The following is a 72089-nucleotide window of genomic DNA, read 5'->3' as shown; positions in this document are numbered from 1 at the left end:
ACAGTGGCCCATGCATAATCTTCCTTTAAAAAATGCAAATAAATTACATATTCTACTCATAAGAAGTAAGTGTACAATCAGTGGTCCTATAAGTGTCACAGCAACATTATACTTGTATATGTAAAATGCATGATCAAGTCAACAAGTTGTCTGTTATCATTGCTGTGTAGTGTTTGTGTATTGAGAGAGAAATATATAAATGCCTAAGGAATTAACAATCAAATAAAAACAAGCAAAAAATCAGTTTCTATCCTTTTTTATTGAATGCACATGATATGATCCAACAACATTATGTTTCTATTATATATAGAAAACTGAAGTTAAATTCAATTCAGAGTTAACATATCACAAGATAAACATACTTATATTGTTGTGACAAATACACATGTACTTGTTACACTATTACTAATGTTCTTGCACACATGTGCTTCCTGTTTCACACAGATACTAATTTTCTTAAGATTTCTCTCTCTCTCTCTCTCTCACACATACACACACACATGAACTTGGCCCAATATTTCCTAACAATTATATTCCACAAGTGCTTTCTCTAAAACATTAATTCCAACCCCAACTCCTCAGCTATGTACAGCAGTATACTAAAGCTCGATATTAAGAACACTGACACACACCAAAAGTTCGTATTCAGAATGATTTGAACATGGCATAATTTTGGACACAATGTTTCAATGTCTACATGTCAATGGACCTTGTAAATAGTCATAGTTCATTTGACAGATACAGCTGAGTGATGCACATATATACGGGTAAAAAAAGAATTATACAGTCTTTGATAATGTCATTTGATGTAAAAGCGGACTAATAATGCACATTATACATACTGATTAGATAATGACAAGCCACACTTGATACGTTCAGAGAAGAGCTCTATAATTGCCTTTAAATAAATTGAATTCAGTTTTTCAAGCATCAGGATCCAAAATCTTTCATTAAAGAAAATTCTTTCCGCATGATATCCCCTAAGGGTCCATATCACAAACTCACACCATTTTCTTTCACAAACTCCCATCTGACCCTGAACTTGATAATAATAATTATGACCTTGTTTAAGCTTAAGTTCAGCACCAATCACCTCACAACAAAAAGATGGGTCTTTGGCTGCTTCCAATGGTGTCATGTCTCTAAATTTAAATGGACATTTCACTTCTATTAGCGCTAATGGTTCCTCAAAGTGTTTGCAGGTCACCAAACCATCGGGACTGCTACCTAGATGGGGAAATTCCTCATTCACCCATAATCCCCTCTCTGTTACAATAATGTCAGTGTGGATTACCTTTGATTTAATCTGGTATAGGCGTTTTGCTGCTAGCTCATGTGTCCTACCCCATCTTACACTATCACTGTCAAACTGAATATATCCATGACTTCCCTTACAGTACAATTAAGTGAAGTACTCTTTTTAAATTTACAAACACGTCCGAATTTTGAGCTTGTTATTCTGCCAATACGTGCTGACAACCAGTATTTGTTGTTTGCCTGTCCTTTAGCAATGTCTTGAATTCTTTCATATTCTTCCTTTTCACAACGAAGCGATGCAAAGTAGTCCTTAAAACATTTCATGCATTCATCACTCTGCAAGTTGGCCTTGTCATAATACATAAGATCAATGTTGTGTAATTTGGGCATTTCGTGTTTTGGGTAGGGTGCTTTAACATAGTCACCTGTACTTTGTAAAAAGGCTTAATAAGGCTTAACCAATTTGACCTTGTTACTAAATTCCATCACATCCACTGGCTCAATAGGCGTGTCAGCACTGATATTAATGCTGGGCTTTGCCTTTAACTTTCTTTCTAATGTGCATTCTATTGAAAACTTTAATTTCTTAAACGTAAGGTCCTGGGATTTCTTTGGGCTCAGTTTCTTTGCTCTTGGCTTGTTCCACTTGCAAGCATCAGTAGTTGGTGAATTGAAGCCATCTTTCTTTTTGGAAGATATGTCAGCCAAGGCATACAATATTGCTCATACATGATTGCACGACTCTCCTTCCTTTAAATTTGTTTTTAAAATTACTATTTTTAAATGCTGATGTTAGATGATTCAGTATTATTTAGGCAAATAATGGTGAATCAATCTGTCATTGTTACACACAAAGTATGCACTGAAATTATACAAAATTCACTTAGAAAATTATGAAACAGGTGATTCTAACCGATGAAATCTAAATGGATGTAGGTCACATAAAAGATATTTATTATAAAATATGTCACCTGAATATGAACTTGTTTCGACATTTCAGTTGTGTAATGCCTGATACTTGAAAATAGACTCAAAGCCCAAATATATGCGTGAAATATATACAAACTGCAACAGTACGGGCACATTAGACTTAAAATCCGATGGTTTAAATTGAGGTCAATATAAAAGCAGCTTTAATTTTAATTGATGTTGCAGAGAGTGTGCACAATAAAGAACGTTTTTTTCTTCTTTTTATTAACTTTTATTATTTTTGTTTCAAAAAAGTAAATGCACTTACCCAGCACTGCATGTACAACCAGCAGAATGAACGTTCCCGGTTTCTTTGGATAAATAAATCCAAACATCACAGTCCAGTTTCTTGTTTTCCGTCAGAGTCGGGAGGGAAGAAATAACTCTGCACCTAACAAATCCATGGGTGCAGTCTTCTAACACGGGATGGAATTTAACACTATGTACATGGCGGTCTTCATAAAAGACAAGAGCCTTCAGCTGTCTTTTGGCCTTCATACTTTCGGAGACAAATGTACGCCTTTTGTTAAGCACCAGATAATTGTGTAAGTCATTTTCACTAACATGTGGTATGTCCTCAACATTACACGTCCAATTATCACGAAGCTGGTTCGGATCAGGTAATATCTCCCCAAACGGTGTCTTGAATTCTTCAATGGTTCGAAACGTCTCATTTATTCGGTCTTGTACATTTATTTCTCTCAACGTCTTAATATCTAAATCTGCCACTCCTTTCGCCCTTTTCAGTAGCTCGGCTTTATTTCCTGAAAGGTGGGCACCTATATCCCGTAAATATGTCTTTAGGCACTTTACACTAAGGTTTTCCAGGTCACCGGTTTTGTTGATATCTTTGTTGGCTTCCATAGTAGCATATAGATTTGCTCGCCGGAAGAGCGTTGCATCATGGGTAATTTAAGGAACTCAATAAGTCAAGGGACGTAACAACCCTTATCGAACTGATCAATATAAGCATGTGCATCACGCTGAAAGGTATCACTTCAGAGGTTAAACCTAAAAGTGGGGAAAATATCTAGCTAATATATCAGGGTGTACACCTTGCATTGTATTATTGGGATTAAGTGTTTTAAAAAAATTCCCATTACATAAAATTAAAATTGTACTGCCATTTGTCTGACATGTGAAAAACCTTATCGTTTCTGGCACCATAGACACATATTTGTTGCTTATGATATACCGACAAATTATATTTAAGAACCCATGTTATTGAGTGTAAAATCCACACAAAGAAATGAAGGATAGGACATAATCCCCTCTACCAGAACAAGTTTTAACTTTTTAAACCGTCAGAAACACTAGCCTATTTTAAAATTGGATGGGGGAAAAAGGAAATCAGAAATATTAATATTTAATTTAATTGAGGAATTTCATGATAATACAATAATATTATGGCTCAGATTTTATGTAATTCATAAAAAAAATAGTCAAATACTGTACACTCAATTCTTAGTCTATCTCTATGCTAGGACTGCTCTATTTCCAATGGATATGGTATACTTTAAAAATGCACGTGTTAAAGAACAGCTAAATGATTTAATGCAATGGATTAAAGGTGTGTGTAATGATGCTTATAAAAGTGAGGTGAAAAACAAAAGTGTGTGCAATAAGTCCTTGTATCATTAGACATCTTAATCTCCTTATCTATTACAGTTATTATCTAACATCTAATGGGCACAAAAAATTTAATTTATCTACTCAAAGGAGGCCCACACTAAGCTTGAGAATCAAATGGTCCATGGGTACACAAAAAGATGTATACCGCCATACCGGCCTATTCTGCACGTCGGGTAATTCTGCGCAACGATACGTCATTTCAGTAAACATTTGATCATGTGCTATTTTGGGTCAAAAATCCATTCTGTATTCAGAAAGATGAATTGTACATTAATTAAGAAAAGTAATATTCATAAAGTGTACAAAATATCCCACATTTTGACTCGAAATGCACATAAAAATATGATGTCTAATGGCAATGTGAAGACCCACTTCATGACCTTCGTGAACCTGTAATCCCAAAAAATTGATTTGCTGTAAATCTTTTAGAATCATATAAAAAATACATTATATAAAAGATGGAAATTTGTACCTTAAAACAAAACTGTATTTTTATCCAAGTTTCCAATTTTGCAAGAAGTTGTCCCAAATGTACAACATCATCTGCTACCCAACGTGTCTACTTGCCATTAAAACATAAATTCTCAACAAATTCCCCGGCGTATAGTTTGTTTCTAAATTATGTATTATTTTCCCCATCAATAAGACATAAACACATTACATCCTATTTATTGTTGTTTCTCTTACACTTAATAGCTAATTTTTCATAAAATGTTGGGGGCCTCGAGTGGCCGAGTGGTCTAAGGCGCTCTTTGTTTTGGATCACTGCCATCTCACCTCTGTCTGCGTGTGTTTGAGTCTCGGATTCGGATAATGTGGATATGTGAGAAAGCTTGCCAGTAGCTTCCAGTGGGTCGGTGGTTTTTTCCAGGGTTTTTAAGGGTTCTTCCTCCACCATTAGTACTGGCCGCCATGTATAGCCTATCGTGTGCTGAAAAATGGCGTTAAATCCTACAATAACAACAACATAAAATGTTGAACTTTACTAACTTTTTTACAAGATCGGTTTAGTTTGCTTAATATCTCTTGTTATTTATTGGCATGTTTACGTTGAATTTTGTAAAACACACTATAAACCTGACCTAATTACTCGACTGAATTTGCTGACAGAAACAATCCAAAGTAATACATTTCATTTCTGTAGCAATATGGATAAACATTACATCTTTTCAAAGCTATGCGCAGAATAGGCCAACATATCACGAATCAGGAAAACAGTGGGGTAGTATTCCCCTGCCTCCAAAATGAATATTATTTTGAACAGAATATTCTGGTGACAACTGCATCTTTTCAAATGGTATGCATTGCTGTATCCGTTGTTTTCACGTGACGTAACAAAACTTGTGTACGTCCATGTCCGCCATTTTGAGTTCCTAGCCCTGCAAACCATCACCTAATAGCATTGTTTTTCCTGCATAAATGTGAAGACACGTTTCATTTTGTGCGTAAGATTATAACAATACATCACATTCTGTTGTGCATGTCAACCACGAGACTGAATGCGTGACTTTTCTACTTGTTTTCTTCAAGTAAAACATTTAAATTTCAACCATCCTTGTTATTCTTTCATAAACAAAATAGATCGATCAATAAACCAACGCATAAACAAATGGAGACACAAACAAGTAGAAACATGTAATGATTGTTAGTTGTCAATGGCTGAAATCAATCATTTGGTTATCGTTCAAGTTAAAAGGCTAATTGTTAATATATAATTTCATATTTCTACAAGCATTTCAGGAATACTTCTTTTTGACATTCGACACAAAGTCATGTTCCGTTTGGCACGTTTTTCGTTTGAATACACTGAAGATCAAACTTCTTTGAACGGTTATTGCTTTCCTTCAATATCATCCTACGTCCAACATCTCCATCACAAATACAATATTTGACTATACTAATTAAATTGATTTGTCAAATGTCTTTGGCACAAACACTGTTGTCGCGAAAGGTATTTGTGCAAAAAAGTTCTGACGTAAAACATGTTACGAAATGTTAATTCGTAGCTGATATTGTTTCCCGAAAATCACTGTCCGCAACCATTATTTTAAGATGACAAGCCAGGGATATGATGCGAAACACTTTTTAAAAATGTCAATATTGTCTGTTTCTAAAAAAAAATAAAAAGATAACTGCATTTCTATTTGGTAGCAATATCCACAATTACGGTTCAACTTCACTATTCTGTCTTTCGATGTAAGCAAGGGAACTTCCAGCTATATTATTTTCGTGCTATAGAGCACCTAATTTCAAGCATAACCTTTGTATCGTTTCGATGAAGTAAATGTCCTTATCGACAGTTAAATCAGAGTATTATCTTGAATATTCATGATGACTTATGTTGACAAAGGTTTGTTAGGGACTCAAAATGGTTGCGCAAGGTGCACGCACGTTGCATTGTGGGTTTGTGTGTACTCAATCGCGACGTCTGTGAAAACAACCCATTTTATTTTTGACAATCGTTCGATTTCGGTATGCGTTTTGCTTCAGTATTGTAAACAAAAACCTTAGGTGCGCAGAAATGCCCGACAGCAGTGTATATATACTGTGTTGGTTTAAAAAAGTTTAAAAGAGGATAACTTGTACTGGGGGAGGGAATTATGTCTTGTCTCTTATTTTTAAGAGGTGGGAGGTGGGTGTTCTGGGGTTATTTTATCTGTACCCAATATTCTTTATAGGTAATCGTCGTGCATGTCCTGACGGGCGAAAACGACGTTACTCCAAATAGTCAGTCATTTATAGGTAAGCTATCCAAAGCAACAATACGAGACACACACCCCACCCCTATAATGGTGTGGCATTATGTAGCATCTCCAGCACCTAAATTGCATGTAGATTAAATCAAAAGCAAATCTTTAACCTACAGTATGCACTATATCTAAGAATGATGCAAGTCACTGCGAGGTATTTTGGCCCAGTTTGCAACTGGAGTTATTGACGGAATAAACAAGCAACAGTCACATTCAGTCAAATTGCATGATCAACCAACCTCTTCTATACTTTGGAATATTCTTCCTACTTGCTACGCTGCTAGATCCCTGTTACATCTACAAATCCCTGCATTACATTTGCAGTAATTACAATGCGCTTTGTGTAAGGCAACTGCAAACCCGTGATTATTTTTGAAAATTTAGAGACAGCTTTTCCGGAAGCTGAGACCGCTCCGGTGGCCTAGTGGTTAGAGCGTCCGCCTCGGATGCGTGAGGTCGTGGGTTAGATCCCGGGCCGAGTCATACCAAAGACTTACAAAAACGGTACTAACAGCTGCCTCGCTTGGAGCTCAGCATTAAGAGGTTAGTGTTAGGACTGGTCGGCCCGGTGTCAGGACAATGTGACTGGGTGGGACATCATGCTACATGTCTGCGGCATGATGCCCCACTGCTAGACATCACTATAAAATGCCACATTGCAGACATCGTAGCGATATGACTGAAAAATTGTTAAAGCTACGTTAAAAATCCAAATCACATCACACATCACATCCGGAAGCTGACAAGGCCAATATATAAGCATGCACATTACGCTCGAAGGTATCACTTCGAAATTAAACCTAGAAGTGGGCAAAATATTTAGATAATATGCGGGGCTATCGTATTTCATTATATATCCTAACGGTGCGATATGTAAAACGATGATGATCAAAAATAAACTTAAAATCTATCTTAGTGATATAAACGTACACGCTATCAACAAAGATATACGTAATATACTTGATGTCGCCGAAAGGTTGCACCACGAATATATATACAAAATTTAAAATTGAAATATCTAAGCATCCTTTTAAATAAAGTTGACTTAAAAATAAGTTTTAACCTTATTGCTATCTTATTTATATATATCAAGTGACCAATACCGTTTTATTTTAACAGAAACAGTAGAAAATACTGTTTGACTTTTGGGCGACACTAGATATATCCTTTAGGCGACCGCGGTCGCGTAAAAGTTGCGCCTATGTCGATCAATGGTCGCATTTTGGCTAATATATATATATATATATATATATATATATATATATATATATATATATATATATATATATATATATATATGATGTAATGTGTTTACAACGCCTTTTGTGTGGGGACGAATTACTAAAGAATCAGAAACATACTATATGCTGGGGAATTTCTTGCGAGTTCCGTTCTAACGGCAAGTTGACATGTTGGGAAGCAAACGATATTGTACGTGTGCGACAACTTCTTGCAAAATTGGAAACTTCCATTAAGATGCAACAACTTTTAAGGCATACATTTCCATCTTTCACATTATATATTGATTTGTAAGATTCTAAAAGATACATAGGAAATAGAATTTTCTGGGTTAAATGTTTAAGAAGGTCATGGAGTGGGTCTTCATGTTGACATTTAGAAATCATATTTTCATATGCCTTTCGAGTCGAAATGTGGGATATTTTTGTACAAGTTATCAATAACACTTTCCTTAATTAAAGTACCATCGTTATTTCTTGATAAAAATGCATTTTTGACCCAAAATAGCACGTAAACAACTGTTTACAGATATGACGTATTGTTGCGCATAATTACCCGACGTGCCGAATTGGCCAACATGTTGGTATTACTCAAAGGGGCTCGTTACAAAGAAAATTTGGAGTATCCGTCCTTGAATCAAGGGATGGGGGTTCTAACCTGTAACAATATATTAGTTAGTGTGATATCGCTTCAACCTATGGGTTGTATTTTACAGTGATGGTAGAGATAGATAATGCACAAGTCATTGAGACATCACATCAATATACTGGTTGTATCATACAGTGATTTGGTACAGACGTATGATGCACAAGTCATTGTGACATCACATCATCATATTGCTGGTTGTATCTTACATTGTTATGGTAGAGATGTGTCATACACAAGTCACTGTGACATCACATCAACCTGAATTGTATCTTAATTTGAGTTACATAATAGCTAATGCTTTGCTGATGAAATCTGTTGATATGATGACAGAAAGGAGGTTAATTGGAATTATATGGATTAAATGATCATGGTTGTGCATTTATCCATGTATACATTTTGCCTAATCACTCACACAACTGTGTAAGTTTGAAGGGCTTTAAGTAAACTTTTTGAGTGATTAGGTAACAATTTACCTACACAGCGAGAAATACTCAACCGTGAAATCCTTGCATGAATACCAGATGTGATAGGTCAAGTCTTAAAATGAATATCACAGGTGATAGCTCATATCTTGTCATTAATACAAGGTGTGACATTAATACCTTACATTTACACAAAATATATCAATGCACCATCGTGTCAGGCTGAAACCAGTCAAAGTAAAAATACAGTGGTTATCTATAGCTGCTGAATTAAATTAATTCTGCAAAATGTATTTATTATCAAATCACACAATTAATGTATGTTGAATGTACTTATTATCAAATCACACAATTAATGTATGTTGAATGTACATATTATCAAATCACACAATTAATGTATGTTGAATGCAATTATTATCAAATCACACAATTAATGTATTTGGAATGTACTTAATATCAAATCACACAATTAATGTATGTTGAATGTACTTATTATCAAATCACACAATTAATGTATGTTGAATGTACTTATTATCAAATCACACAATTAATGTATTTTGAATTTGAATATTGATGGAAGGCGAAAAGAATTCATTAACTTCTTAGACATCTAACAAATTATCAAGTTCAGAATAATAAACTTAGAGCTAAATGAAACTAACAATTCAGTATATGTATATAGCTGTATGATAATTTTGCTGATGTTTGGAGTTAGGTCTAGGACTAGATGATTATTTTGCTGATGTTTGGAATTAGGTCAAGGACTATATGATTACTTTGCTGGTGTTATGAATTAGGCACATGACTATTACAATTATGTTGCTGATGTCAGGAATTAGTTAGGCCTAGGATTGTATCATTATTTTGCAGATGTTAGGAAATAGTTTGACCTATGACTGTATGATTATTTTGCTGATTTTAGGATTTAGTTAGGCCTTATTCTGCATGATTATTTTTCTGTTAGGAATTAGTTAGACCTAAGATTTTATGATTATTTTGCTGATGTTAGGAATTAGTTTTGCATTGCACAGACGTTAGGAATTAGGTATAAGGCTGTATGAGTATTATGTTGGTGTCAGGAATTAGACATCGAGCTTCAAAATTATTTTCACAATTTCTAAGAGCTTTTATAGCATCACACTGCAATTCAATAATATGAATATGCAGTCAGTTTCTATGTTTAAGATGCGTGTCGTGCAGTACTATGGGAACAAAATGCTGAGGTGAAAACAAGTCAATATTTTACTGTTTTGTTTATTTGAGATGTTCAAATTCCAAATAATGACTTGATGAAAGGTATTAATGTCAAACACACACACGCACTGACACACACACACACACACAGATATATATATATATATATATAAATCTTTGTTTCTTAAAGAGACTGTTATTATTGTCATAACGTAGGTGGGCAGCATTAGCAATTGACCTTGAAATAGTGCATGACATCTTGAGCAATCATTCAGATTTGACGAGTCAGCGGAGGTCTTCTCTCATTATGTTATGGTCTGTACAAATAGTTGTATGTTTTCCAATGTGTTATGCCATGTGTTATCTTTTGCCTATCTTATAGCATCCTGAAGAATTGGCAACTTTATGTCAGGGTTATATGTCTAGAATTACAAGTAGATTTTGTCTATCTTCTATCATCCTGAAAGACTGGCAACTTTATGTCAGGGTTATATGACTTTTATTATTATTACATTTTGTCTATCCTCTATCATCCTGAAAGAATGGCAACTGTATGTCAGGGTTATATGTCTTGTACAAGGAGTAGATTTTGTCCATGCTAAAGTATCCTGAAGGACTGGCAACTGTATGTCAGGGTTATATATCTTGTATTGCTAGTATATTTTGTCCATGCTAATGTATCCTGAACGCCAGGAAAGCTTATGACATAGTTCCATATTAGTCATGTCTTATAGTTGGTCTATTAATTATCTTAATAGAAAGTCAATACAAAATAATTAAATGTATATTCTAAGATGAATGTGTTTTGTCTTTTCTTGGCTGGATGCAACATCTTACACACAATTCATATTGAGCATTGCAGTGCACAAAAACTATGTCTTGGCCGTACATTATATCCTACAATGAAATTAACAGTTATTATATCTTGGCACTAAATTTAATAACATATGCGGTGCATGTAAACACTTGAACTATTTACTTTTTTAAGTGAGCTTGAAACAAGGTTGTGGGGTCCTTGCCTGTACTAGGTACTTATAGCAACACAACTGTTGAGGAAGCACAGGTTACAAATATATCTATTTTGGTCCATTCTGGGGGAGAAATGACGAAACTATTAAGAAGGTCATCATGGAACCAAACTTAATGTATGACTGGCACCATTTTCATTTAGGATCAGCTGGTACCAGCTTACTGGTAAAAACTCCATGTTCATATAATCATCAATTAGAGGAGGAGTAGAGATAGCATGATACAAGTTTCCATTCAGGAGAGTACCAATAATAAGATTTACAAGACAGCTTTTTGAGGCTGCAATATTGAGCATCAGATTGACACCATTTTAACTTAAGAACGACGTGACATTCTAGAAGTTTTATGGTGTAAACATGTTTGACAACATTAGAAGTTTTATGGTGTAAGCATGTTTGACATCATTAGAAGTTGTGTGGTGTAAACATGTTTAACATCATTAGAGGTTCTGTGGTGTTAGCATGTTTGACATCATTAGAAGTTTTCTGGTGTTAACATGTTTGACATTATTAGAAGTTTTGTTGTGTTAACATGTTTGACATTATTAGAAGTGTTATGGTGTTAACATGTTTGACATCATTAGAAATTTAGTGGTGTAAACATGTTAGACATCATTAGAAGTTTTGTGGTGTAAACATGTTTAACATCGTTAGAAGTTTTGTGGTGTAAACATGTTAGACATCATTAGAAGTTTTGTGGTGTAAACATGTTTAACATCGTTAGAAGTTTTGTGGTGTAAACATGTTTGACATCATTAGAAGTGTTATGGTGTTAACATAGTTGACATAATTAGAAGTTGCATGGTGTAAAAATGTTTGACATTAGTAGATCGGCATCATTTCGATGTAAGATAAATCAGACATAATAAAAAGTGAATAGTGAAAACCCCAATTTGACAAGACCATCCATTCAGTAAGTTTATCAATAACACAACTTTTATAATGAAGACTCAAGCATCATGATCTTGGTATTGTTATTCCAGATGAATGGGGACTCTAGCATCATGATCTTTATATTGTTATTCAAGGTAAATGGAGGCTCAAGCATCATGATCTTGGTATTGTTATTCCAGATGAATGGAGACTCTAGCATCATGATCTTTATATTGTTATTCCAGATGAATGGAGACCCTTACATCATGATCATTGTATTGTTATGTCAGATGAATGGGGACTCGAGCATCATTAACTTTGTATTATTTTTCCAGATGAATGGCGACTCTTGCATCGTGATCTTTATATTTTTATTCCAGATGAATGGCGACTCTAGCATCGTGATCTTCATATTGTTATTCCAGATGAATGGAGACCCTTCCATGATGATCATTGTATTGTTATTTCAGATAATTGGGGGCTCTAGCATTGTGATCATTGAATTGTCATTCATGATAAATGGAGATTCTAGCATCATTATCTTTGCATTCTTATTCAAAACGAATACAGGCACCAGGATCAAGATCTTTATATTGTTATTCCAGATGAATGGAGACTCTATCATCATGAGCTTTGTATTGTTATTCCAAATGAATGCAGACTCTAGCATCATGATCGTTGTATTGGTATTCCAAAGCACTGGAGGCTGTAGCATCGTGATCTTCATAATGTTATTCCAAATGAATGCAGATTGTAGCATCATGATCTTTATAATGTTATTCTAAATGAATGGAGACAGTAGCATTACGACCTCTATATTGTTATTCCAGATGAATGGAGGCTCTAGCATCATGATATTGTTATGGTTATTCCAAATGAATGGAGACTCTAGCACCATGATCGTTGTATTAGTATTCAATAGGAGTGAAGGCTCTAGCATCGTGGTCTTTATATTGTTATTTGTGATGAATGGATACTCTAGCATCATGCTATTTTTATTGGCATTCCAGTCGATTGAGACTCTAGCATCATGATGTTTGTATTGTTATTCCAAACCAATGGAGGCACTAGTATCAATACCTTTATATTTTTATTCCAAATGAATGCAGACGCTAGCATCATGATAGTTGTATTGGTATTCCAGAGGAGTGGAGGTTGTAGCAACGTGATCTTTATATTATTATTTTAGACGAATGAAGACTCTAGCAACACGATCTTGATATTGTTATTCCAGATGAATGGAGGCTTTATCATCATGATATTTGTATTATTATTCCAAATGAATGGACACTCTAGCATCATGTTCTTTATAATGTTATTCATGATGAATGGAGAATCTAGCATCATGATCTTTATATTTTTTCCAGATGAATGAAGACTATAACGTCATGATCATCATATTGTTATTCATGATGAATGAAGACTCTAGCATCATGATCATTGTATTGTTATTCACGATGAATGAAGACTCTACCATCATGATCACTGTATTGTTATTTCAGATGATTGGGGGCTCTAGCACCATGATCTTTGAATTGTCATTCATGATAAATGGAGACTCTAGCATCATTATCTTTGTGCTGTTATTCAAAACGAATGAAGGAACTAGCATCAATGTCTTTTTATTCTTATTCCAGACGAATGGAAGCTCTATTATCATGATAATTTTATTGTCATTCCAAATGAATGGAGACTCTACCATCATGATTGTGGTATTCGTGATCTTGATGTCGTTCTTCCAGATGAATGGAGACTCTAGCATCAGAATCTTGATATTGTTATTCAAAATGAATAGTGACTCTAGCATCATGATCTTTATATTGGTATTCATGATGAAGAGAGAATCTAACATCATGGTCTTTATTTTGTTATTCCAGATGAATGGAGACTCGATGCATCATGATCTTTATAATATTATTCTTGATGAATGGAGGCTCTAGCATCACAATTTTTATATTGTTATTTCAGATGAATGGAGGCTCTATCGTGATGATATTTGTATTGTTATTCCAAATGAATGGAGGCTCTAACATCATGATTGTTGTATTATTAATCCAGTGGAGTGGAGGTTCTATTAGTAGCGTTATCTTTATATTATTATTTCAGATGAATGGAGACTCTAGCATTATGATCATGATAGTGTTCCTCCAGATGAATGGAAACTCTAGCATCACGTTCTTTATTTTGTTATTCCAGATGAATGGAGGGTCTATCATCATGATTTTTTTTATTGTTATTCCAAATGAATGGAGACTCCAGCGTCATAATTGTTGTAATAGCCTTCCGGAGGAGTGGAGACTCAAGCATCGTGATCTTTATATTGTTATTCCAGATGAATGGAGACTCTAGAATCAAGATCTTGATATTGTTATTGCAAATTAATGGAGACTATATAATCATGATCTTTATATTTTTTATCATGTTGAATGGTGACTCTAGCATCATGATCTTTATATTGTTATTCATGTTGAATGGAGACTCTAGCATCAAGATCTTTATTTTGTTATTCCAGATAAATGGAGGCTCTAGCATCATGATCTTGGCAATTTTATTCATGATAAATTGACACCCTAGCATCATGGTCTTTCTATTGTTATTCAAAACAAATGGATGCACTAGCATCAAGATGTTCATATTGTTATTCCAGATGAATGGAAACCCAAGCATCATGAGCTTTGTATTGTTATTCCAGATGAATGCAGACTCTAGCATCGTGATCGTTGTATTGGTGTTCCAGATGCATGGGGACTCTACCATCATGACCTTTATATTGTTATTCATGATGAATGGAGACTGTGCATCATGATCTTTATATTGTTATTCATGATGAATGGAGACTCTAGCATCATGATCTTTGTATCGTTATTCAAGATGATTGGAGATCATGATCGTTGAATTGTTATTCCAAACCAATGGAGGCACCATTATCAACATCTTTGTATTGTTATTCCAGATGAATGAAGACTAGCATCATCAGCTTTGTATCGTTATTCCAAATGAATGCAGACTCTAGCATCAATATCGTTGTATTGGTATTGCAGATGAGTGGAGGCTCTAGCATTGAGATCTTTATATTGTTATTCCAGATGAATGGAGATTCTAGCATCATAATCTTTGTATTGTTATTCATGATGAATGGGGACTCTATCATCATGATATTTGTCTCGATTTTCCAAATGAATGGAGACTCTAGCGTCATGATTTTTGTATTAGCATTCCAGATGAGTGGACGCTCAAGCATCGTGATCTTTATATTGCTATTCCAGATGAATGGAGAATCTATCATCATGATCTTGATATTGTTATTCCAAATGAATGGAGACTCTAACATCGTGATGTTTACTTTGTTTTTCCAGATGAATGGAGACTCCAGCATCATGATTTTTATATTGTTGTTCAGGATGAATAGAGACTCTACCATCATGGGCTTTATATTGTTATTCCAGATGACTGGAGACTATAGCATCATGATCTTTGTATTGTTATTCCAAGCGAATGGAGAATGCAGCCTCATGATAGTTGTGATGGTATTCCAGAGGAGTGGAGTCTCTAGCATCGTGACTTTTGTATTATTATTCCAGATGAATGGAGACCCTAGCTACACGTTCTTTATTTTGTTATTCCAGATAAAAGGATGCTCTATCATTCTCATATTTGTATTGTTATTCCAAATTAATGGAGACTCTATTGACATCATTTTTGTACTAGCCTTCCATAGCTGTCGAGGCTCAATCATCATGATAGTTATAATGTTATTCCAGATGAATGGAAACTTTAGCATCATTATCTTGATATTTTTATTCCAAATGAATAGAGACTAGAATCATGATCTTTATATTGTTATTCATGTTAAATGGAGACTATAGCTTCACGATCTTTATTTTGTTAGTCATGATGAATGGTGACTCTAGGATCATGATCTTTATATTGTTATTCATGATGAATGGAGACTCTAGCATCATGATCTTTATTTTGCTATTCATGATGAATGGTGACTCTAGCATCATGATCTTTATCTTGCTATTCATGATGAATGGGGACTCTATCACCATAATCTTGATATTGTTTTCCATGATGAATGGGGATTTTAGCATCATAATAACGTTTTGTTATTCCAGATGAATGGAGACACTAGCATAATGCTCTTTATATTGTTATTCCAAACGAATACAGACTCTAGCATCTTGATCGTTGTAGTGGTATTCCAGATGAATAGAGACTCTAGCATCATGTTCTTTATATTGTTAGTCAAGATGATTGGAGACTCTAGCATCATTATCTTTATATTGTTATTCATGATGAATGGAGACTCTAGCATCATGATCTTTGTATCGTTATTCAAGATGATTGGAGACTGCATCATGATCTTTGAATTGTTATTGAAAACGAATAGAGGCACCATTATCAACATCATTGTGTTGTTCTTCCAGATGAATGAAGACTAGCATCATCAGCTTTGTATTGTTATTCCAAATGAATGCAGACTCTAGCATCATGATCGTTGTATTGGTAATCCAGATGAGTGGAGGCTCTAGCATCGAGATCTTTATGTTGTTATTCCAGATGAATGGATATTCTAGCATCACGATCGTTATATTGTTATTCATGATGAATGGGGACTCTGTCATCATGCTATTTGTCTCGATTTTCCAAATGAATGGAGACTCTAGCATCATGATTGTTGTATTGGTAATCCAGATGAGTGGAGGCTCTAGCATCATGATCGTTCTATTGGTAATCCAGATGAGTGGAGGCTCTAGCATCGTGATCTTTATAGTGTTATTCCAGATGAATGGAGAATCTAGCATCATGAACTTGATATTGTTATTCCAAATGAATGGAGACTCTAACATCGTGATCTTTACTTTGTTATTCCAAATGAATGGAGACTCCAGCATCAAGATTTTCATATTGTTATCAAGGATGAATAGAGTCTCTATCATCTTGATCTTTATATTGTCATTCCAGATGACTGTAGACTCTAGCATCATGATCTTTGCATTGTTATTCCAAGCGAATGGAGAATGTAGCCTCATGATGGTTGTGATGGTATGCCAGAGGAGTGGAGTCTCTAGAATCGTGATCTTTGTATTATTATTCCAGATGAATGGAGACCCTAGCAACACGTTCTTTATGTTGTTATGCCAGATGAAAGGAGGCTCTATCATTATCATGTTTGCATTATTATTCCAAATTAATGGAGACTCAAGCGACATAATTGTTGTACTAGCATTCCATAGGAGTTGAGGCTCAAGCATCGTGATCTTTATATTGTTATTCCAGATGAATGGAGACTATAGCATCGTTATCTTGATATTGTTATTCCAAATGAAAGGAGACTCTAGCAGCATGATCTTTATATTGTTATTTATGATGAATGGAGACTCTAGCATTATGATCGTTTTATTGTTTTTCATGATTAATGGAGACTCTAGCATCATGAGCTTTATATTGTTTTAAATGATGAATGGAGACTCTAACATCATGATCTTTGTATTGTTATTCTTTATGAATGGAGACTCCAGCATCATAATAATTGTATTGTTTTTTCCAGATCAATGGAGGATCTAGAATCACGTTCTTTATATTGTCATACAAGATGAATGGAGACTCTAGCATCATGATCTTTACATTGTTATTCATGATGAATGGAAACTCTAGCGTCATGATCTTTGTATTGTTATTCCAAACTAACTGAGGCACTACGATCGAGATCTTTATATTGTTATTCTAGATGAATGGAAATTCTAGCATCATGAGCTTTGTATTGTTATTCCAAACTAATACGGACTCTAGCATCATGATCGTTGTATTTGTATTCCATAGGAGTGGAGGCTCTAGCATCATGATCTTTATATTGTTATTCCAGATGAATGGAGACTCTAACATCTTGATCGTTATATTGTTATTCCAGATCAATGGAGGCTCTGTCACCAGGATCGTTATATTGTTACCCCAGATCGTTATATTGTATTGTTATTCCAAATGAATGCAGACTATAGTATCATGATCGTTGTATTAGTAATCCAGAGGAGTGGAGGCTCTAGCATCGTGATCTTTATATTCTTTTCCAGATGAATGGAGACCCTAGCATCATGGTCTTGATATTGTTATTCCAAATTAATGGAGACTCTAGCATCATGCTCTTGATATTGTTATTCATTATGAACAGAGACTCAAGCATCATCTTCTTTATATTGTTATTTATGATGAATGGAGGCTCTTGCATCATGATCTTTATATTGTTAATACAGATGAATGGAGACTCTAACATGATGATATTTGTATTGTTATTGATTAAAATGGAGATTCTATCATCATGATACTTGTATTGTTATTCCTGATGAGTGAAGAATCAAGCATCATTATCTTTATATTGTTATCCATGATTAATGGAGACCCTAGAATTATGATCTTTACACTGTTATTCAAGATGAATGGAGACTCTAGCATCATGATGTTTGTGTTTTTTATTCCACATGAGTGGAGGCTCTTGCATCATAATATTTGCATTTTTAATCATGATGAATGGAGACTCTATCATCATTATCTTTATTTCCTTATTCATGATCAATGGACACCCTATCATCATGATCTTTGTATTGTTATTCATGATGAATGGAGACTCTAGCATCATGATCTTTATTTTGTTATTCATGATGAATGGTGAATCTAGCATCATGATCTTTGTATTGTTATTCATGATGAATGGAGACTATATCACCATAATCTTTATATTGATTTCAATGAAGAATGGAGATTCTAGCATCATAATAATTTTTTGTTATTCCAGAAGAATGGAGACACTAGCATAATGCTCTTTATATTGTTATTCCAAACGAATGCAGATTCTAGCATCTTGATCGTTGTAGTGGTATTCCAGATGAATGGAGACTCTAGCAAAATGATCGTTATATTGTTAGTCAAGATGATTGGAAACCCAAACATCATGAGCTTTGTATTGTTATTCCAGATGAATGCATACTCTAGCATCGTGATCGTTGTATTGGTGTTCCAGATGCATGGGGACTCTACCATCATGACTTTTATATTGTTATTCATGATGAATGGAGACTGTGCATCATGATCTTTATATTGTTATTCATGATGAATGGAGACTCTAGCATCATTATATTTTTATGTTTTTTCTAGGTGAATTCAGATTCTAGCATTATGATCGTTATATTGTTATTCCAGATGAATGGATTCGCTAGCATCATGATCTTTGTATCGTTATTCAAGATGATTGGAGACTGCATCATGATCTTTATATTGTTATTCATGATGAATGGAGACTCTAGCATCATTATCTTTATATTGTTATTCATGATGAATGGAGGCTGTGCATCATGATCTTTATATTGTTATTCATGATGAATGGAGGCTGTGCATCATGATCTTTATATTGTTATTCATGATGAATGGAGACTCTGACATCATGATCTTTATATTTTTATTCCAGATGAATGGATTCGCTAGCATCATGATCTTTGTATCGTTATTCAAGATGATTGGAGACTGCATCATGATCTTTGAATTGTTATTCCAAACGAATGGAGGCACCATTATCAAAATCTTTGTATTTTTATTCCAGATGAATGAAGACTAGCATCATCAGCTTTGTATTCTTATTCCAAATGAATGCAGACTCTAGCATCATGATCGTTGTATTGTTATTCTCAACTAATTGAGACACTAACATCGAGATCTCTTTATTGTTATGAATGGAGAATCCAGCATCATGATCTTTGCATTGTTATTCGTGATAAATGGAGACTCTAGCATCATGATCGTTGTATTGTTATTCCAAACTAACTGAGGCACTAAATCGAGATCTTTATATTGTTATTCCAGATGAATGGAGATTCTAGTATCATGAGCTTTGTATTGTTATTCCAAACTAATGCAGACTCTAGCATCATGATTGTTGTATTTGTATTCCATAGGGGTGGAGGCTCTAGTATCATGATCTTTATATTGTTTTTCCAGATGAATGGAGACTCTAACATCTTGACCGTTATATTGTTATTCCAGATGAATGGAGGCTCTGTCACCAGGATCGTTATATTGTTATTCCAGATCATTATATTTTATTGTTATTCCAAATGAATGGAGACTATAGTATCATGATCGTTGTATTAGTAATCCAGCGGAGTGGAGGCTCTGGCATCGTGATCTTTTTATTGTTTTCCAGAAGAATGGAGACTCTTTCATCATGGTCTTGATATTGTTATTCCAAATGAATGGAGACTCTAGCATCATGATCTTTGTATTGTTATTCATGATGAATGTTGAATCTAGCATCATGATCATTTATATTCTTATTCATGATGAATGGAGATTCTACCATCATATTCATTATCTTATTATTCATGATGAATGTAAGTCTCTAGCATCATGATCTTTATGTTGTTATTCCAGATGAATGATGACACAAGCATCATTATCTTTGCATTGTTATTCATGATGAATCAAGACTTCAGTATCGTGATCTTTATATTGTTAGTCATGATGAATGGAGACTCTAGCATCATGATCTTTATATTGTTATTTCGGATGAATGAAGATTCTAGCATCATGACTTTTATATTGTTATTGCAGATGAATGACGACACTAGCATCATGATCGGTGCATTGTATTTTGCGATGAAAGGAGACCCTAGCATTATGATCGCTATATTGTTATTCAGGATGAATGAAGACTCTAGTATCTTGATCTTTATATTGTTATTCCAGGTTAATGGAGACCCTAGCATCATGGTATTTGTGTTGTTATTCCATATGAGTGGTCTAAAGCGCTCTTCGTTACGGATCACTGCCATCTCACCTCTGTCTGCGGCGGTTCGAGTCTAGGATTCAGCCAATGTGGGTATGTGAGAAAGCTTGCCAGTAGCTTCTCGTGGGTCGGTGGTTCTTTCCGGTGTTTTCCCGGGTTCGTCCTCCACCATTAATACTGGCCGCCATGTATAGCCTATCGTGTGCTGAAAAATAGCGTTAAACCCCACAACAACAACAACCATATGAGTGGAGACTCTAGCATCATGATCTTTGCAATCTTGAACATGATGAACGGAGACTCTAGCATTATAATCTTTATATTGTTATTCAAGATGAATGACGACACAAGCATCATGATCTTTGCATTTTTATTTATTATGAATGGAGACTCTAGCATCGTGATCTTTTTATTGTTATTCATGATGAACGGAGACTCTACCATCATGATCATTTATATTGTTGTTCATGATGAGTGGAGACTCTACCATCATATCCCTTATATTGTTGTTCATGATGAATGGAGACTCTAGCATCATGATCTTTATATTGTTATTCATGATGATCGGAGACTCTAACATCATGATCGTTAAATTGTTATTCCAGATGAATGGAGGATCTAGCGTCATGATCTTTGCAATCTTATTCCAGATGAATGGATGGATCAGCACCATTTTCATAATGCATAAAAGGTCTTTCAGTGCAAAAATAACATTCATGAAGGATGGGTAGCAATGCAAGGATTTTCAATGTTGGTACTGTGGCAACCACATCACAGATCAGATGAGCAAATGTTTCAATACAGACCAACTATACCTCGTAAGAAATCTTTTATAACCAAACCCCACGTTAATATGACCTTCCATTAAACTAGCAATAACAAAATGTTCCAGATGGATGCCATGATGGCCATATTCGATGTCTGAGCAGCACAATTGTACTTCAAGGTCAACTGCAAAGAATGAAAGGCAATCATCCATGTAGTTTTGGATGAGTAGGGATAATAGTATCACGTGAAGAGACAGATAGACAACAAACTCTCCATTAAGCTCTTCTGGTTTATTACCACTAGCGTTAAAAACAGCTGACATGCTTCACAACTCATGATTAGGCAGATTTCTAAACAAAGTTAACCATGAGCTTGTTAAAGGTAATGATTAAAACAAATAATATCGTTGGTCATCTGGTGGAATCAATCAATCAATTTGCTAACTGTAAAATCAGTGTCATTAGGCAGATCTCTAAACAAAGTTAACCATTAGCTTGTTAAAGGTAATACTTTAAAAAATCTTGAATCACATTGGTCATCTGGCGGAATCTATTAATCGATTTGTTAACTGTAAATTCAGTGTCATCAGCAACACTTAAACTGGTATGTGGTTACATGCTTTTTTCATATTTACGACTCATGGAAAGACAAAGGAACACCTTAATACACGCCGATGAAAGTACCTGTTTTGTTATCAATAAGTAAATGTGCTCTGAAAAGAAAATGAAACTTTGACTCATTAAAACATCTTGCAAGCTCACTTGAGCTAAAAACAATGACCTGTACTCGCAGTCATTTGCAACGCAGACTTAAAGAGCTTTTAGTGGCAACTCCATACTGAGAGGATCAGCCTTTCATGATAAGAAGCAACAACACAAGAATTGCAAAAAGGCCATGCTGCATTCCTTATCAGATATCCACCAAATGTTATTTTCTCGGACTATCTAGACAATGAGATGAATTTGTGCATACTATTTCATGGCAATATTCAAAGCATAAGAGAAGTAGTGATACAAAACTAGTGTTAACAGATGGACAGACAATAGACAACATAAAATACATAAGCCCGCTTAGTGCACATCCAGTAGAGTTAATCTTGTTGTCATGTCCTAAAACCTTTACTAGCATGTACCACACATTTTATTACTGTTGGGGAGGGGCAACACAGTAACATCAAATTGTTATCTTATAACCTAACCCATCAGAAATTTCTTCATGGTGTGATACCAGGCCCGTAGCTGACCATTTCTACAAATTGCCATATTATTATTGGGTACCATAAAATGCTATAATATACATACAAACAAATAAATTGGTTAAAACACTTTTAATTGGGATTTGATGTTTAAAATAACTACTCTGTATGCTAACTAACACACTTGCTCTATTCCATGCATTTAGATTTCTTGATATGATCCCTCCCAAACCAAAATGCGACAAGCTAGTTGAAGTTGCACAAGCTAGTAAGGGTACTCGCACCAGCTTGCAAAAGGAATAGTTTCAAGTCTGCAAGCTTGAAAGCTTGAAAGCTTGCAGCAAACTTACAAAATCTAAAGTTCAGACTTGCACAAGCTTGCAAAAGGAATTTGTCTAAGTCTGCAAGCTTGCAAGCTTGCAAGAGCTGAAGTTCAAGCTTGTGCAAGCTTGTAAAAGAAATTTTTCCAAGTCAGCAAGTTTGGAAAATCTACAATTCAAGCATGCAAAAGGAATTTTTCTCATTATGTCTGCAAGATTGCAAAATCTAAAATTCTACATAGGCCTGCACGCAAGCTTGCAGTATAATTTAATCATTCATGAAAGTTGAAAGTTGGCAGCTAGCTATAGCTCCTGCATGAGATCATGCAGTACCTGATGAAATCTTGAATATACATTTTGACTATATATCATGTGCAGTAAGAAACAAGCCAAATTTAAATGGAATTTTGTTTTTGATTCATAGCATCTGATAATGCACTCTAGTTAAATATATGTATAAACATTTTCAATTCTTGCAGAAATGCTAAACAGTTGTACTTAGCTGCTACAGAGATAAAATGTATTATTCCAACAGTTCTGTCTGAACTTAAAAAGAAACATTAGGGCTGTTCCAGTAAAACATATATCCCCCCGGGGACGGCACTTCAAAAAAACTTCTGTAGGAGGCTGTGTTTCGAACTATTTTGATTCTGACAGTGGAAGGTTGGTTAGGAAAATCACTTCTATTGTGGGTTGTGCTAACAAAATGAGAAATCGCTGGTGGGGTTGTTAGAAAGAAGATAATAACAAAACGAATATATATTTAAAATCGCATCTACCCTCTCCCAGCGGTCTAACGTGAATAAAACATTGGCTTAGAAAATGATGCCAGTACACGCGAGTGCACGTAATTTGTACGAATTCGCGTACTTTTAAAGCAGTGGTACGCGTTCGGCAAATTATATCAACGCCGCGGATATAAAAAAAAAAGTGCTTTGCGCAGTATGCAATTTTCATTAAACTTTCAAATTTAACTTTAAAAGTGCATTTCGCGACGTAATTCGCGCTGCCGCAGCTGTCTCACATCGCTTGATGCGACATATAGATATTTGTATACTTCGGTTCGACATGAATGGCTGTTAAACTAAATTTGATTCGTTCTTTGACCCTGGAACAAGCATTTTAGTTTTACAAATGCGTGTTTCCAATAAGGGCCACACAGGAAACCAAAATGGTTGAATCACAACACGGTATATCTTCAGACAAAGTTTTCATCGGCAAATACTGGCTGGTGATAGCTATGATGACAATGAATTTCATGTATATCGGTCTGTTGGACATTGGAAAAATGTCACTGGAAATACCAGTGTGTGATTTTGAGCCTAAAATTGATGTTGAGTGCGTGTCCGATGTACGTGTTGGATGGACAATATAACGGTTACATTTGTTAAATATACCGATGTCTAAACAAGCAGACAATGGGAATGTTGGACTTAAAACCCTAATACAGCATTATGGAAGAGAAAAATCTGGCACAAAAGGCAGCAAAACACTGATTCAAGGAAGTGACTCTTTGGCAGGGTTCATGTTAGTGAAAACTGACAGCAGCAGGGAGGGCGAACAGACCAGGATTTCGACGGACCAAAAACATCTCCACGGAAATCTCATCCGGAGATAGATTCTATTTACCGAATTAGGGCTTCCTGGAAGAGTTACATCGCTATTGACCCTCAATCCGAGAATAAACACCTAGTTCGAAGATCTAGCTGCAGAATAATATACTCACGATTTTTTTTGTTTATTGATTACATTTCGTCGACCGACCTGAGGTAGGCGCCCTCCCTGCTGCTGTCGTATTTAAATGAATTTTTGAGATTCTTATCGTTAAAAGATTATATCTAGACTGACTCGATATCTGGTTCTAGGATCACATAAATTCACAGTAACGAATCCATACGGTGTAGATTGAGCTCGTCCAAAGAAATTCTTGAATTTATTTATGTCCATATCTCCGCTGCACCAAGTCTGATGAATATTTCTTAGCGTATGTGTATCTACACCGTTAAAGATCGCTAGCATGTTACAATTATCTCTGATTACTTTAGGTATTTGTGTATATCTCTGAGCTACATAAACGACGTCGGTGTTTTTATGACGTCCACGTGAAAATATTCTAGCAGGATTAGATTGTTTATCCAGCATAACATCATGGTAAACAACCACATTATTTATTGAACGATCTAGAACATCAACCGATGACGCTTCCTCAACATCGGTGATAAAATCAATTATATTCTCACCGTTATTCAACAACGCCGCGTTTTCATTAAGTTCCTTGAGTACCTGATAACATCTCTGATCATCTACGGATGGTGCAACTAAATATAATTTGTCCCATTTTAGCTATCTCATGATCAGATTCAACAATAGTTGTGTTTTACCCGACCCTGATGGTCCTATTATAATCATTCTAATCGAATTAGGTAAAGCAGCATGGTGCTTCACCGGAACAGATTTCTTTGTAGCCGAAAAATAAATTACATTCATGATATAATTATATCATGGATTTATATTGTGTGCGGTGTAGAACACGAACTCCAACGGTGGATGTAGCTACGGTCGTTACAAAGAATAATAGATCAGCCGTCACTGGTAAATGTGAAATATGTGGCACAAAAAAAGTTAGATTCTCTTCATCGGGTGAAAAACCGATTAAAGTGAAATCTGTTAAAAAAAAAGAAGAAAATACGGGGGTGACGTCACAGCAAAATTATCGTCGTTACCAGGATTCTTCTGGTTCAAATACCCCGGAGAAAAAACATCTACCAGGATATAATTACTGTGAACCAGGTACCAGACTCGATATCAGATTAAACGATCAAGATCAACCGAATCCTGGTGAGGATCCTGTAAATGCAATTGATCAGGCCTGTCGTATTCATGATATCGCATATCGAAGTAAGGATCTGCAACAGCGGCATCTAGCTGACATTAAATTAATTCATGCGCTAAATTCCATAAAAAATAAGGCTCTCAGAGAAAGATTAGCTAGCTGAATAATTAATGCTGCCATGAAAAGTAAATTAGTTCTAGGTGCTGGTTAGTATTATATGGAAGAAATTTATTATTCTCCTGTTGGATTTTGGAAAGGTAAATCAGCAATTAAAAAACTAGCAAAGGCTCCTAAAGTAAAACCATCAGTAGCTGCTGCGTGGTTATCTAAGCAGGCCATTTGGCAGATTTATCTACCGCCACCCAAACGAACAGAATACGCACACTTTGATGTCAGCGTTCCAAATGAGGTCCATCAGGCTGATATAATGTTTCTGCCTCATGATACCGTTAACGATAAAACATGCAAATACGTGTTAACCATAGTAGATATCGCTAGCAGATACAAAGAAGCTGAACCGCTAATAAGAAAACAGCAACTGATGTAGCTGGTGCATTTGAGAAAATTTATCATCGTGGTCCGTTAACATGGCCGAGATTGCTTCAGGTTGATCCTGGACGAGAATTCCTTGGTGCTGTTACTCAGCTAATGAACAAGAAGAATGTAGAAATACGACGCGGTAAAGTCAACATCCACAACGATCAGGCTATTGTTGAGCGATTCAAAAAAACACTAGCTGAAAAATTATTTGGATATCAATACGCGAGAGAATTCATTCAGGACAAACGATCTAGCGACTGGATCATTAGGCTACCGAGCGTTATCTCAGCGATAGATAACGAGGTAACAGCGGCGATAAAGATGAAACCAGCAATAGCTATACAAACAAATTTTATACCGATCATTAGAAAAGATTTTTCAATTCGACCGGCACTTGGTGATGTCGTCGTCAGGTATTTATATAAGCACGGCGAGGCTGAGGGAGGCAGAAAAAGAGCAACCGATCCTATCTGGAGCGTGACGACACACAAGATAGTATCTGTAACGAGATCATCAGGTAGACCAGCAATTTATATACTTGATGCTTTCGCCCCTCAACGAGGTTTCACACGAGAAGAATTACAAGTAATTCCTGCTGATACTCAATTACCTCCTCAGTCACTCAAATAATCTACGCCGCGTCTGTTACACTCTAAACAAGCTAGAGTAACATTTTTTCTGTTATGTCCTAGATTGTTTTTTATTCTGTCTACGGTGAATTGTCTTGAATCATTCTTTTGATACGTCCACGTCATGATGCAATTACAACCAGAGCAGTGATTATTTTGTTTTTCTTTCAGCGATAACATAAATTCGACATCCAGATCGAATTCATGATCATTTTTCTTATCAGATTGTTTATAGCTGATTAATTTTTTTTTTAATCACGTATTCGTTAGTTTCGTCGTTGATAATCAATCTATCTAAGGTGATTCTACCTAATTGAGATATTTTTCTCACTCTAGATACAGCTAAATACACCAAATTGGACCACTCCACCTTATCATCTACAATCCAAACCCGACAATCAGAGATAGTTAATCCCTGTGAAGAATGAATAGTCATAGCGTATCCTAACGTCCACGGAGATTTTTCTGCATTTATCATATCGCTAACGAAATCAATATCAACGACAACAATATCATTCAATACAAGATTCTGCTTACTTCGTTCTGGTATATCGACGTCGATATTTTGTAATCTTGTATCGATTGGCCTATAACACAACGGAACAGGCATCGATGGGAATTTTCCTCATGTATCTTGAATAGCTTTTGTTGAAGTACGTCTCTGATTATCTTTCTACTGGCGAATATCAAATCATTCGGCGTCCACATCGATAGGAAATCTTTCATTGATGTTTCCTGAATTACCTCTCTCATCACGCTACATTGAATTTTATTTGATTTTAATCGAATTAGTTTCTTAAATTCACTCAATCTACCATCAAGTGATCTGTAATCAGTATCAACTTCCTCGTAATAATCCACAAACCCCTTTAGCCACTCATGAGGCGATTCTCCATCAATAGGATTAGGTTGGCCATGATCGCCGCACATTATCTCGGCAGTATTTTTCTTTGATAATCACTCCAAGAATATTTTTAATGTACCAGCAAATACTGTACAAATTTCATCCCATATAATCTTTTTATTTATATATTTTTCTCCCATCCTGGACGGACTCCACGTACCACCGTTGTACTTGAACAAACTATGATACGTACACGAATTTACTCCTCGCTGTTTCATCTCACGCGCTAATCGATGCGTTGGTGTCAACACAATCATGTCGGAGTTCTTGAATAATTCTATCATTCTGGTTGTTTTTCCTGATCCGCCCGGTCCGTTTATGTATATCATTTTATGTCTCGCAGCAGGATCATAAACAGACGGCGCTGTTGATGTTTCTGATACGCTATCTGATTGATATTTTTCTTCATCAGCTACATCAGCGTCTTTACAATACCATAAGATGGGTTCGTCTTTCACTCGCCACGTACCCCATGAACCATCTCCGGTCAGTTTTTCTAACTCCGGCAGGTATTTTTTGTCAGTATAAAACGAATCTGTGGCTACTCTAACCGCGGTATCAGGAAATTTGTTTATCATCAATAAGAGATTTATACTCGCATAAGCTAACATTGATGATCTTAGATGAACGTACTGTGGTGATTCTCCTTCGAGATAATTTACCACGGTACCTAGCTTGGTTCCATCAGCGACATAAATATCCTCTCTGGTACAAAATATACCTCGTTCAGCGGTATCAGCGATTATAAAATCTAACTCGGCTTCGTCCATAATCAATGTGCAGTTACGTCTCTGATGATCATAAGCGCCGCCCTGAGTGAATTTTCCGATTATTTTTCTACCTAAATCCTTTGCGTCATCGTGTTCGGTTGGTAACCAAACATCAAATTGCTTTTGATACGAAATAATCGCTTCGCTGACCGTCAACGACGTCAACATAGCAGAATCCAACAATTATCTCAACAATACTATCGGGGTCCTTCTCCGCTCTGATAGATGTCTTCCAAACCAAACATAGCATATTTTGTGTAATCCTGAAGCAAGCTTGAATGATGTAACCTTGGCGAATCCTGTTGGGGGAAAATCCGGTAACGGACCGTTAATTGATACTCTCGTCATCTCGTTGCATGGATGACCAAATTGAGTGAAATATTTGTTGCATTCTGCCATTCCGAGAAAACTACCAGGATAACATGCTATCATGTCGAACGAGATCATATCAATGAAACTGTAGTCGGTATTCCATAATCCACCATGACCGTACTCAACGCAACTATCTTGAATGTCCTTGAGAAAATCTTTTCTAGTTGGCCTCCACGAATTTTTCTCTCGCACTGCATGAGCAACAACAGACGGAATCGTGAAGCAGTTAACCAATAATTCTTCATTCACTGAGTATTTCTCCGCTATCGATATCATAGAATCATGTAATTTTTCACTTCGATACATATCCCCGTTGGGCCTGACGAACTGATCATATCGATCGTCGCTGGAAAATAACCAAACAGATACAGGATCTGATTTACTTATTTTATAAATAAAATCGAACATATTCCCCACAGAATTTTCTGTGGTAGAATATAATCTAATAATACGATTCCGAGGAAAAACAGTCACAGATCTACTCCAGGCATGTGAATTATGATCAATTATCTCGATGGGCGCGCCTTTGGATTTATACGCGGACGAGTACAGTATTTTACCTGATATCGTTTTTACCGTGATAGGGAATTTTAATTTCGCTGATAACGCAGCAACGTCGCTTATTGATGCACCATCAGTAACTGATCCTGCCCAGTCATTTATTTTTTTCTTTCCTCAGGTCTGTTAGGCCATTTCCGCCTTTTATGTTTGTGAAATGTTATATTACTCGCTCAGCTTCACAGTTTATCTTCACCGACATTTTCATCTTGGCAAGATTCTCAGCAACAGGTTTATTCAGCTTGTAGGTACCATAAACAACAGCCGCTACAGGATAAGCTCGCACATAATACGGTTTATCTATTCCGGTTAGTGATCCTGGCTTGGAATTATTACTCACTGTGACAGATTTTTTCCATTTTTCACAGGATCACGTTTATCACAAGTAATCCAAACGTCGTTTTCGTTATCTACAATGAATTTTATTCTGAGTATATATTTGTCGCTACCGAGTGAATTAATTATTTTTTTTTTTTGGCTCTTGTATCGTTCATCGTGTTATCGATATCGGCTGCTTTCCACGTCGACCATACATGAGCTGCTCCATCATCGTAAAATTCCTTCTTGGCCTGATCTAGCTCAGGAATGATATATTCTGCTTCGTCGAGATCAAAGACCATTTTGTTATATTTTAAACAAGTATTTGTTTAAATATATAATGAACAGTTGTAAATGGCTCATGGTCGGTTCGTTTACTTGATGTGGCAGATCGTGCAAAGAACAGTATTGTTGGGTACATTCAGATTGTATAAAGCGAGGTGGAGTTGATCAGATGCAACATCGGAATTCGGGGAAAAACCAGAATATGCGCAGGATGTGGCGGAAAAAGATACAGAGAGTTAAAACGACACTAAGATAAAAAATCACCCAATAGTAATATCGCTATCAAATGTGAAGAGGATTACCTTAACAGATTCTCAGACAAACTTTCATGTAGACAAATGGATATTATATAATGAACGTCATATTTGTGAAACATCCAATTTACGATAACTACGAAGCATCTGCTGATGGTACGATCAGACACGTCAGAAGGAAAAATAAGGTTGGTAGAATTGGTAATAATGGTTATCTTCGTTTTACTATTGGTGGTGAGAGAATAAATTATCTTAATCACAGATTCGTGTTTGAGTGTTTCTACGGACCCATCAAACATGGATTAGTTATTGATCATATTGATGGAAATAAATTAAATAACTCCATAGACAATCTTCAGGCTATTACTCAGAGGGAAAATACTCTGAAGGGAGATACTGGGTGTGGAAAAAAGATTTATAAAGCTGTTAAATCAATAAATACAGAAACGAACGAAGAGTTACATTTTCAATCAATGAACTGTGCCGCAAAATGTTTTGGTATTCATCCTAGTTTAGTACGGCTCGTTGCAGAGGGAATACAACAATCGACATTCTCATATAAATTTGGTAACTGGATAAAATTTTCTTACTTTCCTCTTATATTAGACAAGCAAAATCATTGATGAATATGAATCAAGAAAACATCAACGAGATAATAAAATATATTGAGGCGCTGAAAATCAAAGAGATACCGCTATCGTATGATTTAGATTCTGATAGAATCATTGCTGATTTTGATACTATATTCCAAAATAAACAAGAAAATAGATACACGTTGTCGTCCGAATACAGACTCATAAAACAAATACAATCTGCGATGTATAAATCGCTCATCAACATTGATGAAGCTAACATAGGTGATTTTGCTCCGTTGGCACGTGTCGTTGAAAAGATTCGATTATCGTTATCTGATGAATACGAATCAAAAAAGACAATAGACACGCGCACAACAATTGCGGAGATTGATAGATAGTGAAAATCAATGAATATTTTATTTTCTGTAAAATATTTTATTTTCTGTGAATATTTTTTTTTCTGTGTCTTGACTGTTTTGGCCAATTTCACTCATCGATTTGGTTGAGTAAGATACCCGATTCTTTAAATGATTTCAATTAGAAGAGATACAATAGTCAATAAAAAAAACATTGATTTTTGATCATTTTGCTTGTTTTTTGTTTGTTTTCTGAGTTAATTTTGTTTGTTTTTATTCGTTTTTGTTTGTTTTTTGGTTGATTTTATTGATTATTGTATCTCTTCTAATTGAAATCATTTAGAGAATCGATCAGGTTGGGCAATTCATCCAGGGTAAAACAGTGAAAAAAACGACCAAAACAGTCAGAAAAACGACCAAAACAATAGAATTTTACACAAAAAAAAAATCTGCGATTATAAAAAATAAAAATCTACAGATGAAAAATATTTTTTATTCATATGATTTTATTAACAGATTTACACTCAGCGTTTCTCCGCGTGTATCGAGTAGATGACCAGATTGATCGGTCAGTGAAAAATTCACCTGTTGTATCAATCTATTGTGACACCTAAGATAAACAGGATTAATTGGTTCTTGCACCAACAAAAATCCCGGTGGATCCTTCGGTGAAAATGAATACAAAACGAATCCTTGTTTCGCCTGATCAGAGACAGATGCATCAGCGATGTAGCTATTCTCGACGATATCACAATTAAGATTGACCGCGATTGTGGTGGTTATATCGACTATCTCAGGCGAGAGATGCCTGCCAGTACCATCCTCGGCATTATCGCGTTTGAGAATAGATGGTGGTGGTAGTTTATTTCTCCATGCAGCGTGTAATTTAGAAAATTTTTCATCGATAATTTTAGTGAGAGATTTTTCTAATTCATTAACGTTGTATGGAGAAAAATCATATCTGGTCAATTCAGCTTCAGTTATCTGATATATATTTAAAAAATTTTGTTTGTTAGGTAAGGATAATATCACACGTGTTAACATACCATTAAAAGATTCCATTATATGTAAAATGAATTTCATGAGCTTTATTTGATCAATAATTTTATCACACGAACCTGATGTATCAAAGATACATTCATCAAAATAATTTTGTAATAATTGCATCTGCTCATCATATACATTTTTGAGATTATTGAACAGATCAGTGATGTATTCAAAATCTAAATGCTCATCTAATTCTGGACCAGCGATTTGGACGTTAAATGTCCATATCATATCATTTTTTCCGCGAATAATGAAACTCGAGGTTTTTCCTGGCCATGCTATTCCTATTGAAAAATCATAATAATTCAATCAATCGACGGGAGTTTCTTCTAGTTTCTCAGGATTAAAATCCTCTCTCCGCGGTTCTGGTGGTACTGGTTGTTCTGGTGGTTTGATTTCAGGCCAACTTAATACGGTTCTTATTGAGCTAGCGTAGATATCTACCTGATAATTCGAGCTTATTTCAATGATTGATTTTGATGTTGGTTCGTGCACGGTCATTTTTATTCCAGGATCAGATCCTGTTATATTTTGTATTCTGTGTACGAGCTCACCTTTGATCTGATCGATTTGGTAACTACCTGCTGGTAATCCAACCACTGTCCAATCAGGAGTACCATCATCTTTGTTTTTATAAGCAAAAACAAAGGAATTATTTGAGTGTAATCCAACAAATGATCTTGATCTGATATTTGGCCAGCTGTAATAAACGCGTAACTGAGCTAGTGCTATCTCGTCGATGGAGATAGGAGTAGGAAAAACGATACTAAATTCGGCTTTAGTTGAACTAGCTGATATCATCGTTGTTCTTGTCACCGTTGTGTTCGTTGCAATCTGTTGCAGTAACTCGGTCATTATTTATATTGATGTCTTTAATCGCTTGATTGTAAATCCTAGATATCAGCGCGAATCCTACGTCGGATATAACACCGTCATTGAGACTTTCTGACAGCTGCAAAGATAGTTTGGAATACGCTGCCGTTGCTGTGTTTAGTTTGTCTTTATACGCGATTAATTTTGTGTTGGTACACGAAGATATCTTTTTCGTTATGATACCGAATATACCAGCCAATGTGGTGGTTGTAGAAACAATCACCGTGATAACAACCGGAGCGGTCATCGTTAACGCGGATACGATTATTCCAACGCCGGTTATTATCGCAGAGACAGAATAAACAGCAACATCAATGATAACCAATCTGCGTTGGTATTTCTTTATCTTTACCTGATAAACGTCGATGATACTCTTCAGCGACATCTGCCACGCACGAGCTTGACTGTATCTATATTCCATTATATCTATCAAAAACTAAATGAAGAAGGCATCTCAGCGAGAAACTCTATGAACCACCATATGGATATATCTGGTGATGCTGGCTTATTAATGTCAGCGAATTCGAATTTAATTGTCTCTTCGATATTTTTATCTAACAAAATATTTAACGTACCAAGAAATCTATCTGAGTGGTGTCGCCATTTATATTTTTCACAGGTGATTCTAAATCTGTCTGAGGAAAAATGATTTATTCTATACGCGCCAGTTACAGGTGCTTTATACCTGAGAGTATTTGATACACTCGTCCATTTTAATACTCCTGATGCAATGATAGGAGTTAGATTGATGAATAAATCCTTCATCGCTGGTGGAATCTTGTTAAAATCAATTTTACCATCAACAGAGGTATTAATGACACCGAGTTTTCTATTGATTTTATCTGTTTCATCTACGCCAGCTTTTTGAATCATTTGAGTGGATATGAGCTCGATGTACCCGCGATTTCTCTGGGCGGCGTTAGCATTTTTCCTGGTATCTTCTTTGACGACGTTAAAATCACCCACGTGAGCGTTGTATTCGTTTCGTTTGATTATATCGCCTATCTTCACGTTGCTGGTTTTTAGTTTTCCATATTCATCCTGAAAAATAGCAACCTCACCAGGATCTGCTTCCGCCAGCGACAGAATATTGTTAACGTCGTCCTTTGTAGCGTATCTCGATAAATCGCCGATATCAATTTTTTCTCTTTCTAGTATCTTTCTTATCGTTCTCGTTAACAGAGATCTACCGTAGATGTCAACCATTATATTCTTTGTTGTTGATCTAATTTACTTGATGTGTACTCATGGACCGTTTTATGATACGGCTTCGTTGATCTAGATATCGCTGATAAAATATTTATTGCTTCATCGCCACATATCGGAGGGTCAGTTAGTTTTTGTGTTGGTAGCGTAGAGTACCACGTTGGAGTGTTTAGCTGATCTACATAATCTAAAAACTCTCTAGGTGGGGCTAATCCGGATGAGTCAGCATAAATAATCTTGCGCGGATTAATAGCGTACGCTACCCATTGAGTACCCGGTCCGGTACTGTTGTCGAGATTTATAATTCCTGTCTCGTATTCGTTCGGACGAGGCGGTAATTGATCTCGCATAAATACGCCTCTGAAAAATTTTATTTTTTGTTTTTTAGCAGCATTAATTAGATCGTAATTTGACATCGGTGTTATCTTCTGTACCACACCGCGGGAGTTTCTGGTAGAGTTGTGCCTCTCCCGTAGTACCATGGAGGTGTCCCTGGTAATCGGAGTCCTCGTCCGTTTTTTTTACTGTATCTACCACCGGTGACCTTTTTCGCAACCCATTTAGCTCCTTCTTTAGCGGCGAAACCAGCTGCACCCAACGCCGCAGCCTTTGCCTCAACAGACGCAGCAGCAGCTAATAATGCTGGTATCGCAGCTAACAGCGGGAAAATACCTTGACCATATCCTTTAACGCAGCTGGAGATAGCGCAATTTGCACTCCGGTGTTAGATGATTTAGCTTTACTGAAATGTTTTTCTGCGTTTTTGTCAAAGATAGTTTATTTGGACCACCTTGAATCTGATCGTGTTTTAGCGTTAATTTCGTCCCACATTTTTTCGTTAATTCTGATTGTAGCTTTTTTATTTGACCCTGAGTCAGAGTCACACTAACGTGATCATACGGCATTTATAAAATTTACCTTGAATTTAAATCACATTTTTTCTACAGGAGCGTCGATGATCCTCATTTTGCCTTCGATACCCTCGAGAATCATGGTTCTATCGCTGAGTATAACAGCAACAGCTCTGTATTGAGTAACTACATTAGGTTCATTTGCCTTGAGTGGACCGACTCTGGCTTTAAAATGTATATCAACGACAGATTGTTTTATCAAATCAATATGTTCCAGTGAAAAATAATAGATCGGGTAAACATTTCTGAAATCTAGCTGAGATATTTATAATCCGATATCGATATTTTGATCTCGACCCATGTAGCTCCATAAACGATGATAGCCGCGTGCTACTGATCCTTCTGCGTAATTTAACTGAATTTCCTCAATTGGCTCTTGATGTCCATTTACCCTCAGTGATACATCGCTGACATTAAAATGATCAAAGATCATGTGAGTTTGAGTTTTAATACTACTCGTTCAGTTTTTTGAAGAGCCACAAAGATATGCCTTGGTGCAGATGCACCCTGCTGAGACGCTATATGCCAGGTAAAATTGCCTTTGATGTTATTCTGAATGCTATCTGTGTACGTCGTCAGCCACGACATGACAAATTTGCCACCCTGGTTCATGAACGATAACAAATTTCTCTCTTCTTCTATCGATGGTGTTATCGAAGGCATCCACAGGGTTAGTTTTTCTAATACAACCTTACCGTTGTTATCTGCAGCTCCAGTCCTCCAGATAGCGTCGTTGCTGTCGCCTTTTTGATAAAAGACAACCGTGTGTTTAGCTCCGAATATGACCTTTCTAAAGTCTCTGCAAATTCCAAAGATGTGTGACAGCGGAATAACGGATGAAATTTTTTTATTGTTGCCCGTTAACATAGCTGCACAAGCGGCAAATCCGAGATTGTACTCAGCGTTTTCACTTATAATCATATCCTCAACATCAGCATCACCATCGGCAGCCGTGTGTTTTAATGACCGTCTCACGAGAAAATGTTTATCCTGAGCAACATCTGAATTATCTTTAGTAAACATCATGCTAGGACCAGCCGATCTGGTAAAATCATCCGAGTACCTCGCTAAGCCTATGATCGTGGTTGCAACATCGACGTTGTCGTTAATTGATTCGATTTCTCTACCATCGATCATGTATGCAGCACTCTTGAATAGCGCCATAATACCGTTATTGACTAATCCAACCTTGACGTCTGCGGCGTAGTTAGTATCATCGTTTTTCACAATCCTGCCAACAACCTCAATGAATGCATCACATGGTAGAAAATACCTTGTTGTATCTTGTACTTATAATTCAATTCTAATGGGGCTGTTTGGTGTTATCGCGTCGTACGAGTAACACTGGTAATCTCGCACTGAGTCGTCTCTCTCTGCTGGTTCGTCCAATTTGAAAGCTTCATTAGATGCACGCGAGAACATGTTTTTATAAAATATCCTTATCGTCTAAAACGAAGACGCCCTCCGAATGCGCTGGTGCTGATTTCCTGCTGTGGTTGTTGTAACGCCAGCGATGCTAGTTTCTGATCAGCTGCTTCATTTATGATCTTGCTGACATCGCCAGGCATCTCAGCCGTGACAGGTAATTTATCCGCAGCTTTGGCTTTTTTCTCACCAATCGCAGTATTCTATCTTTGATGGCGTCGTATGCTTTGCTGGTAGCATCACCAACAGTACCTATGACCTTGTCGCGAACGACCCCTATGGCCTTTGACGATAGTTGCTTAGCTAACGGACCAACCTTAGGAGCTATTCGAGTAAAAAATTTAATTATTGAATCACCTATCCCTGATCCGTATTTGAGTTTATATACAGGTAACCGCGAGTTCATGATACGAGCCTGTATCGCTCTCTGATGGCTCTTGTGAACGATCATTTTATTTTATAATCCAATTATTCAATCACTGTGATGATCATCTATGAGCTCATCAATAAGATCGCGATAGATATCTGCGTCAATAATTTTTCCTTGAAACAATCTTCGGCAGATATCGGTTGCTTCATTGACTATCTCGCGTGAATTATTCCCAGCTCGTTTTCCACCAATAAGAACCTCCAACCGAGATACGTCATTAACAACGCTATCGGGCAGATGGTTTATCCGCTACCTGTAACGTCAGTTGCATCCTGAAATTCCTCCTCTGGTGATTGTGGTCGTATTGAGGATTGTCTGTATCTGTATACCTCTTTTCTAAAATTAATGTATTCTTTGTCGGTGAGATCAATTTTAGCATTCTTTTGAGCAAAAAATACCGCAGGAATCCAATCATCCTCAGTGATTGTATTAAGATACGCTTTTTTTCAAATACTTATCTCTGTTGTCGTATCCGAATGCAGCGATACGATATATATCAGATGCGAGAGATTTAAAGGCAGTAGCAAGGAAAAAAATTGTAGGATTCACCCCATGCATTGTTGATTGTGTTGCTGCAACATCCACAGATTGTTGTATTGGTACTTCTTTCTCATCTGGATGTAATTTTTCTTCTTCTACCTCTTCAACAAATTTTTTATAATCCGGATCTTTCAGATTATATTTTCTATCCTCGTAAAGAGTAAAATATAACGCAGGAGTCCATTCAGATTATTTTACTTGATCAATATAACTCTGCGCCAGATATGTATCTCTTTCATTGTAGTCATGAGCAGCGATCGCAATGATTCTTTTACGATCTCTTAAAAGCTTAATAGCATCAGGTTTAAACATCCATGGACCGACCTCAGATAGTTTTACCTGCCTAGGTTTAGGTTGTAATTCTTTAAAGAATTTTAAATAATCCGGATCGTTTCGATCCGTTGCTGCTCTCTTGGAAGCAAAATATAATATGAGAGGCCAATCAGCTTGTGAGATCCTTTTAACGTATTCAGGTTTTACATATTCATCCATCTCTTTGTATTTTTTAGCTATCTCAATCAATTTATCTCTATCTTTGATTTCTTGAAGAGCATCTTCGGTAAATATTTCGTGCGGCATAGGCATCTTTACAGGTTGAGGTTGCGCTGCAGATCGAGGTGTTTTTTCCGAGTCCTTCTATCATGTTAGCATAATTATGATACTCAGAGTCAATTTTATTGATGTTGCGATACACATAATAGATCCACTTGTACCACTGGTCACGACCAGCAACGCTATTAGCATATTCAGGTTTTAAAATATTTTTTCGATCATCAAATGAGGTAAAGGCGAATCTAGCAAGTAAATTAGCATTTGCTATCGCTTTTATTCTTGTTGCGCTATCATCTTTGAATTTGTCAATGGTACGGATCTTAGCGGTGGTTTTCTCAATTCTTTTCAACAAAGGTAGAATCCCCTCCTTTGCTGCCTCTTTTGTTGCCTCAGGATCCTTTATGTCGCATATGAAGGCCCTTTCGGTTGCTTTGATCACTGGTTTGAACAATTCCTGCGTTGTTTCAGCAAATCCTTCCTTTGCTCTCTTAATGGCTTGTATTTTCTTTTTGACTTCCTTTTGCACTGGCAGATATTCTTCTATTGCTTTTAGTTGCTCTCGTGGTATTTTCGAACTGAGTGATTCTCCAACATCCATGTTATTTTATTTTCATTTTGTATCTTGAAATTAAAATTTTTATCTTATTTGATACAATATTTTATTTTATTTTAACGATGAAAATCTTAAAATTTCATTTAAATACGACAGCAGCAGGGATAGCGCCTAGGGTAGGTCGACGAAATGTAATCAATAAACAAAAAAAAATGTGAGTATATTATTCTGCAGCTAGATCTTCGAACTAGGTTTTTATTCTCGGATTGAGGGTCAATAGCGATGTAACTCTTCCAGGAAGCCCTAATTCGGTGAATAGAATCTTTCTCCGGATGAGATTTCCGTGGAGATGTTTTTGGTCCGTCGAAATCCTTGGTCTGTTCGCCCTCCCTGCTGCTACTGACAGAGGTCTCGGAAACGCTTATAATCACGCGTATTTGGACGCCAGTTCTTTTTATTTAGGTGGGCGGTACAATTCAAATCAATGACAGAATTTAGTGGTTGAAAGGCTCCCCCTCCCCCGGTCGTCACCATTATAAGAGTACATCAAAAGAACATGCTGCAATAGCTAAGCGGCGAGATCAAAGGCTTTGACTGGCAGCTGGGTGGGAAAATATACTGATATTTACAGTTCTTGAATTAAGAGGCAGAAATACCCAGAGATGTACATGTGACAGTACATCAAATAAACAACTTTAGCTTTCATTCTTTTGTTCATTTCCGAGTGTAACGGAATAAGCAGTGCACGTGACCTCGGAATCATGACATGTTGAGGCATAGACTTCAATGAGTATTTTGGGGTTCAACAGCAAACTGACGAAGATTGTGAGATTCAGGAGAAGACTAAAAGTTGCTGGAACTGATAGTTTGAAAGGGACATTGTCCAGGTGTAAGAAAGTGTGTGATGCCTAGCTTAGTGCTTTGAATAAGACCTTCCTTGGATCGAAAAAATTCAGACTCACTCTGATGGACAAGCAAGAGCTATGTCAGTGTTTTAAAGAATGTAGAAATTAAACTCTAAACCAAAATGGGAGCCATGGACTCCTAGTTTTAAAATCCTAACGAGACCTCTGGTTCAAAACTTTTCTTTCCGGGACAGAAATATCCAAGAGCGAATACCCATGGTATCATACATGTGAGATGTTGAAAATTGCACAATCATAAAGAACAGTAACTTGTTCAAGCTAGTTATGCATATGCGTTTCAGACAGCAGGCAATGAAAGGAGTTCACAGCACAGAATAATATTTGTACACCGAAGAGGAGGATCATATTAAATTCAGAAACAATTAACAGATTTATGCTCGTAAGAAACATCAGAAAATCCCCATGCAACATAATTAAGTTTGTGTAGATCTTAAGTTGGCAGAACTACTGTTCAACAAAACAAGAGAAAGACAAACTTTTGTATCCTGCAGATGTATCACCAAATGATGTACATGCTCTCTATGTGCAAAATTAAATGACATTAAACATAAGAGACTGACTGATCTGTGTAAACTCGAAGCAAGCTGGATAAAAAATTGTCCTGTTTGTGTTCGGTTCTTCCTATGTATATTTTGATCATGGTGGTATTTTCTGCAGACCTTTTAGCACTTAGTTCCTAGCCATCATTTGGTGTTTGTATTGCAAAATGGATAACTAAAAATATATATTATCTAGTACAATACATTTTTAAACAGTATCATTAACTGATGATGAAATTGATGAAAGAATACTTGAAGTCATTTACTACACTACTAATCTGTTCATCATGATTCTTTTTTTTTTACCATCTCCTTTAGTTTTACTGGTACCAGTGCTTTTAATAAAATTGTAACTTCTTTTTTCTTGCAATCTAAATATTTGTAATGATGTGTTATTGTCAAAAGGTAAAATGTGCTTAGTGTTGTAACATCTAAAACTATTAATTAGCAAGGGACTAAAGTAAAAAGTGGACAGAAATTACTGCCATATTACAATGCTGTTAGAAACAACAGAATAGTTGTAAAAGATGTATTTTGCACAAAGTTGTAGAACCAGCGCTCGTACTGTTACCACATATTCTACTTAAATAATTATATCGTTGTTTCTGTATATTCCTATCAGTATTTTCTCAATGGTAGTAATTTTCTGATCTGATGTTCATTTCTTGTGCAATTTTTCACATCAAGAATTCTCACCGTATCATTAAAAAACAATGTAATCTGCACCAAATTGAGCTGCTTGATTTTTTTAACCCCCAAAATCACTCAAGCTATGAGTTATTGCATTAAAGTCTCCCATTAAATAAGATTTGAAGTAGCCACGATAGTAGTTTGGGATGCAACTGTACCAATTTCACCTTTGGTATATCCAAAACTTGAATGTGATGGAGGAACATTATGAGCTCCAGAAGAAATCAATTTTTGAACCTGTTCATTAACTATGAATCAAGTATCCGAGTCCAACTGAACTGCTTGAAATTTTTTAATTCTTTTGACAACATCATAATTAGCTGTCAAATATGGAGTAAGCCTATAGTCTTTATGCCATCCCAACCAAGACCCCACCACAACCATGTGACCATGCCCAATGATATCACAGTAATACTCGCTATACAACTAGAGATGACATCGATTCGAGAATTTTGATTTCAGTAGAGCTGTAACAGAGTGGAACAGTAAGAAAGAGTGACAGATATTTAAGTGTTAGGGAGATATTTAACAATTGTTATTTCCACCACTTCCTCACTGGAGATCACACACACACAAAACTTGGAGTACATCCTAAAATCCTGTTAGCATCCCTGCAGAGGAGATAACTTGACTATTCAGTTTTATTGGTCTCTGGTTATCCGATGGTATTTCTGTTACTTGAACATTATCTTACAGTGAGTCGATTCAGCATGGTCGAAAAAGGCTTACAACCATCGAGAGTTGTTCAAGGACTCACATCACTACAGATGTGAAAAAATGAGAACCATACTATAAATCAGTGAAGATAAAATAGAGTATATATGTGTTTGACTGTCCCTGATTGATTGATATTGAAAGTAAGTTTTAGCATAAGCAATCTTTTGACAGCTTGTCTTACTTGTAACTGAAAAAAGTGAGGGACATTGTTTTAGTAACATAATTTCCATCCCTTTACAGACCTGAGTTTGGACGACTCATTACTGAAATCAGCAGCTGACTCTTTGGTGCAGTATTGAAAGCACACATTTCAAATTTGTTTTGATCCAGAAAATGGTGGGGCTGTTATGTTTTTTTCTTCTTCACAAAAGCTGTCGTCATAGATGTGTCTATACTGATATAATAATAATATAATATCGTGGTGTTTGCACAAATTTACAGTGGGAACTGAATTAGTGCAGAGTCCTGAACTCTTGAGTTTTGTGCAGAAATATGGAATCCAAGCAGAAAACATCCAGAAATATAGAGGTTTTCAATCTTGGATTTAGTCTCCCCATTGTGTTTCACACTGATATGCATATTCACAGAACATTTGTATAGTAATTAGTAGGAAAAGTGAGAAATTTAGATACATATGATAAACAAGACAAACAGTATGTGGGGGGAGAAGATCATAAGAGCAGGCTAGAATGGAGAAGTAAAAAAAACAACAATGAGTAGAAGTGTGCCTCTTTTTTATGTGTGCAACATTATTTTCTTAGCTTCAGTAAGAAATTCCATCAAAAGGAAGACAATAATGGGTGTACAGTTAACTAAACCAATATGAATTGAGCTACTTAAAAGCTGTATCAAATTGATTTTATCCTTCTGGTCTGTTTCTGTCCATTCTGGTGATATGTCCACTGAATCAGTATGGTCGGAAAAAAATACTTGGCAACTTTAAAAAATTAAAAAACTTTTGGCAGATTATGATTCTACCCTACTTCTGCCTGAGAGAGTGTGAATAATTTTATTTCTTGGTTTGTTGATTGTGGTTGTTGCTCAATTCAAATTCATCATTGAAAAAACATTGATGCATTCTCATACATTGTTACAAATATTTATTACAGATGCATATCATCAGATATTGGTGAATATAGCTTGAATAAGTTATAACAGTTCTAGTTGGAACAATGAACATTGTTAAGAGAAAATCTAAGTGAGCTAAATGTAAACCTTTCGGCAGTGAGTGATGCAGGATTGCTCAAGACTTTTCCATCTCGCATGCTCACCATGAAAAATTAATTTGCACCTACTGATGATGACTTTTAGGTAACTGTCAGAAAGGCATAACTGACGATATTCGACGATATTCTAAGGTCTACAAAAATTAATTTAGTCAAAAGTTATAAACTCGTACAGCTGTGGCAAAAATGACTGAATATTACCTTTGCTGCTGTGGCCAAGTTTGATTAGTTGGTTGATTCAGTGTGGTTTGATTTTGGGTTTTTTTGGTGATTTCTTTTACAATATATTAGGTGGAGGAAGAACCCCGAAAGACCACCAACCTAAATTGGTTGATCTGTGACACAAACTCACTCTGTGAGATGTTTAAGTGATGTAAAAGCAAGCACCTTAGTACACTTGGGCACAAAGAGCCTCTGTTGATTTGATGTTTATCTCCAACAGCTGTAGTCATTTAGACATGAGATCTCCGGGGTTTTAGTAGATCATTATGGCCTTTACACCATTTTCAGATGAAGAGAATCTATATATGGCAGCCAGTTTTACTACTGAAGAAAATCCAAGTCCTTTTGAGACACCATTTATGTAGAATCACTGACCTTCCACAAGTAACTGGTAACATTCTCATTTACATATTGGAGGCAAGTAATCACATGACAAGCATCTTGTTCCACTGCCATGGAAGCCCCTCAGATCTGTATCACAAGACAAGCATCTTATACCACTCTGCCATGAAAGCCCCTCAGGCCATAGCTATAAGTCTCATATGAACGACTAGAAGTGGGAGATAGAACCTGTGACAACTGGATTGAAAGTGCATAACGTTACTGCTAGGCCATCAGTGATGATTATGATGCTGTTGACATTACAGTTAACTGCAATGACATTGATTTTATGAGTGCTCTGGGAAAAACGATTCTTTGACTTTCATCCATTTTTTTAAATCTATGATATACAAATGTTTGACTTGCTATATTTTTTAATAACTTTATATTAGTCTTGCAACAAGGCGTAAAAATAAGACATCGGTAACTGAAAAAGATGTTCTTGCAAGAAATTATGTATATAAAAGTAGACGAATATGCAACATCACTTCCACAGGCATCATTGTTTTTATTCTGACAAATCATATAAGTTTACCAAAACATTTATTGGAAGAAAATAATAATCATGAATCATAGAATCTGACCACATATTTAAAGGAATACAAGATTTAACTATTATTCCAATCAAAAGCAGCATGACTGAGAACAAAGAAAAATAGCAAGACATATTGATCACTTTAGGAAACACAGAGTTTAATAAGGATAAAAATTCATGATTTCTGTATTAGAATAGAAATATTTATTATAAAATCTGTACTCATGGATGTTAAATTAGTAGGTATTAAGGGACTGATCACTGACATCTTCAAATAATAAGCCACCATGAGACATACTTGGCTGACAGAAAAACAAAGAAAAGGACAAAAGACTGATTATAATGAATGAATACAAATAAAAATATGCAGTAGATTATATGATGTATATGAATTCAGTAGATTACCTCCAGCCAGCTGTCATTTAAATCACTTCTGTCCCCATATTAAAATCTCTTCTACTGCCCACTAACCCATAGCCAGAAATTATGTTAAAAAATGTATTTCTGTAGGGGGCAGTGTTTCTCGAATAAAACACACCTGATGGTGGATCATAATTTTTTTAAATTGCTTCTGTTGTGGGTTGGTTGAATTTGAAAGTGCCTTCCCCCCGGGGGATAAATGTTTTACTGGAACAGCCCTTATTAATATATATATATATTAAATTAAACTGATTTCTTGTCCGTGTTTAATATAAAATATAATTTATTTCTGCAAATATATTGTTTTCCAATTTAATGATATATCTTGTTGAAAATATCAACCAGGTTAGATAAACAATTGAGCTTGCTGCATATTAAAAGAAAATTCTTCAAGTGATTGTACATTGAATTGGCTATTTTGTCAATAACATGGATTTTAATCATAAAATAACTATTGGTCGTATTTAAACTGTTTATATTCCTAAAAATACAAATATTTAAATCTACAGGTAAAACAATTTTAAATAATACAAAAACTTGTCCTTACAAATACACATAACCAGTATATTATCAAAGTCATCCCATACAATGTTTACTATAGAACTAATTCAATCACTTTCCACAGTATTAGGACTTAGTATGATATAGCTCTTATATATTACAAAATTAATAAATAAACCCAGATCAACAATGTTTTCAAGTGTTATGGGTACAAAATGATCAGACAATTTCCTTGTATAAATGTGAATTAAACATGCATGAACCAATGTGGTTTCATCGACAAATGCAAATTCTTCATCTTTTGTGAATTTATTTACAATTGCAAGGAAAGAAGGAGTGCATTTGCAGTCATTCATCAAACAGCAGCACAGTGGATAAACTTTAACATAGAGCATATATGGAAGACTGAATAAAGAATTCCATCTAGTAAAATAGGCATTGCTGATTGCAAAGTTATTTACAGACTAACTTAATACAGCAAGGTATTTGATGTCAAGTACTTGTAAATGCTATTTACTGACTGCACCATCAAATATAGTTTCAGTAACTCTTGTAATATTAACTTCTGGCATTAAGTTTTCGAAAGAATTGTCATATATTTGTTTCAATGTAATCTGCTGCCACATGAAAAAAATTGTCAGTTATTTACTTACTAAATACAAATTTTAAAAACATATACAAAAATTGTTTTTCGTTGAGAGAGAGAGAGAGAAATGCATCCATTCTGCCAACATTCTATAAAGAATTGAGCGTTGTGAATTGTGCTTGTTTAAAAAGAAATCAGATCAAACCATGGAAGATGAAATGTGATTTTCCCCGACAGAGACTTTATTCGGTATCAATTATTTAAAGGCAGTTACTTCCCCTGTTTACGGACAGCAGACTTTTTTTACGAACTCTAAATATACACACAAGATATTTGAGTCGCAAGAATACAAATCAAAAAATTGCAGCCTCGCGTTAACAAATTAGGAGCAATTTTCAATGTTGAACCGTCACAATGTAACACGTCAATTCTGTAAATTTCATTGCTCACTGAAGCAATATTTGTGCAGTAACCGATCCTGTAACCCGAGAGATAATTTGAAGTCACGGAGTTAGCATGTTGGTGAGTAAACTCAAGACTGTGTTCTATTTTACCAGTTTTCGGGACTGTAGATTGGCGGTAGAGTTCTGTTTCCCTTTTACGATTTAAATATGTCAAAAAATGACTTTGTAATGTTGCTTCAACCAGTGACTGAGATGACGACTCTGAAGATCATTATTATGTACTGCTGCGCTTGCCACACTGCAGTAATCGATGCAGTGCTGTCAATTATCGACAACTGGATTATGATGTTATACAATTAAACACTCTTGTGAATCTCATTTCAGTTATTCTTCGAGTATTTCTATCCTCTCGCATATCAGATTCAACAATTGTTCACAGGTTTTTACATTTAATTATTTTCATTCTTTAAGAAGATGTCAGTTATTTTAATTCAAAATATCTTAAGGTACCTAATCAGTTTCATCGGATTATCTTTTGTTGTTGTTTAAAGCCCTGAAGTGCCATTCGTTTGACATGTGCCTTTCAAAATATGTGGTAAAACTAAAATTTAGGAGCTCATTAAAGGAGGATCTTGAATAACATTTATTTTTGGACTTGATAAGTGATTTTGGAACTAAAAATTAAATGCTTTATCAAAGAGCTAAATACTCGGGTTTTTTCCTGGTTACATAGTACATGTTGCTGTAATCCATTTCAGTGGATGATACCTGAATCACACCAGAAGCGGATGAGAATGCATACTTTTATTCGGAGGGTTTTGTTTACAAGAGGTGGTTCAGAGTAATTCAAATGGCAAACATTCTTGTTTTCACCTAATAGTTTATCATTTTGACAGATGAGAGAGGGCACCTAACCATTTGACACCAGCCTCCCCAAAATGGATTTCTTCATGGAATTAAATTAGTAGCATTTCTAATGCTATACAGAACAAAAGCATATACAGTTTCCACACACAGATTCATATGTTCTTATATTTGTATCTGATTAAATATTAAATGCGTTGATGACTTCATTATTTTCTTTCAATGGGACAGTAAGATCTCATACTAATTAATGTTCACCATATATTAATTTTAATATTTAATATTACATACTTAAGTTCCCGAAACATTGTAATGCGTTCTAGGTAAATTAGGTATGTGTATAAATATTGAATATGATAAGTAATTTATTTATATTAAGACAATTGTTTGAGAATCTATTAAATGTGCAGTTATGTTACTGAAAATCAAAAGTAATTAGAGAGTAATTATTTATTTAAATTATTTATTGGAATTACTAAAATGCCAATTGACATTGGATTAACAAATAACGTTGGAATGTTGTGAATTCATTGAAAGACATTATGGACTGCATGATTGGTATATCGTGACATTGAAAACTACTGGTCTATACATCAGGGCAAAATTCTTTATTGCTGTTTCAACATTCAACTTTATACAAATTCATTCATAATTTTATATATTCTTGTAATAAGAAATGTACCATTATTTGGAATTTATCTCACAATACTGTAAGTATCTTTTGAATGTATGTTTATTTTGTATTCGAGGGCAATAAATAAAATGTGTGTTGAATTTTGTTTAAACTGTTGGTTTCAATTACTTTCGGTAACATACTTTAAGAATTCGAGTTGCAACAATTATGGTTGTGGTTGAAAAACACTTATAAGCCAGCATATTCAGTAATATATGTAGTGCAGAGTCAAACAGATCAAGGCTTGTTTACAATATGTATCAAAGATGAAATACCTAATCACTAACTTCAATTTGAAAATGAAACTATCGAATATACTGAACGACAAGATAATGACTTTATCATTTCTAACTCACTTTGGTTCTTTTAAATTGTTTAAACTTTCTTTAATCTCATTTATGTCTTTTTCTATGATATCCACTCTGCCTATTTTTGTTTCTAAAATACCCATTCTACTACTGATGCTTTGTTCTAAACTGCTCATTTTCTCTGATAATGATTTACAGACTTCAATTAGGATGGAATGTGGTTGACTTTCTGTAATTTCTGACGGTTCACTAGGAGGAAACACTTTGAGCCTGTTGTTTTCTAATCCAAGCTTATTAAAAATGGCTTTGATAGGAGTGACAACACATGTGCCTAATGCAGTGCTTCCACCAACGACCATTCCAACAGCACATATATTTCGAACGTTTCCACCTACACAAAGGAAGACTAATGCTCCCGAGTCACCGTTGGCTGCAAAAACATGATGAAGTGTATTAGATTTTACTTCCAATTGTCTAAACATGATTGGAAAGCAATAATTGCTGTCCATTGCCACTTGTCGAACACAACTCTCACTATTATTGAGATAGCCCAATGTTAAACCTGTGACACATCCGAATTTGATCACCAGCGAGTCCTCTGTATTGATCTCAGTCTCATCTAGAATTGTTCCAGTAGTGAAGACCAGGGGATCTTCCTTTGTTAGACCTATAATTATAGATAATGAAAACGTGATTGTGTTGGTGATATATGAAAAGCGAACCTGATCTCGCCACATTTCAATTACAGCACTATACCCACCACTCCAATAGAGTATAATACAGTTCTCATCTGAAATTCGTGATTAAAAAATCGAAAGACTCTATCATCGTTAAAACCTGTATCATAAATTATGACGAATGCATTTAATTGTTAGCCACCTGCATTAAGCATGAGTAGTTTACTCTATGTTATACGTAGCTATTATATTTATTTTAGATTGATCTATATTCCGTTAAAATCCGAAGCAACCCTGTAAATAAACATTGCAATACAACATCATTCATAAAGATTTTACTCTGTTCAAACTAAAGCTTGAAAAAAGTGATTGATGGGAAGCCGAATAAAAGAATGAATGTAAAGTACAAGAACAAAAGCTTGAAGTCAAATCTTGAATGAAGCGTTCGACGGAGATCTGAATACAAGAATGAGTGTATAGCACTGAAGAAAAACATAAACCAACTTAGGATAGTATTGACGGACAGCATCATATTGGATTATTGGATAGCAATAAAATAAAACCTTGATGTCAACTCTTGAATGAAGGAATTAATGGTCGGTTCGATGACAGGATGATTGGATACTACTACAAGAAATCCTTTAGTCAATCCTGACTGAAGGCATGATTGGAAAGCGTGATTAAGTGATAATTAGAAATCATGCAAATAAGAATATTAAGCATGTTAGTTCATATTCAAGTTGTAGAGCCCTTTATCGATAATAATCTAATCCAACTTTCAAGAAATTATTGTCTTAATTTGTGATAACGTCTTTATTGGACCAAGATCTAATATTATCAGTGCCTATGATAATGCTTCTTGCATTAAATGACTGACAAAAACGGAAGGGTACATTTAAAGCAAAAATATGGTGACAATTAAAATAAATACACCATATATCTTATAATAAGTTCTACAAAGTTCAATGGTAACTCTAAGCAAGACTGATAAAAACAAAAATAATATAAATTGTTATTATCCGGTCACTTATATTATGACTGGCAGAGGAGGGCAATGATTTAGCGCATTTTTATGAATGTCTCTTTACCGCTAAAAAAATCTTTAAAATCACCATCAGGAAACCTTCCTGTTTCTGGTATTCTTTCTTCATCTGTAATTTGTATGATAGCTGCATCCACAGACGGTATTTCAATGTTCCCTTCTTCCAAGGCTATAATCTTTACTTTTCCAAAAGGTTTATGGCCCATTGATTGTATAGGCTGGTGCATTGGTATTATTAGCTCTCCTTCTTCAAGACTGGAATTAATTCTCTTTCCCTCACCACTGCTTTTGACGTAGGTTTTAATCCCAGAATCCACTAGCACAACATGAGCAGCTGTTAGGCAACCAACTTTTTTATCAGGTAGTTCTAAAAATCCACCTAAAGTACCAATCTTACAGTTATTGCTTTTCTTACATTCATCTGCCCGACATATACACCGGCTTATACAGCAACCCATACGTAGTTTTTGGTGGTATTCTAATGCTTTGTGGTCTGCAAATAATGTGAATTCTCCTTCCCTAACATCAGTAACTATATCATCAATAATATTTGGTAACTTATTTTCTCCTACCGGTATGATTCCCTTCACAGGAACATAGAAAACAATACACGTGTCCTTTTCAACTTCTAATTTCTTTCTCGCGTAACCACGTGCTTTAACACAACATGCTCTAATTATACTCAGGTTACTATGTTCCCTCATAAGATGTTCAGAATGCGTAGCAATGCAGTTATTTACATGAGGGACGTCCTCAGATCTGACACTTGTACTACCACACAGTTCTAAAATACTTTTTTCTTCATTGTTATGCATATAGTTATACCGAGTGATAATTTTGTAATGGTTAAAAGGTTCTTTGATCTTCCCATTAACCAATGTGCATTTCTGGTTTTTGAGAGTCACTACAAATACAGGAGTACCAGGTTCCTCTGGTCGATATCCGCACCAGACGCCAACAGCATCAGAAATTTGCTCCCGAAGCAGCTTGGACATTTCAGTTAGGGCCCTCTTGACACCTTGACAATATCCATATAGTCTTACTGCTTCCTCCATGGTGTTTGGTTTTGGTATCTTTTGATTTCTTATTATTTCTTCTACCTTCTGATCATCATTTCTTACCGTCTCTAAAAATTCATCTTGATCCTGCAGGTCTGAAACGACAAAGTACAACAAGGACATTTTGAAGATACACACGTGTATTTGCAGATAGGCCTAAGAAATGTAGAGATCTATGAAAGAAAAGCACATCTCTTGCGCTTTTAATTCAATTCAAAATATGTTTACCTATATATTCTTCATTCTAAAAACAGATAGCACATCAACTGGTCTAATACAATCTATGCACGAAGCAATAATACAGCAAATTTAAATAAGGCAAATATTTAGATAGAAGAGAATTATATGGAATTCCTTTATTTCCATGAGTATTAGTATTTATGTTTTTTGAGTGACACAAATGTCTGCTCAGATATGTGGACCGTGCTAAGGGGTCTGACGGTTTCCAAGTAATAACAATTGTTTATTGGGTTTTAAAATTCTCAACCACGAAAGCCTGGCAAATTAGTACCCTAATACAGAATTTGTGATTATATCCTCAGAGATGTATTATCTAAACCTGATTGGGCGAATGGGAACTACATCGATTAAGAAATACTTTTCTGTCTCCTCCAAGCTCTATTTACATCCAAATCATGGTCTGATAAGAAATGTCAGCACAAGAAAATTGTCATGAATTGCAAATTTTCAAGAGTTAAGGACAACGTTCGACTATCGAAACTATCTGCATAGTATCCATCCGCGATATAACACACCATGAAAAACGTTCGCTTGATTGAAAACTGTGTTGGGTTGTTACCAACGTGTATTCCAATGACTTTGTCACGTCCAACAATTTACAATTAATAGAAAAGAGATTTATTGCTGATTCTGTAACTCTTTGAGGAAAGTAATACATTGTTTAACATTTAATTTATAAAAGATAACCAATCAGTAGAGTAATTCAGGTTCATGGGATACACATCATTATTTCATGCCAACAATATTATTTTCATTGATTTCAAATTGTATTTTTTCCATAAAAGAAACATGCTTCATTGCTAAATTAATGCTTTGTTTAAACCACAAAATCCACAAGTAATTAGAATCCAATAAAATATAGTGTTACGTGTCTAAGCTCTTTCACACAATAACAAGAAAAGAGTGAAGACAACAAGCTTTGTAAAATTTAACAAATAACTTTTTTCCCTAGAAAAACAAGGTAAGAATGAGAAAAGCAACTTACGGTTTTATGAATCTGATTCAAACATAAACCAAGAATTAATAAAATAGAAGTCATAGTAACAAATATTCCTAACAAAGCTGTGTTCAAATCCCAATGAAATCCGAATTGGAAGGCGATAATGTATGTTGTGATCAACGTCGTACTCATGTGCCAACAGTTCTTTGTTGAATCACAGGAAATAATATTCCAGTAGTTTGAATGCTGTGCAAATTGTTATAACTGTCCTTGTCCAAGAATTAATTTAAAGCACAAGTATTTCCAGGGAAAAATAACCTATTGGAATGCAAATGAGTTGAAGAAAACAAAATAAGTTGCCCAAAAAACTGGTCACAACATAAAACACCTGGACGTCTCCACTGTTAAGGCAAGTAACGACTATTATTTCTCAACACATAAATAATAAATCTAGCTACGACACAAAACAGTTGCCCGGATGTGGGTTAATCCTCTGGAAAAAAAAAAACATTTATACATGTTATTTGTAATGTACTCCAAGTATGGGCTCGATTCGCTTTATGAATCTTATTCTGAGAAAGAATAAAAGTAAAAATAAAAAAAAAAATTGTTTATTTCACTCTTACTGAGTCTGAATCAAGGTCAGGAACTAGGTCAGCATTAGACACAGAGCTTTTGTTATTAGTTGGTTAAGAAAAACAGTAAGATCAAATAGAATTAAACTGAATTTCTGAACAATGTCAAATCCAGTAAATACAGTTAGATTACAATATCATGTAATGGAATTTAAAACAATTAAACTAAAAAACAAACAAGTAAATTTAATCAAATATAAATTAAACCAAATATACATAAAACTTCACCCCATAATGACAAATAAACATTTTCATAAAAAGACTTCTTTTTTCCATTAATTAGATATGACATTTTATTTATTTTAAAAAGTAACACAAGAACAGTTATGAATTATGCACAGTATGCATAAAATATACATGGGAAAGTGTATCTGCTATTACATTTTCTTTTCCCTTGATGTTCCTGATGTCAGTATTATATTCCTTTAAAAAGAAACTCAACCATAGTAGTCTTTGATTTTTATTTTTCATCTTGCCAATGAAAGTAAGGGGTTGTGATCACTAAACACAATACTCGAAAAAGTAGCTAAACTAATGTACACTTAAATATGTGGTAATGCCAATATCAAAGCCAAACATTCCTTCTCCATTGCTGAATAGTGTCTTTGGTGCTTATTTAATGTCTTAGAAAAATAACACACTGTATGATCAAGACCATTTTCATCGTCTTGAATCAATACTGCTCCAACTCCAACATCACTTGCATCAACAGCCAGTTTAAATGATTGGCTGAAATTTGGAACTGTAAGAACTGGCGCTCTTTTAAGTATGGCTTTCAACTTGGCAAAAGCCTCCTGACCTTTTGTGAGTCAACAGAAACTTGCTTTTCTAGCTTAATAAATTTGTCAGAGGTTCAGCAATTATGGAAAAATTGGTAGAAATTTTCGATACTATCCAACCATACCTAAATATCTCATCAGTTGCGTTTTACTAAATGGCACAGGGATTTCAGAGATAGCCTTGCCCTTAGGATCTATAGGTTTAACTTGTCCATGTCCCACGATATGTCCTAGAAATGTAACACAAGCACATCTTCATCAGCAGAACTCACTTTTGGCCAAACTTGCATCAGTGAGTCTGTCAAAGAAGTTCCGAATTGTTCCTATCCCGTATTTCATGGAATGTTTCGTACATGAAAAAATAATTATTAATTTCAGTGTACAAACATTTATATGTGAAATAAATGATTATCATTTTGTGGTAATGTCCGTGGACGAAATATCAAGAGCTCATGCTGAGACGAGGTCTACGGAACATACGACACTCGACTATCTAACCTACAAAACGTATGTACAAATCTGGTCTCATTCTGCTTCCAAATCAAGAATATGATTGCTGTTATGAGAGAGAGAGAGAGAGAGAGAGAGAGAGAGAGAGAGAGAGAGAGAGAGAGAGAGAGAGAGAATAATCATAATTGTTCAATTACATGTCAGTTGTATTATTCCGTATGTAAACACTGCAGGAGCACCATTATTTTCAATTGGCAATTAACACCTGGATAAATAAATCCGTTTGGTTGTAATTTTGAGATCCATTGTCAATAGGCCACATGTTTATGCAGACGCAATAAACCTGCTAATTAAATGTGATTGACCTTTAGCTTGGTCTTTTCCAGTAAATACTGGATTGAAGATTTACCTCAACAGATCAAATTAAGGAGGTGCTATGTAGAGAAATTATTCTCCCTATGGGTGTTGCAAATGTGTACGGGAAGCCCATTAGCTCAAGAACAGAAGGCCTAGGAATACAAACTCCTAATTAAGCTGAGTTCGAATCCCAATGAAATCCAAAGTGGAATGCGATGACGTATGATGTGGTCAGCGTTGTACTGTTGTTTCAACAGTTCTTTGTTGAATCACAGAAAATGTTCCAGTGTTTGAATGCTGTGCACATTTCGGTTACTGTCCTTGTCCAAGAATTAATTTAGAGCATAAGTATTTCCAGGGAAAAAAAAACAATCTCTTGGAATACAAACAATTTGATGAAAACAAAATGATTAGCCCAAAAATTTGGTCACAACATAAAACACGTGGATATCTCCAGTGTTCAGGCACATGATGACCATTATTTCTCAACATATCAATAATAAATCTAGCTATGACGAAAAAAAGATGCCCGAATGTGGGTCAATCATCTGGAAAAAACCCGACTGATGCATGATATTTGTCAAGTATTCCAAGTATGGCCTTGATTTCATTTTACAAATCTTACTCTGAGAAATAAGTTCTTTATTTCAACTATCACTGATTCAGAATTAATGTCAGGAACTATGTAAGCATTATATACAAAATTCCCATTATTAGTTGTTCATGAAAAACAGTCAGGTCAAACAGAACTGAACTCAATTTCTGGACAATGTCATTTCCAGTAAAGAAAGTTACTTTACAATATCACGTGCAGGAATTTTAAAAAATTAAAACGAACAAACAAACAATTATATTAAATCAAATATATATATTAAATCAAATATACATAACACATAGAGAATTCTCCTTTTAAAACTATCTATAACATATGTAAAATTCTGTGTAGTCGAGCTAGGGAGAATTGAATTGTCATCAGCATATACATCTGTGGTTGAAACCAGTGCTCCACATAAAGAGGCTGGTGAAATGCACTATATTAATGCCAAGATTCCTCAAGTGAGTAATACGTTACACCATTCATGGACCGGCATCTTTTGAAGATTCCTGAACTCATTTTGACCATTACAGCTGCTTTATTTTAATGTTTTAATCAAAACATAAAATACTCTGAGGCCAGGACAATAGAAACGCAATCTTGATCTTGCTATAATTCTATTAACAAAGGCTATATATTAGTTTCAGTTTCTTGTACAAACAAAACCAATATTGAGGGCAAGTACGTTACGCAAGTGTAATAAATGGTCTAAACTAAATCATATGCCCAGAATATCTCTGTAGGACGTGTTCTGTAAAAACAATTCGTCTGTTGTTAGTGGAATGCGTGGAGAAATCAAGAGTCACAAGAAGGGACTGACACTCGACTGTCCAAAAGGGAATTCCAGGAATTCAATAGTCGATCATTTCTTCCTTTTAAGTCCTGAAATCGTTTCTGATATTCTTCAGCGATAACACGATTTTCAAATTAGCTGTCAAGGTGCATGCATATGATGTATAAATTAGAACTGTTTTATTTAGAACCAAATATGTACTCTAATATGAATATTGACGCAAATCCCTTGTTGATAGAGTCCTCGATGTTGGAAGAAGCAGAGACAGAAATAATTTCATGATGTAAATAATAGCCGTTCGGTTGCATATTTAGGGCTTGTTTGCAACATTTTCACGTAGATCAACTAGACATCAACTGAACTATTCTAATGAAAATCCAGGGTCGAAAGGACTTTCAATTTAGGACGAGTAAAAATAACAAAAGTTTAAAGATGGCCAACGTACATGCCAGAACATGCGAGCAGCACCATTTTTTATTTAGACCAGCATGAAATTATAAGAAGTGATTTTCCACTTGTGAGCAACAATAGTAACACGATTTTCGAGATGGTTTCCATGGTAGCCTTATTATGTATTATATTAGAAACCATTTTACTTTGGCCTTAAGACCAACTAGACAGGGACCCCAATGACCGAGTGGTCTAAAGTGCTCAACGTTCCGGATCACTGCCGTCTCACCTCTGTCTGCGTGGGTTCAAGTCTCAGCTCGGTTAACGTGGGAATGTGAGAAAGCTTGCCAACATAGCCATATCGCTAGAAGCTGTACACTTTATGGATAAGGTGGGGCCCCGAGTGGCCGAGTGTTCTAAAGAGCTTACTATTCCGGATCACTGCCATCTCACCTCTGTCTGCGTGGGTTCGAGTCCAAATCTCGGCTAGCGTGGGTACGTGGGAAGGCCTGCCAGTAGCTTCTCGTGGTGTGGTGGGTCTTACCGGGGTTTTCCCGGGTTCTTCCTCCACCAGTTATACTGGCTGCGATGTATAGCCTATCTTGTGACGAAAATGGCGTTAAAATCTAAAACAACAAAAACCAACCAGACATTGTAAGTTCTTTGGTGCTATTATCAACAATATAGATGTAGTGATGATAAAAGGTTCAAGTTCAAATGTGTCTTGGTGATTTTAGGAGACAGATTGGCATCATTTTTATTTATGATTGACTAATCAATAAAATGAATAATAAAATCCTCATGGTCCAGTGAGAAGATGAAGATTGATCGTTCACAAATAATAGCATGAGTAAGAAGCCAAGTTTTTAATACAATTTTGTACACAAACTGTTTCTTATACTGTTTAATACCAATTGTGTTAACAAATGGAGAATTTTAGATGCTGTCTGTTTAAGAGGGAAGTTTTCCAAAGGAATTTTATTGTAATGTATGCTATGTTTACCGATACAATGTCAATTTGATAATGCAGACCGAAGTAAAATATTCCCTCAGTTGTTTAAGTTTGTTTAATTATGGCATCTGCATAATAATGGTACCTCTGACAAGAGTAATCAATTTTTAATTTCTATTTTTTTAATGAATGGGGATCGCCCCTATTTTCTCATACAAGGTTAACCAGATCTCATCTGTGATATTTAATTAGGTTTTTTCTATCTAACATATGAAGCTGTACTTAAAATTATAAAATGACCATTTGACCAGGTGTTCATGATATGAGATGTATATGCCAGAATTATTGCAATTGTAAGTAAAAAAACCCGCTGCATTTTCATTTTAAATATTGTAATGCTATAATCAGATAGGCATGTTTTTTCAAATAATCATGGCAAATGATGAGCATCTACTTTTAATTGATAGTACCTTATCATTCAATATGCTTCAAGCAAGCCAGTATCATTAATTTACAGCAAGCATAAGTAACATTAGCTTACAGCAAGCTAATATCATTAACTTACAGCAAGCTAGTATCATTAACTTACAACAATTGTGAACAGATGATGCAAGGTATATACCTCAAGATATGAACATACAAAATAGCCACAATTAGCGCATAAAAATGACCAAATTCCATAACGCAATCACACTGAAGTAAAAAAGGCAATTGTTTATCCATCGTAGTGTGATAACGTTTTCTTACTAACTGAAATAAAACTGAAATAATGCTAAGATCTCACAATAACATAATCTTGAACATATGCTTAAAGTGTCTACCAAAACCAACCAACTGATAAAAAGACCCATGAAGCAATGCACATATGTAGGATTGGAGACATATTGTATGTACGACTGAAACCATTTTCAAAAACTACCAACTAGGCGTGATAAGACCATTTTTCGATGAAAACCCCATTCTAATATAGGCATCTAGCGTTAGAGTAACAACATTTTCATAATGTCTGGGTGCGAGCAATTTGCGTTATTTCATTTAAGGACCAACTACACATCACAAGAACTGATTAACACTTCATGTAAAAATGGACTACAATTTAAGAGGAAAATCATTAAAGGTATTTGCATCAATCATTTTAAGATTATGTACACGCCACAATAACACTTCTAATGAAAACGCACTGTCAAAATCACTCACCGTTTACCAGGGGTACCTCTAGCAATATTTGCAAGATGGACACCATGGTGGTCATATAAATTTTCCGATCAAACCTGTCTCAATTAAGGATCCGCATGACATAAGGAGTCTTATGAGAAACGACAATCCCTTTTAACTAAGTAACAATACAAAGACAGCTGCCATGCTGGACATGTTATATATCAGATGCACATCATTTCCATACAGGACGCACTGAAACAAGAGGAACTTTTCTTGCTAAAACACATGAACCACATAACCCGTGAACGAGAAGTAGTCATAATAACATTGTTCAGATGGAAATCATGGCGGTCACATATGTCATCAGCCTGTCACCAGTATTATATACAAGGAAATAGGAAAAATAATGAGTCTTTCATTGAAAGCTCATGTCCAGAAATTCATTCATAAAAATGGCGCAGTAATAATATATTCAACATGACAAGTATATGTCTGTATTGCCTGAATGGACCATTTTCATTATGAATTATCCATACATCATAAAATGTCTTTCAGTGAATACCACATGCTGATATAGTCATCCGTTCAAGAATTATTATAAAAAATTCAATGAAGGTTGTCGTGGTAACCATATTGGAAGGAGGCTCGATATCATTTTCATTTACAACAAATACCGGGTATACATCTTCAGCGACTATACGCCTGACATACAATGATGATGAATGCAAACACCGTGCCGAAACTTAGACAATGTCTTGTACCAGTCAAGCTTCAAAACCGATTGGATTGAATGTAATAATAATAATATTATTCAAAACTTTCCAAGCTAGCGACACAGAATTGAGACAAATTTAGTCATGCTCTGATCATCATCACTCCGTATACTACAATTGGTTTAAATCCATTAATTAAGGAAGTTGTTTTGTACAAACGAAAGTGGGGACATATAACAATGAGAGGAAATAATTCTGTGAAACAGTGGCACAGATATTCGCAGTCACTCTCAGCCACGACTCATCACTATCTAGCAAAAAGCAAATTTCGGTCACACCTTGATGTTAATTTGGGAAGGATGACTGCATAAAGATGATTGGTCTGATAATCATGAGTTATATATATATATATATATATATATATATATATATATATATATATATATATATATATATATATATATATATATATATATATATATATATATGTATATATATCTCCATAATGCCATTGGCTGCTTGTATAAAAATCAACTAAGATCTAGTCAAGTTCATTCAACTATGGTTAAAATCCATGAAACTATTGAAGCTATAGTGTGATAATGAAAGCATCTGTGATGGTTGGAATAGCAGAAATTTGGAAAGACAAACGAAAGGACACGCCCAACTTAGAAGCCACATGTTTCTACAGCTAACAAAGGGAAATAAAATTTTAAAAAATCTAGAAAGGTTTACTTGGTGCTTTCATCTTCTTTGGAGCAAAGGCAAGTTCATCTGTAGGCCCCAATGTTTCTTCTCTTTTAAATTGTCTTTTCACTGTTAAGTTTTCCTGTTTCACCTACAAATAATATAGACCTTAATAGCATTAGACAATATTTTAACTTTACTAGATTCAATGGTCATATGAAGAAATAATCATAATTAACCATTCATCATATGCTAATCATAGTAATTGATTCATTAATCAGCGTGGGTAACTATATGCAGCTCAAGGAATTGTTTACAGATACCATTTTTCTCAAAAAGCTGATTGTTGATTGTTGATATAATGAACTGGGTATCAAAGATATGTGCAATATTACAATATGGTCCATCAGTTTAAATCATTCTAAAAAATGTGTGAATGGGGGCTGATAATCAATTCCAAGATAGTCAAAATGGAGGAGTTAGATTTAATCATTTCCTACACGGGCCCCAAGTGGCCGAGTGGTCTAAAACGCTCACCGTCATCTCACCTCTGTCTGCGTGGCTTCGAGTCTCGAATTCGGCTCATGTGGTTATGTGACAAAGCTTGCCAGTAGCTTCTTGTGAGTCGATGGTTCTTTCCGGGGTTTTCCCGGGTTCTTCCTGCACAATTTATACTGGCCGCCATGTATAGCTTATCGTGTGTCGAAAAATGGCGTTAACCCCTACAACGACAACAACAGCAACAACCTAAAGCCTAGACGAAACTTGCATGGATACAGACTATTCCCCCGCCACACAATCAGTAGAAGATCGACATGGCAACTGTTAAATGCTTATTTTGCACAATAATATGTTGAAAAGAATGCACCGTCCATAATTTGAAGGGAATAAAAATAAAATATGAAAACGGACAATGTATGTGTTGTGTTTTGGATTTTTAATGTAGCTGTGACAATTTTGCAGTCATACAGCAAATATGTCTGCAGTATGGCAGCTTATAGTGATGTCTAGCAATGGGTCATCATGCTGCAGACATGCAGCATGATGTCCCACCCAGTCACATTATCCTGACATCAAGTCGACTAGTCCTAACGCTAACCTCAAAATGGTGAGCGCCTAGCTGTAAGTACCATTTTTATAAGTCTTCGGTTTGACTCGGTCCGGGATTGAACCCACGACCTCCCGTATCTGAGGCGGACACTCTAACCTCTAAGCCACCCGAGCGGTCAAAAACATCGACATGGCAACTGTCACATGTTTATTTGCACATTAAGATGATGAAAAGTATGCACCGTCGATGATTTGAAGGGAATGCAAATAAAATATGAACCAGACAATGAAAACATACTTAAAATGCATGTGCCTAAAATATGGGTAGGAAGCCCCCAGCCTTAGCTTTAGTGTGCTTGTTTTGGAGCCTCTATTGCGAAATTAAAGTTAACAAATTTAAATTTTACGGTTGGTTTGTCCACAAATAATGTTATAATCCTGTTATTATTTAAACCCTCGATTTATCTTTATTTCAGTCACTGAGCTGGCTGATATGTATTAAATCAAATAAATATGTTCCTGACTTGGCATTATTTCGTTGCCTATTGCCCACACCATCCCTAAAATAAGGTCATATTCCTATATTATCAAACGTAATGCAAAGAAAATCCAAACATTTTAAGGAGCCTGACTTACATAGTGTAACAGTGTTTACCTGACATAAACAGGGGTGTTCATTTATTCAACACCATATCATGCTTTCAGGTTATTTTCACTCATGACTTCCATTTTTATTTATCATGATTAGGCAGCTTGGATTAGTCACAATAATGCAGCCAATCACATGCAAGGTAAATTCATCAGCATGTATGGATCTAGCTCATTATTGCAAAGGATCTGAGATCTTTAAGACGTAAGCAAATATTCCACATTTGATCAAAATTGGATTAGTAATACGGCATACAGAATGGGAGCAGGGTCATCCAATCGGATGAAATATCACATGTCTTGCTCAATACTTCGTCACAATTTTGATCATAAATCCCATATTTAAAGTCTGACCACAATGGGATAAACAATATGAACTACAGAGCAATATCAAGGATATACATTTATGGACGGATAATTTATGCAGTCCAATAATAGGGTTGTACAGGTCCATACCATAGTTGTACATGCCCATACCATGGTTATACAGGTCTATAGGATGGTAGTAATGGAAGCACAGCAACTCGTTTAGTGACATTATTCAAGGAAATCCATCAACACAAGTGCTGTAAAATGCACATGATAAACATGACCCAGTTTTTATAGACTTCTTCGTAGATAACTGACGTTTCGCACAGAAATAATTTATCTCCATGAGCGAGCAATCTTAACAGTCTAACTTCAGTATGTATAATCAATAATAATGCAGAAAGCATTTTTGAATTTTGTTTTAGTCACAGCATCATTGACCATTTAAATTCAATATCAAAATAATAATTTCCTGAACCAAACATAAGCCACCCAGAAGGATTCCAGTCACTGATAATCAACTCAAGGAACCAGTTTCGTCCTTTGATTTGTCACTTTAATCTTAGTGGTCTTTCCACCAAAAGTACTAGTCATTCCTACTATTTGGTAGCGTGGTGGATAACTCAATCTATCATGCAGAAAATGGTCATGCTTCTTTCAAAAGCTGAGTGGCCTTCAAAGATCAGTGCTTAGGTGTAGTTGCATTCATAACTTTATATACATATATATCCAAAGCCTGATTGAAATGTATTGCAATCTTTCACCAAACAAAATGCGTGTTAAAACATTCAATCAGAGAGGGCTGAATCTCTTCTAATCAGAAGAGATCGGTTTTATCCTATCGCCAGAAATAAATAGACGCAACAGGATTCGTATGCAGCTAATCATTGCGACATAGTTTGAATAAAACTCAAACTATGAAGACCATGTATTCGGGTGAAACAATAAAGTCTATATATTGGGGTGCTTCTGATGTTGATGCATAGAGTGATGAAATTACAAATATGAATGTAATAATTCCAGGAGAGGATAACTTTAATTTAGATTTAGCAGATTGTTTTCTTTTGCTCAAGATTTTTTGCAAGCGATAGTAGTACTACCTTCACCGTCTTCTCATCATTACCTTTGGCGGATGACTTTAGAAAGAGACTCACAAAAATAATTGAACCTTTTCAGCAAAGGCAGAAAGAAACAGAACAAGTAGCAGGAGGGAAAGGAAGAGGCCGTAATTGTGGAAAGGGCATGAGACAATTAAAAGATCCTGATACAGAGTCAACTAGTTTGTCTCAATATTTAAAAGTCTTCTTTTAAATTTCTTGTAAAGACACCATACTTATTGGATTGCCAGATCAAATCAAAGTTGGATCCATTTTCCCCATGATTGAATGACGTGTTGGTGCGTGTTTAAGTCACTTATGTTTGCACCCACATTTATTACCTAACTCTCTCCCACAAATGTATTGGGGTACAAGCATCATTGTATTCAGCTAACTGAACTGGTTGCACATCACATGGTTCAGTCTATAACACGGTCAAGTTCTATATCTACAATGTTATAGCAGAATCACACTGTATCATGCATATCATACAAATAAGTGGTAGCAGAACAAACATGAGGGGGAGGAGGAAACGACCATAGTTCAATATTACATAACAATTTAATATCCATCTCGCTCTTGTCCTGCTCCATTCTGTTAGACCCTTTTGAAATCAAATTCTTTAAAAGATCTTGCCTCTGGTTCAATATGCATTAATCTGTTGACAGTTTCTGAGCTTAAGATGTTGCTTACCTCTGAATGAATATTGTTCTATACTGTGAAGAGTCTGATTTCTAAAGGGCCATATACATGGTTATCTTAGCCAGGTGAAGCAAGTTTGTAAACTTTTTCTTATGGTAGTTGAGTAAAATTTTCCATAGATCGAAGGTATTGTATTTGGATACTTCTGCTCCAAAGCAAGATTCTTCACTAACACAAGTTTTGCCGCTGCTTAACTTTCTTGAATTAGCAACCTGCTGACTACAATGCCATATTTAAGTTACCATATTGCTGTATCAGGATTTTAAGTCAATGATGCCATAGTCTAAATGTTCAAACATAGGTATTATGATGAAATAAATAGATTTACTTCTTAAATTCATTTTTAGATTCTTATTTAATAGATTTATTGTAATCTTACAGCCAGGGCTATACAGTTTTGTAGCACATGATCAAATATGCCTAAATTGTGACAAGAACAAACATTAAAAGTGCAAACTACTTTTAAATTGTCCATATTTCAATTTGGCAGTCAACTTTTCCTACATTTATTTTCTAAGTACCTTCGAAATGCAGAGCTAACCATCAATCTGTATTTTTTTTACCATCCTTTATGTACATCGGACTCGTATTTTGGCGCGATTTCGGGATAAAATTCACTCACTGGTATCTCCATTAACACTTTTCCAGCTCTAACAATCTGATATATTTCCCAACGTTAAAAATAAATTGCCTTTATCACTATGATCAGCCAGTATTTGCCAAAGGAATTCATCATCTAAAGATGAATGATGTTGGGACTCGGTCATTTTCGGTCTTCTTGAGAGGATATATTATAAATACACATTTGTAAAACTTCTTTGATGCAATGTTCAAGCTATGACATAATGATTTTTACAGGGCCCAATGTGCCAATGCAATTTCGTTTAACAACCATTCATGTCACGCCGAAGTAACTGAATGTAAAAATAGTTCCTAAAAGATACACGTTGCGAGAAATGCTAACATATTTATACTGGTTTGACTAGGCTTAGGACAAGAAATTTAAGGGTGAACAGCTGAATAAAACGGTACACTGCGAAGAGTACATTTTCATCTGAGTGACTTGAAACTAATTCATGGGAGTTCTTGTGCATGACTGCGTTTCAAGTGTGCAAATGATTACCACGTTTTAGTGAATTACACAAATGCACATCCTGTGAGCATCTCTGTCTAGTGTACGTAGCAGTGTAAGTAGTTGGCAAAACCATTTCAATTAGAAGCGCAAATCAATTTCATAATTGATTTTTACATGGGGCGGGTAAAATGTGCAAGGGTCAGGAACGAAAACCAGAGTTCATCAGCCGACCAGACACACATTTGTTTTGGCCTTATGGACCTGAAATCAATAGGATTTCATCTTACCCTAAACACAAGCCATCTACAAAATTTGGTAATTGTAACTGGTGTGTAATCAATTAATATTTGTTTACTAACAAGACTGTGCTAGATTCGAGAAGGGATGAGCAGGTAGGCACACATACAGAAAGACACAAAGACTGCTGTATACCTGCATTATGAAAGGATGTATAGAGAAACAAAGTTGAATGCAACGGTTCCTACACAAGTGGAGTAATGCTACACAATGGGAAATATTCAAGACAACGTTTCAAAAATAAGAACAGTTAAAAGTCTATATCATCTTCATGACGAAGGAGGGAGGGATGTAATCACAGTGATATTGTTACATCTTCATACATACCAACCCCTGACGAGGAAAAACAAGTAATTCAAGTGGACAAAAAGAATAATCTGAGCAGATAAAGAGTCATCCACATATAACAGGACTAAAATTCAATGAGTATATGTACAAAATGATTCATGTATCCCTTAGGACTTTTAACATAAATTAATGCTTCATGTTTTCATATTGAACACTTTCATTTTTAAAAAGCAACAGACTCTCATAATTGCATTTCAAAACACTTTGTACCAGGTGAGACTATAAATGTTTTGCGCACGAGTAGAGCACTAAGTGATGGGTTGCAGAGCCTGGATCTGGATTCAGCTTTACTTTTGTTAATGCTGAACAATCTCTAACATTCAGCATTACAATGGTAAAGAACTAATATTCCTTTTTTAACCTGACAAAGAAGAAGAAATTTATATCTTCCAGTTATTGGGCCTTTCAGCTGGGAAATAAGATGAAAAAAATCAACTCTCTCCGCATGAAGTACATCGTCATGAAGAGTGCCAACTTGATACTTCCTGAGTTCTCCTTATAATGTCTCATCAGCCTTTCCTGCAGCATGGAACATCATATGACAGAGACAACCTGATATGAACAATGACGGATACATTTTTCAAACTATAGAATGCAACTCATTTATAAATTCCAGTCATGACAGATGCAGCATCAGCTGAAAACCCCATACAGTTCTGCCAAATAAAAAATTGTATTCTCCAGGGGAATCTACTGTTAACTTTGGTATTGAAAGAAGAACACACTGACTTTGCCCTTTTTGTTATCAAAGTCTGACACAGACTGTGTACCACTTTTTGTCTTCATAATCACTACCCATGTCTGTTGCAATAAGAAATGGCCAAATTTTCATGATTTCTGTAATTTTAAGTGAAGTATCTTCTGCTAAACACCAAACAATATTAGATGATTTTGTTCTTGCATATGCATATTTTCAGGACACATCTGTTTGAACAAAGGACCAATGCAGTCTTCTACGGCTAGAGGTAGTCCTTGTTCTATTAAGAACTCGGTACATAACGCATTTACATTTATAAAATTAGTTTAGTTCTGCTGTAGAAAAGAGGTTACCTTAGTATAGGAGTTAGTAAAACAGCTAAGTCAATGTTGAATTGTTTTATCACCATGACCAATATTAAAATCCTTTCCACACATCCTGCAAGGGGCATTAAGCTGCCCTACAATGGAATCCTGTAATATGGAATTCATGTATTCATTTCTGAATGGCCTTTACTTCTTTTTAATCCATCTGTGAAACTTTTTGAAAAACATTTTTGTTTTTTGTTCTAACATATACATTGACTAGAATAAATCCGAATAGACTTTTAGCGCCATATACCTACAGATAGAAGCTGTACCAGACATGAATTTGAACCAATAATCTGCGATAAAAGTTTAAAAATTAGAAAACCAGTCTGTTTTCTCCTAAGTAAGCCACACAGCTGACATAGATATATACAAAAGTCAAACCTTTTAAAGAACAACCAACCTGTTTTTTGGAAATAGGGCAGCTGCTATAAGAAGAACATAATACTGTTAGGAAAGTGCATTTAACTCTACGGACAAGCGTACTCTTATGTTGTAGTTGCACAGAAGCCATCTTTTCTGTCTGTGGGATTAATGGGATGTTAATAAAAATGGGAAAACAATTTATTAATTTTTTGGACGGTGATATATTTAAAACGCGTAATTAGATCACATTTATGCGTAAGGCATAATTTAGTGTAAACAAGCTTAATGATTACGCCAAAAGACAAATGGTTGGCATGCATGCATCTTTCCCAAAGACACTTGGTCAGCATTGTATTTTTGTTTCCACAGTGTCCCACAAGCAAGACCTTAAATGTTATACCTTTTTCTTTCTATCCTCCCTGTCCATCATGGTATTGTCCTCAACATAAAAGGCAGGACCTAAAATAAAATGATGACAATGTTATATACTGCATGACACACTAGCCGAAGGGATTTGATTGTAAAGTATGCTAAGTTTCCCGATAGAATGTTAATTGGATAATGCATACTGAATTAAAATACTCCCTCAGTTGTTTAAGTTTGTTTAATTATGGCATCTGCGGCATAGTAATGGTACATCGGATAAGAGTAACCAACTTTTAATTTGCATTGTTTACTACAGCCCATCCATGATATTTAATTGGGTTTATTCTATCTAACATATCAAGCTGTATTTAAAATTATACAACGACCATTTGACCAGGTGTTCATGATATGAGGTGTATATCCTAGTATTATTGTAATCGTAAGTAAAGAAATCTACTGCATTGCAATTTTAATATTGTAATGCAATAATCAGATAGACATATTTTTCAAATAATCATGCCTAAATCATGAGCAACCACGAGCTTGTCTCGACACATTGCATCTAATTTTAATTGATAGTATCTTATCATTCAATATGCTTGAAGCAAGCTAGTATCATTAACTTACTGCCAGCCAGTATCAAAAACTTACAGCAAGCTAGTGTCATTAACTTACAGCAAGCTAATATCAATAACTTACAGCAAGCTAGTATCATTAACATACAGCAAGCTAGTATCATTACCTTACAGCAATCTAGTATCATTAACTTATAACAAGCTAGTATCATTGACTTACAGCAAGCTAGTGTCATTAACTTAACAGCAATCGTGAACAGATGATGAAAGGCATATACCTCAAGATATGAACATTCAAAATACCCAATAATTCTCGCATAAAAATGACCAAATTCCATAATGCAATCACACTGAAGTAAAACAGGCAATTGTTTACCAGTGTAGTCTGATAACGTTTTCTTACAAAGTGAAATAAAGCTGAAATAATGCTAAGATCTCACAATAGAATAATCTTGAACATATGCTTCAGTTTTCTACTAACACAATCCACCTGGTAAAAAGACACATGAAGCAATGCACATATGTACATTTGCAGTCTTATCACATGTACGACTGACACCATTTTCAGTAACTACCAACTAGGCGTGATAAGACCATTTTTCAACGAAAACCCCATTCTAATATAGGCATCTAGCGTTAGAGTAACAACATTTTCATAATGTCTGGGTGCGAGCAATTTGCATTATTTCATTTAAGGACCAACTACACATCACAAGAACTGATTAACACTTCATGTAAAAATGGACTACAGTTTAAGAGGAAAATCATTAAAGGTATTTGCATCAATCATTTTAAGATTATGTACACGCCACAATAACACTTCTAATGAAAACGCATGTCAAAATCATTCACCGTTTACCAGGGGTACCTTTAGCAAGATTTTCAAGATGGACACCATGGTGGTCATATAAATTGTCCGATGTAACCTGTCTTACTTTAGGATCAGCATGATATAAGGAGTCTTATGACGAAACGACAGTCAATTTTAAGGAAGTAACAATACTAAGACAGCTGCCATGCTGGACATATTATATATCAGATGCACATCATTTCCATTTAGGACGCACAAGAAACAATAGGAAATTTTCTTGCTAAAACACAAAATCCATATAACCCGCCAAAGAGAAGTAGCCATAATAACAACGTTCAGATGGAAAACATGGCGGTCACATTTGTGATCAGCCTGTAACCAGTATCATTTACAAGGAAATATGAAAAATAATGGGTCTTTCATTGAAAGCTCATGTCCAGAAATTCATTCATAAAAGTGGCGTTGTAATAATATATTCAATATGATCAGTATATGGCTGTATTGTCTGAGTGAACCATTTTCATTAAGGATCAGCAATACATTATAAAATGTCTTTCAGTGAAAATCATATGCTGATATAGTCATCGGTTCAAGAATTATGATAAAAAATTCAATGAAGGTTGTCGTGGTAACCATATTGGAAGGAGGCTTGATATTATTTTCATTTACAACAACTACCGGGTATACATCTTCAGCGACTATTATCCTGTCATACAATGATGCTGAATGCTAATAACATGCCGAAACTTAGACAATGTCTCCTCCCAGTCAAGCTTCAAAACCGATTGGATTGAATGTAATAATAATAATATTATTATTCATAACGTTCCAAGTTAGTGAAACAGAATTCTGACAAAGTCAGTCATGCTCTGATCATCATCACTCCGTATACCACAATTGGTTTAAATCCATTAATCAAGGAAGTTGATTTGTACAAACGAAAGTGGAGACATATAACAATGAGAGGAAATAATTATGTGAAACTGTGGCACAGATATTGGCAGTCACTCTCAGCCACGACTCATCACTATCTAGCGAAAAGCAAATTTCGGTCACACCTTGATGTTAATTTGGGAAGGATGACTGCAGAGAGATGATTGGTCTGATAATCATGAGTTATATATATATCTCCATAATGCCATTGGCTGCTTGTATAAAAATGCAACTAAGATCTAGTCAAGTTCATTCAACTATGATTAAAATCCATGAAACTATTGAAGCTATAGTGTGAGAATGAAAGCATATGTGATGGTTGGAATAGCAGAAATTTGGAAAGACAAACGAAAGGAAACGCCCAACTTAGAAGCCACATGTTTCTACAGCTAACAAAGGGAAATAAAATATAAAAAAATTCTCGAAAGGTTTACTTGGTGCTTTCATCTTCTTTGGAGCAAAGGCAAGTTCATCTGTAGGCGCGAATGTTTCTTCTCTTTTAAATTGTCTTTTCACTGTTAAGGTTTCCTGTTTCACCTACAAATAATATAGAACTTAATAGCATTAGACAATATTTTAACTTTACTAGATTCAATGGTCATATGAAGAAATTATCAAAATTAACCATTCATCATATGCTAATCATAGTAATTGATTCATTAATCAGCGTGGGTAACAATATGCACCTCAAGGAATTGTTTACAGATACCATTTGCCTCATAAAGCTGATTGTTGATTGTTGATATAATGAACTGGTTATCAAAGATATCTGCACTATTACAATGGTCCATCAGTTTAAATCGTTCTAAAAAAAATGTGTGAATATGGCCTGATAATCAATTCTAAGATAGTCTAAATGGAGGAGTTAGATTTAATCATTTCCTACACGGGCCCCAAGTGGCCGAGTGGTCTAAAACGCTCACCGTCATCTCACCTCTGTCTGCGTGGCTTCGAGTCTCGAATTCGGCTCATGTGGCTATGTGACAAAGCTTGCCAGTAGCTTCTTGTGAGTCGATGGTTCTTTCCGGGGTTTTCCCGGGTTCTTCCTGCACAATTTATACTGGCCGCCATATATAGCTTATCGTGTGTCGAAAAATGGCGTTAACCCTACAACAACAACAACAGCAACAACCTAAAGCCTAGACGAAACTTGCATGGATACAGACTATTCCCCCGCCACACAATCAGTAGAAGATCGACATGGCAACTGTTAAATGCTTATTTTGCACAATAATATGTTGAAAAGAATGCACCGTCCATAATTTTAAGGGAATAAATATAAAATATGAAAACGGACAATGTATGTGTTGTGTTTTGGATTTTTAATGTAGCTGTGACATTTTTGCAGTCATACAGCAAATATGTCTGCAGTATGGCAGTTTATAGTGATGTCTAGCAATGGGTTATCATGCTGCAGGTATGTGGAATGATGTCCCACCCAGTCACATTATCCTGACATCAGGTCGACTGGTCCTAACACTAACCTCAAAATGGTGAGCGCCTAGCTGTAAGTACCATTTTTATAAGCCTTCTGTTTAACTCGGTCCGGGATTGAACCCACGACCTCCCGTATGTGAGGCAGACACTCTAACCATTAAGCCCCTCGAGCGGTCAAAAACATCGACATGGCAACTGTCACATGTTTATTTGCACATTAAGATGTTGAAAAGCATGCACCGTCGTTGATTTGAAGGGAATGCAGATAAAATGTGATCCAGATAATGAAAACATACTTAAAATGCATGTGCCTGAAATATGGGTAGGAAGCCCTCTAGTCTTAGCTTTATTGTGCTTGTTGTGGAACCTCTACCCCGAAATCAAAGTTCAGAAATTTACATTTTACTGTTGGTTTGTCCACAAATAATGTTATAATCATGTTATTATTTAAACCATCGAGTTATCTTTATTTCAGTCACTGAGCTGGCTGATATGTATTAAATCAAATAAATATGTTCCTGACGTGGCATTATTTTGTTGCCTATTGCCCACACCATTCCTAAGATAAGCTTATACTCCTATATTATCAAACGTAATGCAAAGAAAATCCAAACAACTTAAGGAGCCTAACTTACCGTATCCTGCTATCAGGTTATTTCCACTCATGACTTCCATTTTTATTTATCAAGTTTAAGCTGCTTGAAGTAGTCACAATAATGCAGCCAATCACATACAAGGTAAACTCATTAGCATGTGTGGATCTAGCTCATTATTGCAAAGCATCTGAGATCTTTAAGACGTAAGCAAATATTCCACATTTGATCAAAATTGGATTAGTAATACGGCATACAGAGTGGGAGCAGGGTCATCCAATCGAATGAAATATCACATGTCTTGCTCAATACTTCGTCACAATTTTGACCATAAATCCCATATTTAAAGTCTGACCACAACGGGATAAACAATATGAACTACAGAGCAATATCAAGGATATATATTTATGGACGGATAATTTATGCAGTCCAATAATAGGGTTGTACAGGTCCATACCATAGTTGTACATGCCCATACCATGGTTATACAGGTCTATAGCATGGTAGTAATGGAAGCACAGCAACACGTTTAGTGACATTATTCAAGGAAATCCATCAACACAAGTGCTATAAAATGCACATTATAAACATGACCCAGTTTTTATAGACTTCTTCGTAGATAACTGACGTTTCGCACAGAAATAATTTATCTCCAAGAGCGAGCAATCTTAACAGTCTCACTTCAGTATGTATAATTAATAATAATGCAGAAAGCATTTTTGAATTTTGTTTTAGTCACAGCATCATTGACCATTTAAATTCAATATCAAAATAATAATTTCCTGAACCAAACATAAGCCACCCAGAAGGATTCCAGTCACTGATAATCAACTCAAGGAACCAGTTTCGTCCTTTGATTTGTCACTTTAATCTTAGTGGTCTTTCCACCAAAAGTACTAGTCATTCCTACTATTTGGTAGCGTGGTGGATAACACAATCTATTATGCAAAAAATGGT

At 35.4% G+C, this 72089-nt stretch overlaps 1 protein-coding gene across 1 annotated transcript; it reads right to left on the bottom strand.

Annotated features, from left to right (window-relative positions):
• Nucleotides 1-42959: 42959 nt before the first annotated feature.
• Nucleotides 42960-66870, bottom strand: LOC149773261 (uncharacterized). Its single transcript, XM_089946539.1, has 4 exons — nt 66818-66870; nt 59509-59611; nt 49760-50866; nt 42960-48661 (listed from the first exon to the last, which is right to left on the bottom strand). Exons 1-4 carry the CDS (start codon nt 66845-66847, stop codon nt 48039-48041), a joined length of 1863 nt encoding a protein of 620 aa, XP_089802665.1. The 5' UTR covers nt 66848-66870; the 3' UTR covers nt 42960-48038.
• Nucleotides 66871-72089: the final 5219 nt, after the last annotated feature.

The sequence above is a fragment of the Sinohyriopsis cumingii genome, unplaced genomic scaffold (genome assembly GCF_028554795.1).
Source record: "Sinohyriopsis cumingii isolate HCF-2022 unplaced genomic scaffold, ASM2855479v2 utg000721l, whole genome shotgun sequence".
NCBI classification, from domain to species: domain Eukaryota; kingdom Metazoa; phylum Mollusca; class Bivalvia; order Unionida; family Unionidae; genus Sinohyriopsis; species Sinohyriopsis cumingii.
Note: the sequence above shows the minus strand (reverse complement) of the source record. Positions and strands in the feature narration are given on the sequence as shown.

Coding starts and splice junctions, on each gene's coding strand:
- LOC149773261 (XM_089946539.1), bottom strand. CDS start 66,847: ATGATGGACAGGGAGGATAGAAAGAAAAAG. Junction 50,867..59,508: donor AAAGAAGATGAAAGCACCAA/GTAAACCTTTCT, acceptor TTGTCGTTTCAG/ACCTGCAGGATCAAGATGAA. Junction 48,662..49,759: donor TTTTAAAGATTTTTTTAGCG/GTAAAGAGACAT, acceptor CTATAATTATAG/GTCTAACAAAGGAAGATCCC.